This window comes from Macaca nemestrina, chromosome 12 (genome assembly GCF_043159975.1).
Source record: "Macaca nemestrina isolate mMacNem1 chromosome 12, mMacNem.hap1, whole genome shotgun sequence".
NCBI classification, from domain to species: Eukaryota; Metazoa; Chordata; class Mammalia; order Primates; family Cercopithecidae; genus Macaca; species Macaca nemestrina.
In genome coordinates this window covers 119,761,561-119,833,649 of record NC_092136.1, presented here as the reverse complement: position 1 = coordinate 119,833,649, position 72,089 = coordinate 119,761,561, and the positions used below count along the sequence as shown (strand labels likewise).

General features: G+C 47.0%; 1 long non-coding RNA gene across 1 annotated transcript; it reads right to left on the bottom strand.

The window, feature by feature from the left end:
* Window positions 1–36,668: 36,668 nt before the first annotated feature.
* LOC139357377 (uncharacterized) lies at window positions 36,669–49,718 on the bottom strand. The gene is made up of 3 exons (XR_011610364.1): window positions 49,621–49,718; window positions 46,477–48,080; window positions 36,669–36,956 (listed from the first exon to the last, which is right to left on the bottom strand). It is a non-coding gene; the product is annotated as an uncharacterized lncRNA (long non-coding RNA).
* Between the last annotated feature and the right edge of the window lie 22,371 nt (window positions 49,719–72,089).

Genomic DNA, 72,089 nt, shown 5'->3' with positions numbered 1-72,089 from the left:
TCATGGCTCACTGTAGCCTCGATCTCCTGTGACCAAAGGATCCTTCCATCTCAGCTGGATGTATAGACACATACTGCCATGCCCCACTAATTTGTTTTGTTTTCATTTTTTGTAGAGATGGGGTCTTGCTATGTTGCCCAGGCTGCTCTCAAACTCCTGGGCTCAAGTAATCCTCCTGCCTCGGCTTCCCAAAGTACTGGGATTCTAGGCATGAGCCACCATGACCGGCCCAGTATATACCTTTGTTTATGTATCTACCACGTGGCTGGAATTGAACTCTATGAGGACAGGTCCTGAGGTGTAACAAGAGTTCGCAGCAACAAGTGCTTGCAGATGAGGAAGGAAGGCCCAAATAGGCTAAGCGGTCCTGAAACCCAGGACTCTAAATTGTCAGTGGTGGCAGATCAGACATCTCCCGTGAGTTTGTAAAGGATGCTGTTTTTGAGTACAGTTGACCCTTGAACAACACAGATTTGAATTGTGCAGATCCACTTATATGTGAATTTTCTTTAGCCTCTGCCACCCCTGAGACAGCAGCCAACCCCTCCTCTTACTCACCAGCCTACTCAACACAAAGAAGACAAGGATGAAGAACTTTATGAGGATCACTTCCACGTAATGAATAGTAAATTTATTTTCTCCTCCTTATGATTTTCAAATAACATTCTCTTTTCCCTAGCTTGCTTTATTATAAGAATACAGTACGTAATACATATAACATACAAAATATGTGTTAATTGACTGTTTATGTTTTCAGTAAGGATTCAGGTCAGCCGTAGGCTATTAGTAGTTAAGTTTTGGGGAAGTCAAAATTATACGCAGATTTTTGATCATAGGGGGGAGTCAGCATAGCCCCTTAACCCCTGTATTGTTCAAGGGTCAACTGTACAAACACCTTCCTAAAGTCCCTCCAATCACCCCACAAAATCACCTGATTTTTCTTCTTCCCTTAGGTCAGTTCTGCTACTGACCCCCGCAATGTTGAGAGCTAAGAATGTAGAAGTCAAACTCGTAGCACAGGGAAGTCCAGGTTGTGCCTAAGTTTCATGACGCTCATTTTGTAGGTACCAAAACTGAGGTTCTGCAGAGGGCAATGCTACAAACGTAGACCTTTAGTCCTGCTAGAAGGCCAAGATCCCCCAGCAATAAGGCGGAAATGACAGCTCCACTCTCAAGGCTTAGACCTTCCCTGGGTCCTCTCCTACCGAGTGAGTGGTGTGGGCCTACGTACCACCAGACATGATTCGTCAGGCTCGTGCTCGAGGAATGCAGGAGCTGACTGGCTGAGATGTTTGGAGCCAGCACGCTCTGCACGTCCCTGGTGGCGGAGGAGATGGATTTAGATGGTCCAATTTTTGTGGCTACTTTCCATTTGTGACAGGGGATAGGCTTTCTATATATGGTAATGATGTAAAATTCCATTTTAAAAAGCATTTAAGTAAAGAAAATGAGTTAATTTAGAGGCAAGAATGAAATAATGTGATTTAACTTTAGAGAAACAGAGATTGAAGGGGATCTGAAAAGGTACTCCTGCCCCAGAATTATCTCCCCCAGCAGTTCATGGAACTGGGACAAGGTGCTGCCCATTCTGGGAAGCTGCTGTTCAAGCTGCAGGCTTCCAGAGCCAAAGGCTGCCCAGTCCGATCCTCACTGCAGGAATGAAGAGATGGAAGCCAGATCACAGGTCACTGAGGGGAGTCACCAATGACAGCTTCTGAAAGAGCCTGGCTTTAATTCAGTTTCCTACCCACAGCCAGGAGCTCAGGGCTTGGCTGATCACCTCTATCCCTGTCCCCTCAGTAAAGTAGAGAAGCTCTGGGCAAGGCTTTATGCACAGTGTGCTTTAAAACAACCTAAGGAGCTTTGAAACAATACATTTGCCTGGGCCCCATCCCCAGAGATTCTGATTAGGTGGTCTGATTTGGGGGCAAGATTCAGGGATGCTGTTCTTTAAAAATTTCTCCACCAGCCCACCCTAGGCTGGAGACCAAGGTCCTGACATGAGATGCCTGGGCTGTACAAGACTCGGTTTACCCCATCCCCCTTCAGCATTCTCAAGGCTCACCCAGTACCTAATCAGAAAGAGAGAAAAGAAACAGACAAGGGTGGGGGGTGAGGGGAGAGTGAGAGAGAGAGAGAGAGAGAGAGAGAGAGAGAGAGAGAGAGAGGAGGCAGACAGGAGAGAAGACAGAGAAGAGGGAGAGGGAAAGGAAGGCAGCAGTCATGGGCTTCACACTTGGGCAGGTCTGGCTTAGTGCTGGCTGCACCGCTGATATTTGCAGGAGGTGTTACCCAGAACATGTTTCTGAACTTCTTTGAGACTTGGTGACCTTGCTGGTTCAATGATGATAATATTAATCACTGTCTCATTAAGTGGTAGTGAGGTTTAAAAGAGATAACCCACGTAAAGAGCCCAGCACAGTGAACAGCACACACTGAGCCCTTGGTACAGGCTAATGCTCAGCAGCATCATCTCTAACACAGGGCCAGAAGCCAGGATGATCCTGTTGTTAAGTGAAGCCAGAGACTCAGTTGAAACATTCTTCAGGGCAGAGAAGGAGTTCATTAAATGGCTCAGAATTAAGATAGGCAGGAGCTAAAGAAGAGCGAGACTTAATTCCCTCGCACACCCAGGGGAAGGGGTCTCTTTTGGAAGAGATTTGCATTGGCTTTAGTTGATTGCAATTACGCTATCCATTGCCATGCTGAAAATAAAATGAAACCCTAACAAAGTTCCAGGTTTAATTGAAATTTCCTGGGATCTGTTATTACATCGCTGTGATTGTTCTGTGCCACTAATGAGGCTGTGCTAGCTGATTATCCAAGTGTCTCTCCAGTCACTATTCCATTATTGCATTATTAATGATCAGATATGATTGTCACAGCCGATGGCTTGAACATCAAACAGGCAAGAGACAAGTCAGACAGCCAGGCAGACAGACAGATGGCAAGGGCGGGTGGGGCAGGGCAAGTGGGTAGGCTGGGCTAGCCAACAACCTGGTACCCGGGGTATGCAGGGGAAGGGGCATGGACATGTTAGTGTGAAGAGGGGCTGAACTGAGGGGGGAGGCGGGGATGGAGGAGGCGGTGAATGGGGCATGACAATGGCAGGAACAAGTCCTTGCAAGCTGGTGAGTTCTCAGGGTCTATAGCCCTCAAGTCTCCACTGATCTGGAGAAATAGCCAATGACTCTTGGTCAACAGACAAAACAAGAACTAGCATTTCTAGATCAATGAGGTCTCACAGCCTGGGAAATGGGAAAAGGTCAATGTAAGAGGCAGGTCACTCTTCCTTGGCCAGCCTCAGGGAGCATTGTGAAGAGCTGCTGAGCCCCTGTCCCCTTCTCTGATGAGCCTGGATGTCCAGAGCGGGGACTTAAGGTGCAGTGAGAAGGGCTGGTGGGCCCTGGAAAAGACTTTGGAACAGGAACACGGGGGAGGCCTGTCCTTTCTAAGGCAGCCGTAAGTACCGGCCACTGTGGGGAAGACCTGCCCCCACCAGGGAGGTGGGCTCAACAGCGCCCTCTCAGCTTGCTTTTAACCAGTGACCTCCCGGCACCCCAGAATGACTGGAAGGGAGCCCACGTGTTGGTACTGAAAGAACTTTGAGAGTTTTCTGGAAACTACCAGCGTTGGCCTGTGCTAGTGGTCTTCCCTAGAGATGGTAGGGAGCTGGGCTTGGGGGCAGACTGAGGAGAGGAACCCCCACCCCTGCACATAAGCAGGAGGCCTCTTTTAACTCTGGAGCACCCACAGGCACCACAGCTGGGTTTCCCAGCCGCTTGTCCTGTGGACCTTGCCCCACCCCCTTTGGGGAGGCACCCTTTCCTGAAAACACCAGACAGGATGAGGTCATATTAGGCACTCGATGGCTGCCAAATTTCATTCTTCAAAGACCAGCGTTGCGCTAACATGAAATGCAAGCCAGGAACAGGAGGGAGGAGGGGGCTGGACTGATGAAATGGAGGGGGAGAAACCCACAGGCAGGAGAGAAGGAATTGACATTTGAACATGGTTTTGTAATCGGAAAATTGATCCCAAGGCTGCTCCCGCCCCCAGTGATGGGCCGCCGCGGATGCTGTGGTTTCCCTGAAGCCCGTGATGGGGGCTGCCTGTTCCACCAGGCTTGCTGCCTCCAACTCACTGTCTCCATGGCGAAGAGGCAAAGGGCTGGGGGCTCCTGCAGCCATGGTTTCCCTGACAACACTCACCAGCAGCCTACCCCAGGCTGCACGTATGGGTTTGTCCCCACCACCACTGCGAGCTATTTCGGAGCAATGGAAGCCTCTGCCTGCACAGCCACCCACGGTCCCATGAACACGTACACAGGAGCCCCCTCTGTGGGCTCCTGGCACCCATCCACCCACAGCTCCCACCCAGAGCCTGTCCAGCCTGCAGGGAGCTGTGCTGAGCATCCAATCACAGAGAGGCACTTGGGGAGTGTGGGATGCAGAGACCCCGGGTAGGCACAGCCTGGACACCTCCTCCTCCAGCCCTCAAGCCGGAGACTGAAGAAATCCAAGGCAAGAGCTTGAATGAGGAAAACGCACTCTCCGCCACCTTGCAGTCCCCCTGCGGTGACCCAAGGCCCGTCAGCAGTAAGGATTATGATGGACATGATCATCATATTGCCACCATGCCAATCTTCTGTCCTCCTGAAGTAAGCAGGACAGTTATTATTATCATCCCAAGTTACAGAAGATGAAACTGAGCCCCAGGGAGGTTAAGTGACCTACTCAAGGCCACACAGCGAGAAATGGCAGGCTCAAACCCAATATGCAGTGAAGGGTCCGGCCCTGGGGTATCTGGGAAGATGTTTACCCGCAGTGTGTTGGTCATGCTGTGTGCACAGCAGGGCGGGGAATATAGAGAAACGGCGGCCCTGACCTTGGGAAGCTCCCGGAGGATAGGGAACTTGCAAAGGTGTGTGTATAATTGTGCCCTCATACAGGACCACACACTGCTCTGTGGGCTCACAGGCAGCTGGCAGTGGGGAGGCTTCCCTTGCAAGGGCTTAGTGGTCTATGGGAGAGGCCTGAAGATGTGAAAGCAGCTATTCCCTGGCAATGGGTTTCACCTGCTTCCAAGAACCCTCAAGAAGGGCTGAGGCTACTTATAGGATCTACAGTTCCCACCACAGGGCACCAGCCCCGGAGCTCCTTCCACGAGAAGCTCTTTGGGGCCAGGAGGGAGTGAGGAGTTTGCTGGTTGAGATCTCGGAGTGCACTGAGCTGAGACTAGGGAGAAAGCTCAAGTCTAAGAAGCCAGAGGTGGCAGCCTGGGCTGTACTGAAAGCTACCGCCAAAGGGAGCCTGGTGGGGCACAGACAGTGGAATGGGTAAGGGAAAGAGTTTGAGGCTCCCGTGTCAATGGGCTTGTACCTGAGGACCAGGACAAGGAAGCTGACAGCCTTTCCACTTTCCCAGGTGGGTTTCATGGGGGCCTCCCAGGCATGTGGAGGAGAGGGGCCCGTGGCTTTCCCGGTGCATGCTGGAGGTTATGGGAGAGGTGATGAAAGAGGGTAAAAAGGCCCAAGATGCTGGTCCCATGACACACCCAGAGCCCAGCACTGGCTCCATGCAGTGTGCGCCTAGCACAGGGGGTTCTCTGTGGCTAAATCCAGCCTCTCTCCTTTCTTTCGAAGAAGGTGCCCCGAGTCCCCCACACCTTTCCTGGGACATCAGGGTCCATTTGTTCTTAACGTTCCCCCCAGGAGGGGGTTCCGCCATTCTCTACTGGACGCTGCTTTCCACGTCTCACAATCTTTGTCAGAAAATTTAAATCAGCGGGTTTTCCACTGTCTCCTCTGCACCAGGTAAAGGAATTCACACACACACCTTGTCCTGGGTGAGCCTCACCATGACCCTGCAGGACTGGGAGGGCAGAACCATGCTCCTTTCAGCTACCTGGAAACCCAGGCTTGGGCACTTTGGGTGAATCACTTCCTCAAAGGATGCCGTTTGCAAGGATTCGAGCTGAGATTTGAACACAGGTCCTTTGACTTCAAGTCTCACGTCCTGTCTTCCCAGCAACTGGCCACAGCGGTTCTGGCAATCACGCAGTCTCCTTCCACTGTGGACGAAACAGGCAACTCCAAAGCCCCTGGCAAACCCTGCAGCCACCTCTGGGGTGGGGACCAGCCAGAAATCTGACAGGGGAGCCTGCTGCCACTGGCCTGTGGCCGTCTGACCCACCCCTCGGCCAGTTGTTCCGTTCAGAATAGAAGATGGTCTGGAAGATTCCTCAATCCTTGTCACCGCCAATCCCTGCCCCTCTGCTCCAGCCTGGAAATGTTGAGTTGATTATAGTCTGTGCTCAATCACCAGAAATAATCAATTCTGTAATTAAGAGCATTCCCCGGCCTTCCTAGCCTTCCCCAGGCCGCCTGCTCCTCCAGCCTCACCCCACGTCTACCACCACCGCCCCCTCCCACCCGCCTGTCCGGCATGGAATCATTTTAATGAGATTTCTCTGTTACAAATGACCGGTTTGTAATAATTATATTTTGTGCAGCAATCGTGGTTTAAAAATGATTTAAAGCAGGAAAGGCTCCAATTTATTAGGCATCAAATTTTCTGTGGTGAACTTTTAACTGGAAGCCGCCACTCAGACATGGAGGGGGCCATCTCTGCCAGCCTGGGCTGAGCAATAGTCCTGAAATATTGATGGTTTGTGGACGGAAATGTAGCCGAGGAGATTTAACTTTTACTAAAATAAATGAATCTTGCAACAATAGCTTGGTGGTCCTGGGTGCACCACTCCCTGCAGGACAGGGAATGGGTGGTGGGGGAGGAGAAGGAGAGGGGCCCCCACCTGGAACAAGGCAAGGGAAGGAGAGTGAGGGCTTTCTGGGACTCAAGGCCTGAGGCATTTTCCATGCAGGGCTTTGCATTTGAAGGAGAATTATCATCGCATACCCCTTTTAAATTCTGTGAAGCGCTTTGGTGAGAGCTGGTGGGGTAGCCTTTGGGACTTGTGACTCTGGAATTACCCTGGGTTCATACCTGGACCTTGCTATTTTCTACCTGTGTAACCTTGGGCAATGAATCCGCCTTTCCAATCCCAGTGGAGATTTCCCTGAGATAACACTTGTAAAGCCCTTTGTCCAGGGTTGGGCGTGCAATAAGCACTCAATAACTGACAGGTATCACTCTCATTTCGATGACTTTGCATCTGTTAACCCATGAGGGCATCACTACCCTGTGTGGCACATACAGTGAGTGTCCTCGTCCTCATGGAGAGACAAAGGCCTGGGTGGGTGAAGTGCCGTCCCATGCTCACAATCGAAGTGCTGGAGCTGGGTCAGAGCCCCAGGCCTCTTCCAGCTCCCAGTTCCATTCCTACTAACCCAAGGGGAAATTTCTGGAGAAAGCAGGACTGCCATAGTAATTGAAAATAACAGCATGTTATTTTAAAATGCAGCTTGGGAGGTCCAGGTCTGAGATCAGGAAGATCATCTTGGTATAGAAGGTGTCAGAGGAGAAGAGGTGAGTGAGAGAGGCTGAGTGAGCCCCTCCCTTTTAGAACATAGAGGCTTCCATGCACCAGGGGAACAGTATCTTGAGTCCACTGGCACCCAGGCCACACCCTTGCCAGGGCCAGCCTGGAACGGGGCTGCTTGTTTGCCATGTCTCCCAGTGGTGTGTGAGCTCCTGAGGGCAGCAGTTCTAGCTCATTCATCCTGGAGCTTCCTCTACTGCCTGACTCCAAGAAGGGCACACAGTAGGTGTGCAACAACTTGAACTGCAGGCTTCCTGAGGGCAGGAACTGGGCCTGCTTTGCTTATTCCTACAGGCTAACCCAACGCTTAGCACACAGTAGGTGCTAAATAATAATATTGATAATGATAAGGAGTGAATTAGCAAGTGAATGAACAAGTGTTTGTTGCACCAGGTGGAATGGTCTCTCCTGTTCTGACCTCACCATCTGGAGTGGGCAGTGGTGCCCACCCTTTCTGACAGAGGGGCAGTGACCCATGGGATGTGGACAAGGCAAAAAGCTCATTGCTCTGGCCTGCTGTGGCTGCATCTCGGGACTCTGGGACCCTGGCTCTTAGACCAGAAATGGAAAGAGTTACAGAGCTCCTCAGCCCTGGAGCTCTGTTGTCTCAGGAGTCACTGGTGCAGGAGAGGGACCAGCGGTCTCAGAGACTGGGAGGAGGAGGGAGGAGAAGAAGGCGAGGGAGGGTGCCCCCGCTCTGTCTGCCAGCTCAGCCCTCCAGGCTCTGGTCGTGTGGCGTCTTATCTTCCTGCTCATTCTTCTCATTTTCTGACCAGCTGCTGAGGCAAGAGGGACCTGGGCCTTCCCTCTGCTTGTGGGCACTATCTGGGCCTGGCAAGGGTAGAGAGGGCACGTGCCAGTCCCTGGTTGTGTGAAAAGGACACTCCCACAGGCAGAAGCACGGAAACCCATCTTGCGAGATTCCCTCATTGTGGCAAACACAGAGGGGGCTGGTGGTGGCCGGGGTGTCCGTCACTCCCTGTGTCTCCTGGAAATGGGTTTCAAACTGTTCTGGGAATCATTATGGAGAAAATCAAGGACCTCTTGAAGGGCAGGGGGACTCCAGGGAGCTGTTGGGAGGCAGAAGTCCTCTACCGGAAGACTTGAAGATGAAACGAACATGGTGCATCAGATGCGTTTTGAATGTGAATTCACCCCAGCCGCTTCTCCCTGCCGGGAGCTGCGTGCATCGGCAGTGGAACCGGACCCTCCTTTGCCACCTTCTCCATCCTCACCTTGGCACCCTTTGCTGGTGCCTAGCCGACTCATGACCTCGAGGAGGGTTTTGCCAGCACAAAGATGCTTTCCAGGGTCTCTTCTCCCAGGACTTGGAATAATGTAGTGTAAACCTTGCCACCTTTAACAGCGAACACCGCCTTTCTTACTGCAGCTTTGTCCCTAACTGGCTGCGTGACTCTGGACTAGTCACAGGCTCAGAGACTCAGTCCTGTCTTCTGCAAGGTGGGGACGATAATGATGGCACTCCCTTCCTGTACATTCCTGCCCTGGGAGGCCTTGTGAGCAGGGGCCAAGACGTTTCCTCTTTGCTCCCTCAGCCCAGCACAGAGCCTGGCCCAGGGAAAGTGCTGAAGGATGAAGGGTAATCGGGACGGGCAGATCAGAGGCCCCATGGGAGAGTGTGTAAGCATTCCCACACAGGCAGCCTCAAGGGGCCCCTCCTGCCCCAGTCTGCGTCTCCCTCGATGGCCTTTCTTCTCTAGGCATTTCTGAGTCAGGCAAATCTGCCCTGTCCCCTTACCTGCTCCCCCACCCCCACATAGCCCTCTCCTCTTCCCCGTCCAACAGACTTGCTGCGGCCCCTCCCTTTCCTGTCCAGTTCTTCTTCCATCTCCACAACCAGGTGCCAGCCTGTCTGTCTGGTCCCCTCAGGCCCCCACTCCATTCCTCTGTGCTGGCTCCTCCCGCCTCACCAACCTATCTGCTGGGAGTGGGGTAGCCTGCTGGCCACACCTCTGGACCCAGCCTGTCCACTATCTCCTGGACTCTGCATTGGCCTCCAGTGCAGGCCACTCCCGGACATCCTCACCCTGTAAGCCAGAGTGAGCCTTCTGAACTGAAAGCCTGACTGTGCAAATCCCTCGCTTACAGTCCTTCAGAGACTTAGCCGTTATCTTTTTGTTTGGTGAGTTAGTCACCAGGTGCTCTGGATAAAGTCCTAACCCCTGGATGGATACAAAAGGTCCTCTGTGACCTGCCCTGGCCTGGAGCTGCTGCGCCTCCCCAGGCTCCAGGCACACCGGCTGCTTGCAGGTCCCGGATTGCACTGAGCGCACTCAACGGCTTCCTGCTACACTCTAGCATCTCCTTCTTGCTCCACCTGCCCCTTGTGGCTTCATTAACTTATCGTTTAAGACTCAGTTGTGATATCACCTCCCCCAAGAAACCTTCCCTGAGTCATAAGACTTCTTCATATTCAGCCATGGGCTTCTAGGGCATCTCTTGCATGCCCCAGCATACTTGCCATCCTGTAAGCTCTGAGCATGACCCACAGGCTCCTTCTCCCCTGTGAGCACCACGAGGGCAGGTCCACAGCTTATTACTCATCACACCACCAGCACCCTGTGCTGCGTCTGGGTGTTTGTGTACCCCTGACAGTCATACGTTGGCATCCTAGCCCCTAGGGTGATGGAATTAGGAGGTGGGGCCTTTGGGAGGGTGGGGACTTCATACACGAGAATAATGCTTTTATAAAAGAGATTCCACAGAGATCCTTTGCCTCTTCCACCAGGTGAGAACACAGAGAGAATGCCCTCACCAGACACCAAATTTGCTGGTACCTTGCTCTTGGACTTTCCAGCCTCTAGAACTGTGAGTAATAAGTGTCTATAGTTTATAAGCTACCTAGTTTGTGGCATTTATTTTATAGCAGCCCAAATGGACTAAGACACCCTGCATACAGTAGGTTCTCAGAACGGGGATTTTGAATGAACAATCACATCCATTGATCCTTGTTTATAAGCTTTTTCTTTATTCTTAAGTTTATTTTTAAGTTGTATGCCCTGCAGCAGGGGCAGGCCTACTGAATAATGACAGGTATGATTAATTAAGTACTTAGTATTTGTCGAGCATCTGCTAAACTCTTAATATTCGTTAATATTCTCATTAAATCCTCATTATCTGAGGTGGGTACTGTGCGTAATTATCTCCATTTTCCAGATAAGGAAACTGAGGCTGAGAGGGGTTAGACCACCCAGTGAATGACTACTGAAGCCTACACTTGAACCCAAATGTGTCCAACTCCAAGGCTTGGGCACTTAACCTCTGGGCACACTGTCACCACCCCCCCCTACCCCGGAGGAGCCTCCTGGCCTAGCCCCTGAGAAGCCAGTGTCAGGTGGGAGGCAGCCCAGGTGTCCTAGCCCCTTACCATGTCTTGGCATCTGCAGTGCTCCGTGGTTGCTGTCCCTTTGTGCCAGGCATCCCCTGTACACACATCAGAGGGAAGGCTTGTCACTCCAAGTCCCAGCTGGCTTCTTCCTGGGACCAGCCTGGTTGTGGCACTGGGCGGGGGGGAGGCAGGGGGATGGTCGGTGCTGTTTCTCTTGCGGGCGGTGGGCAGAGAGGGTGAGCCTGGACCCTGCTCCCCACCCCCACTGGCTATCTGTTGAATGACAGCCAGCCAGAGTGTTTGGGTGGGTGGTGAGCTCTGAGGGCCCACCGGAGACTGTTAATTTTGGCTCTGAGTCCGCAGTGGAGCTAAATGACTGGAAAACTCCCGTGAGGGGGACGTGTGCAGCCAAGGCAGCTGCAGCTCTGATAGCTCCCCCACCTGCCAGCGCCGAGATCAAGTCACTTACAGGGCGTCCTGGTGGGAGCGGCTTCTGTATCCAAGCAGGGAGGGGCTCCGAAGCCAATCACTGCCCCGTGGGGGGCCAGCAGTGTTAGATGCAGAGGGAAAATGCTTCAAAGCCTTCCGGGGCCCCAGGAACTCGCACAATCTTTCCAACTAGAGAACTCATCTGGGAAGCAAGTTCCTGGAGTAAAGAGGTGGATTTCTTCTGCCTCATTTCCAGGGAGGAACTGGGCCCAGGTGCGGGGTAGGGTCTTGTGGGACGGATGAGTGTCTTTCCAGACTCCCCGTGTGTCCGGCAGGGCAGCCCAGCAGGGCCTGCCGCTTCTGACTTTCCAAGAGTAGGATTGGATCCCAAGAAACAGGAACCAGAGTTTCTCAGAAACGCCTCCTGGAGGGAGAGTTTGCCCCCAGAGTGGTTATGCTATTAATGTACTATTGTCGCATCTTATACTTGGGCTTACATTTGAATACTTAGAAATCAACACTACGCAGAGCAGAGCAGACCGCTGGGGACTCTGCTTCCCAGGTCTGTGGTGGGGCCTGAGAACTTGCTTTTCTCACAGCTCCCAAGTGACACCGATGTTGCCCGTCCTGGATGATGTGGCTTCACCCTTTACTGGTTAGAGCACATTATCGAATCTCTCCAAGGCTCCTTCCCTCACCTGTAAAATGGTCATGACAATAGCCACCCGGAGGCTGCGGAGAGGATGAATGAACTACCATATGTAAAGTCTCAGTGAGTTGGAGAAGACCCTGTGGTAAAGCACCTGGACCGTAGCAGGTGTTCAATACAGGTGTGTTCTCTCCCCTCAGTCAAGAGAACTTTGCACTCTTCATTTCCTCTGAGCCGGTGAGGCGAGCAGAACAGGTATTGCTCACCCCTGTTCTACAGATGAGGAGCCACTAGTGCACTGACTTAGTGACTGAGGTAGACCCTAGGATTCTTGTTGAAAGTTCAGTGTTCTTCCCACTACAACAGTTTTCTTTCTGGCCAGATGAGAGATTTATGTGTCTACCAGATGAGGAGCAAGTCAAAACTAATGGTGAAAACCCTAACAATACTGCAGAAATCTGTGCAGGACTCTCACCGGGCACACAGCCACAGTCGGCCTTCTGGAGTCCTGGGAGACAGCTCGGAACTTGGAAGACAATGTTCCATTACATGGCTCCCCTCTGGGCCTGCCTGTATGTTGATCTCAACAAACATTTCAGGGAAGAACAAATGCTGGGGCCATTTTCCCCCCTGGGGAAGGAGGCAAGCAGATCAGAGATGAAAGGTAGAGCTGCTGCTGTCCCATTTGTGGCCCACAGGCCTGTCTTCCTGCCTGACCCCAGCCATCAGAGGCACCAAATAGACAGGGCTCAGAGGAGAGAGCAGGAGGGACCTCTGGCCAGACCCCACATCTGTCTGCCACAGCTCTGAGGGGCTTGAAACGATTCAGCACATTCTTCCCTTCTTCCCCAGCCTGCCCAGCCACATGTTGGCCATGGCCTCTCCAGCTGCCCTCACCCCTGCTCTGGACGAAACCCAGGAAAAACTGTCTGGGGCCCCTGGAGTTTCTGATGCACTATGTCGTTTACCTCCTCAGGCATTCTCACTCACAGATGTCAGTCCCATTAGAAGAAAAGCAAACAGAGCCCCAGAAGACAGCAGAGGGCACACTGGATCCCAGGCTGGGGATGCGATCTTGCAGCCTGTGTGATGTCTTGGGGTTGAACCTTGTTCGAGCCAATGCCTCCAGTTCCCATTTGGACGCTGTCATAAGGGAATTCCACATGGCATTCCTGGATTTCAAATTTCCATTTCAGCTATTTGTGAGTGTCCTCAAAGTCCTCCACCTGCAACCATTTGTCATTTTGCTGAGACAGGAAACTGAGCCCCATGTGCCGTGAGGCTGGTGAACAGCAGCAAGCTTCAGTCAACAGGGAGCCAGGCCCAGGCCCCCTCTGCCTCTCAGACCAGCTGGGGTTTTTTTTGTTTATTTTTTGTTTGTTTGTTTTGTTTTGTTTTGTTTTGTTTTGTTTTGTTTTGTTTGAGACAGAGTCTCATTCCTGTTGCCCAGGCTGGAGTCTGGAATGCAGTAGCACAATCACAGCTCACTGCAGCCTCAACATCCCAGGCTCAGGTGATTCTCTCACCTCAGGCTCCTGAGAAGCTGGGACTACAGGTATGCATCACCATGCCTGACTAATTTTTTATTTTTTTTAGTAGGGATGGGGTTTCACCATGTGGCCCAGGCTGTTGTTGAATTCCTGGGCTCAAGTGATCCACTCAAGCCTTGGCTTCCCAAAGTGCTGAGATTACAGGCATGAGCCACTGTGCCCAGTCCTGTCCTTGTTTTATAGAGGAGGCAATGAAACTACTGTATGGCATTGTGCAATTGAAAATATGGAGATTCATTTACAATAGCAAAGTCAGAGAACCAACCTCGGTTTCCATCCACTGATAACTGGATAAAGGAAGTGGTGTGGGGGTGTGTGTGTGTGTGTGTGTGTGTGTGTGTGTGTGTGTAAAATGGAATACTATGCAGCCATGAAAAAGAATTTAAAAGAATGAAATCATGTCTTCTGCTGTAACATGGATGGAACTAGAGACCATTATCCTAAGTCAAATAATTCAGAAACAGAGAGGTACATACTGCACGTTCTTACTTATAAGTGGGAGCTAAACAGTGGGTACACATGGACATAAAAATATACACTTGGGACTCCAAAAGGGGAATGGGGTGGAAGGAGGTGAGGGTTAAAAAATTACCTGGGTGCATGGGTGCACCAGAAGCCCAAACCTCACCATTATGCAATAGATCCATGTAACAAATCTACACATCTGTCCCCTGAATCTAAAGCTAAAAAAAAAGAAAGAAAATGTGAAGATAGAAGACAGCCTTAGGTTTGCTGTTTCTCAAAAAGGCTCAGGATCTCCTGTACCTTATTTCTGGAGAATCCCCAAGACTTGTGGAAAAGGAAGAAATGAAGCCTAGACTCTTACTGTAACGTTCACAACACTGGCGGCGTTTCTAGAAGAAACATCCAAACTGTCTCCTTTCCAGTTATGAGGTCCAGGAAAGAGACATCACAGCCCCAGGGAGCCCCTTCCAGCAGGTCAGGGCCTAGTTTGCCACTAGATTTCTCAAATATTCCACTAGAAGGGCATGGCTTTGGCTGGGCACCAGGCCCCCTAAGATCTTAGACTACCTGCACCCCAACTGTCAGATTGTCCCCTAGTTAGCTCCGGCACCACCCCAGGCAGGGGCGCGTGCTCCAGGTCCCACCATCAGCATAATGACCCAGTCTGACATGCACTTTACAGTCACGAAGCACTTTTACCTGTGTTGTCTCACTGGACCCACACAACAAAGTAGAGTAGGATGGGTGTCTGTCTTAGTCCTTTCAGGCTGCTATAATGAAGCATCACAAATTGGGTGGCTTCCCAGCAACAGACATTTATTTCTCACCACTCTGGAGGCCTGGACATTCAAGTTCAAGGTCCCAGCAAGTTTGGTGTCTGGTGAGGAACTGCTTTCTGGCTCATAAATGGTGGTTTCTCTCAGTGCTCTCACATGGCGGAAGGGCAGAAGAATAAACAGGCTCCCTTGAGCCCTTTTATAAGGGCACTAATCCCATTCATGAGGGCTGCACCCTCATGACCTCATCACCCCCAAAGGCCTTACCTTCTAACACCATCACCTTGTCGGGGCAGGATTTCAACACAGGAATTTTTGAGTGACACAAACATTAAGACCATAGCAGTGTTGTTATTGCCAATGTACAGATCAGAAAACCGAGGAGCAGACACTGGGCATCCTGCCTAGATCATAGGAAGAAAGTGGGGACTCCAACTGAGGTCTTCCAAACAACACCTTCTCTTAATAATCCACCAGTGGTCCCTATGATACCTGACAAAATGCAGAATGCCTTCACAGACATAATCTCATTTTAATCTCATAACAACGCTGTGAGGCAAGCAGCAGTAGGTGCTATTATCCCCATCTTACAGGCAGATAATCTCATGTGCTCAAACTGTGTACAGGTGGTTCTTTTCAGGGTAGGAGGGGGTGCAGGTTAGATGTCAGAACATTAAAGAGAGGGCAGAAGCTGTGTGTCCAGCCAGACCTAGGTACCCTACTTAGAAACATTCTTGCTATAACAATCTTACCACTTTCACAGAAGGCTGTTAATTAAATGAATTATCCTTGCTGAATAGGCCTTGGGGGTTCCCTAGAGCAGCACAAAGATCCACATATTTGTGCCACATCTAAACTTCTGGAAAATTGCAATGCCCCCATCTTCCCTCCCCAACAGTTCAGGCACCTACTCCCAGCTTGGGCATCTTCTCTTGGCTACCTGGAGACAGCACTCTGGCCAATGAATGTGTCTCGGCATTTTACAGAACCAGGCGGGGGCAGGGCCTCACATGAAGTGAGTGGGAGCGCGGGCTTGGGCCTGCCTGTGTGCCATGTGTGTGCCTATACGCACAACGATGAGCACAACGATCTCAGTCCCTGTGTGCACAGATGTTTCTGCGTGTGTGCAGCGCTGCATGCATCCACCTGTGAACCTGTGACCAATGGACATAGACCCCCATCCAGGGTGCCTAGTCTAGGAGCACCCAGCCATCTCCTTCAGCCCCGGCTTGTCTTATCCCCACAGCCTGCTGTGGTGGTGAGTTGTCAAATGCAAACATCAGCTGCACAGCATCTTCTTTATGAGGAGGCCAGGACAGGCAGGTAATTTCTCAAACATTACTTAAAATAGTCCCCCAGCCTCTCGCTCCCTCTCTCTTGTTGCTGTCTGATTCTTGATTGTTTCTTCTTTCTGGCTCCTGTTTTTCTGCCTGGAGATTGACAGCCCCCTGCTAATACAGCCTTGGAGATGCCACTGGTGGAACCGACACCTCACTGTGCCTCAGCCTCCATCCCAGAACTAACTGCTCCGCACTGACTCTGGCGGCACTGCAGTTGCTCCTGTCTGCATGCCCGCGGGGCTGGCTGATGGATGAGGCCACATCCCCCGCACTGCAGAAAGCTCAGGAATCAGGGGCACATGCACTGTGATCTGCTGAGTTATGGACTAGCTAATAAGACTCCTCCTGACATCAGCGAGCCCTTGACTGTCCTATTTTTGCCCTGTTCCCAATTCTCTGGCCTTTTAAGCAGGCCCATGTCTTGTGACTGGATGAGCCAGTCTGCTGTCCTCTGAAGAGATGTAAAGAGAATGAGATGAATTAGCATTCTCTGTCATTTCCACTTCCAAGACGAAGCAACTAAGGCCAGCCAAGAGAAACAGAGTTTATTACTGAGAAATGTTTAGGGACCTACTCTTTGCCAATTACTGTGCTAGGTGCTTGAAACTATTGTCTCATTTAATTCTATGCAATCGATGTGATCTCTGTTTTACAGAAGAAAAAGCAAGCCTCCAAAGAGGTCAGTGGCCTGCCTTAGGTCAGTGTGTCAGTCAGCATTCAAAAACGAACTCTAGGCTGGGTGCGGTGGCTCGTGCCTGTAATCCCAGCACTTTGGGAGGCCGAGGAGGGTGGATCACCTGAGGTCAGGAGTCTGAGACCTTCCTGGCCAACATGGTGAAAACCCGTCTCTACTAAAAATACAAAAATTAGCTGGGTGTGGTGGTGGTTGCCTGTAATCCCAGCTGCTTGGGAGGCTGAGGCAGGAGAATTGCTTGAACCCAGAAGGCAGAGGTTGCAATGAGCCAAGATCGTGCCACTGCACTCCAGCCTGGGCAACAAGAGCGAAACTCCATCTCAAAAAAACAAACAAACAAACAAACAAACAAAAACAATAAAACAATAAAAATGGGCTCTAGCTAACTTAAACAGAAAAGAAATTTGGGAGCAAGATATTGATAGCTGATGGAATATACAGGGAGCTTAGAAAACATGCATGAACCAAAATGGTTAGAGTAAGGGCCAAGACACACAAGGAAGAGCCCGTTAGGAGACCACTGCACCAGACACTGGATGGCCACCACCAAGGTGAATTTCAAACTCTCCTTGCACCTTTATGTTCCTATCTTAAAATCTAAATTCTCAAGTGGTGTCATCTGAGGGTGAGTACGCTGTGCGTTCACTCCTCAATGCCAGGGGCCAGGACACCCTTTGTGGACACTGGCTCCAATCAAGAATCACCTGATGGGCTCCCAAAGAAAGAAAGGGAGCTCCCAAGCTGAGCAGCCAACACTCAATGAACTAACAAACCCGACCTATGTTCCCAGCTGCACGTAGCTGGTGAGGGGCTGAGCTAGTACAAAGCTACTACTCCCTGACTCCAAAACATGTTCACCATAATCAAGGGTGAAGTTCAAGATATTAAACAATTGATAGAACACTGGCTCTGGCCAATCAGAATAGATGCCACCAGAAACAGCTGGTTCAGCCATGGCAGTGCCACCAACAGATGATCAGTTCTACACACAAACAAGGCAGAATTGGAGCTCAGGGCTCTTGACTGCCCAGGCCAGAGGCCCTTGCTACTAGGACCATGCTTTCCACACTTTTTCATAGAGGAAGGTAATACTTGATGACACACTGGGGTAAACTTGAGGGCATTAAGATGGATAGATAGATAGAAAGATAGATGGATGGGTGGATAGATAGATAGATAGATAGATAGATAGATAGATAGATAGATGATGGGTAGATGATAGGTAGATGATAGATGATAGATTGATGAAAGATAGATGATAGGTAGATGATAGATAGATAGATAGATAGATAGATAGATAGATAGATAGAGAGATAGAGAGATAGAGAGATAATAGATAGAAAAATATATATGGCTGGGGGTAAAGCCCCCTAGATTTTTACGTTATATTATAATGATAAAAATAAAATAAAATCCCCCTATACTGCAGGCTTTTATATACAACTGCCTAATTGACATTGCCTCTTAGATGCATCATAGGTATCTCAAAAACAGCATATTGGTATCTGAAAACCTGACCTGCTACCACCTTCACCAGCTCACTCCACCTACAGTCTCCCCCAGCTCAGTTAGGGTCTTGTTAATCCTTCCAGTTGCTTACGCCAAAACCTTTGAAGCCATCTTCAACTCTTTCTTTCATATTCTCTATCCTCTAGAGCCTGTATATATTTTATGTGATATGTATGCCCATATTCTACATCAGAAATCCTCTAGCCTCTACCACTGGAATGCATTCATAAACTGGCCACCTTCACTGCTGCTGTTTTGTTCCAATCATCATCACCTCTCCCTTGGATTTTCATGACAGCCACCTAAATAGTCTCCCTACTTCTGACCTCCATCCCTTCAGGCAAAACAGTGATGGCATCGGGGCCATCTGGTTTACCAGCTGTGAATGGTCCACTTTGGGCTTGAAGGTCCCATCCCAACCCCATGGATCCCAAGAGTTCCATATCTTGATTTTCTTCCGTGGGTCAGGTATCATTTTAGTGTCCATCTCCTAACAGAAGCTCAAAACAATGGCCAGAGGGCTCCTTACTAAGCATAAATAAGACACCATTCTCCTACTTTAAATCCCACAGGGCTCTCTAATTCACTCAGAGTCAAGAGCAACGTTCTTCAAATGTCAACAAGCCCCCTCGCAATCCGGTATCTGTTACCTTCCTGACTTCATCTTCTGCTACAGTCTTCTATGCTCTCTTCTTTCCAGCCAGAGAGGCCTCCTTCCTGTTCTCTGAACAGGCCAAGCTTGCTGTGCCTCAGGGCCTTTGCACTTGCTCTCTATCCCCTGTCTAAGTTCTCTTCCCCAGATGTCTGCATGGCTTACTTCCTCACCATCTCCAAATCCTCGCTCAGTGTTGCCATCTCAGCAAGGCCTGCCCTGACCACCTTATTTTATCAATATATGTATTAGTTCTTCTCATGCTACTATAAATAAATACCTGAGACTGGGTAATTTATAAAGAAAGGAAGTTTAATTGGCTCATGGTTCCATAGGCTGTACAGGTAGCATGGTTGGGGAGGCCTCAGGAAACTTTTAATCAAGGCAGAAGGTGAAGGGGAAGCTGTAATGTCTTCACAGGGACAGATCAGGAGGAAGAGAGAGAGGAGGGAGGTGCTATATGCTTTTAAACAACCACATCTTGGGAGTACTCACTCATTATCATGAGAACAGCAAGAGGAAAATCTGCCCCAGTGATCCAATCACCTCCCACCAGGTCCTTCTTCTAACACTGTGGATTACAATTGGACATAAGATTTGGGCGGGGACACAAATCCAAACCATATCAATCTATCTTACTCTTCTCAATTTTTTTCCATAGTACTCATCTCCTGACTTGCTACATTTATGATATTATTTATTCTTGGCTTTTCTCTACTAGAATGTCAGCTTTTTAGTAGTTTTTGTCTGTTTGTTCAGTGATATACCTCCTGGAGCTAGAATATTGCCTGACCTGCTCTCAACTCATATTTGTGGAGGGAAGGAATCAAAACACAAAGTATTAGAGATAATATTAAAATTTAAATTTGCATAGAATTTAGATATTAGACATTAGAAAATAGTTTTAAGTTTTCAATGCTAACAATATTGTTTCCATGAACATAGCTTGTTATATCTGGTTTTATGTTTGAAATGCTTCCATGTATTAAGTTGGTGCAAAGCTATCTCAGTTTTTACTGTTACTTTCCATGGAAAAAACCGCAATCACTTTAGCACCAACCTAATAATTCTTGTTCCAGGTTTTCAGTACTGATCTCTTTAAATTCTTAAAAATCTCATTGACAAGTAACTTTATGAGCAAAAGTCAGCAGCACATTAAAAAATTACAGCAGTTGAAATTATATTTAAAGATTCCCAGAGGTCTTCCTTTTTTTTCATTGACAAATGTAATTTTAAGATATCTTGTGATAATGCTAATGGATTTGAATGCTACCAAACTTTTTCATATTAAATATTTCAAAATAATGCGGAATCTCTAATTTGTAGCAGGTATGTGCATTGTTACAGCAGTCAACCTACAGCTAGCTTAGATGCTGCTAAAAGAGCACAGGAGCTGTAAATGTCTACAAGCATTTGATATTTGCAAAGATAGATAGTTGGACCCTATCTGGAGCTGCATCTACCAGAAACTCCACTGAGCCTCCCTATCCCACCCCTGTCTGGCAGTACCTTGGGGTCTGTGTCATACCACCTGGGCACTTAGAACCAAAAGTCCTCCAGCAGCACAATGGGCCCCTTGCCCTAAAGGACAGTGGCCTGTTCTGAGCTGAGAATTCAAGCAAACATCCAGTTGGTGGAGCATCTCCTAAGCCATGTTTGGTACCTCACAGTGCAGCGGAGTGTGATGGAGTTGTGCAGGGTCATTCCCAGTGAGGACCATAGGACACACCATCATATCCTACTCCATTCCATCTATCCTCCAAGGAACATTGGCAAGGGAATTCCCAAGAGTCCCAGTCCCCACCTGTGTGTCTGTAGAGCTTTGAGACCAATGGCAGCACATCAGTGTGGCATGGCACAACTTTTGGAAAGCTCTACTTTGGATCCCTTGGTCTGGAGTCCCACTTCTTCCATTAACCAGTTGTGTGTCTTGGGTGGGACACCTCACTTCCTTGAACTTAGGCTTTCTCATTTATAAGTGGAGAATTCGAATAAAAGCAATGCTTGTCAAGTACCTGTCAGGGATCCTTAAGATTACTGAGGAAGTGCTGCAGTGGATAGTTTGGGATGAAGTAGGAATAAAAAGCATCCAACTGGAAAAGACTTTTCCTCATCTTCCTCTTCAAACAGAGCTCCTCCACTTTTATCAGTTTTATATATTGATACTCCATAGAAGATAACATAAAATTTTAAAAACCAGTATATTTCGAGGACCTCTCACCCCTGGGCTCTCTACTGCCCACCCTTCCTTTGTTCAAGGAGCAAATCATTCTAAATGAACTTTTTATACCATTTTATTACTGTAAAGGAATGCCACCTTTCTTTAATAAAAATAAGACAAGAACCCCCACAGTAGCTATTTAAAAGGATTTTCTTGATATGAGGGAGTGGATAGCCCACGTGTCTGGTCTCTGTGTCTAACGGTCCTCTTTCCTTTGAGATTTTTCTATATGATTGTTTTTCCCCATGGCACAGAGAAGGCAAAGTTGGAACTTGGTTCAAATAATAGTTTACGAGAAACTGGGAGATGACAAAGAGGGAAAAATGCAGAATGTGATGCAGCTGGGCCATCTGGTTTACCCACTGTGAATGGCCCACCAGGGCTGGAAGGACCCATCCCAACCCCATTGGTCCCAAGAGTTCCATGTCTCTGGATTTTCTTCCATGGGTCAGATATCATTTTAGCATCCATCTAGCAGAAGCCAGATAAAGACACTTACAATCCTCAATGTCCACGGCCGTCTCATGCACCCAGGCCTTGCTCAGGATGGCAGGTTTCTTGCGGGAAGACCCTCCTTTTCTCTGCTAGTAGCACTACTCATCCCCTCCTGGTGAGATTCCACCCTCTTAAAGGCATCCCTCACAGGTTAACTCTATGACAAGAGCCCAGGTAGTCCCCCAAAAGATGGATCTGGTCATTACAAAGAGATACTTTTCTTTACAGAAGCAGAAGCACAGAGGGTTATAGCAATTTTTCTAATACTCCACAGCTTAACAGGAACAAAGAGAGGATTTGAATGTAGGGCCTTGAACAGGACACTAGAGCTTTTGGTGTATGTAGGTGCCCTTCCCAAGGCAGCTGTGGGGAGGGGAGAGAATCCATGGACCCAGAGCTCTCAGCTAATCCTGGAGACAATCGGAGTGCAGGAGGTGCAGGCAGGAGTGAGCAGGAGCACCTCACTAACACCCTAATACCAATGTCCAAAATTCAGACCCCACAAGAATAGCTCTGCTCTGGACAAGACAATCTAGTCTTTCTGGCATCTGCAGCCCACGTCTCCTCAATGGGCAATTGTCGCTTCCAAAAGCTTAGAAACAAAAATGCTGAGAATGTCAGAGCCTAAGGCTTCCCTTCCCTAAGACTCTGAGAGATTTGCATGAGCACTTTTGTTTGCTTATTTATCCTGTTGCCTCAAATTAGAAGTGAAAAACAGAACAAAGAAACAAAAGACATTCCTCAGGATGGAATTACCTTCCTAGCCTTGGGGTTTGGTCTTGCCAAGACAATTTGGAGTCTGTTACAGTGTTGCAACACATCAGATATCCTAAGGTTTCCCTTTCATCAGCCAGCTAGCGACCAGGGCTGTTTAAGGCCAATCCGGGAGGAAGGGGAAACTGCGGTTTCTAGCGTTGGGGCAAGTCTTCTCAGGCGCCCACAGGCAGTTTCACACTGGAAAATCTTCTCCGAGTCCTCATGCAGTAGGGAAGGTGGCGGAGAAACTGGATGAGGATCCTGGGGGAAAGGTGCTGCCCTGGGGCTGCGGTTCAGCTCTTGAGATCCTTTTATCCCAAGTTGAGGCCGCCTGTTTTTAAGTCCTGCCTGTCCAGAAAAAAGCCTGGGGCATCCGGTCAGAGACTGGCTTCTCCTTCTTAACTGCTCTTGAGCAGGGTATTTTAATGCTCCCAGCCTCTGTTTACTTGTCTGTGAAATGGGAATACTAATAATATCCCATTTATTCTTCTCTCACAGTGGTGGTAGGGATCAAATGAGATAATACCTGTAAAAAGCCCTGTGGGGTAACAAGTGCTTTCAAACAAGTTTCCAAGGTGAGTGACTGTGTTGTGTGCGTGTGTGTGCGCGTGTGTGTGGTGCAAGATATGTGTTACATAGGATTGATCCATTGGGGCAGAGAGACAACTGGCTCTCACATAAGGAGGTCCTCCATCTTCTTGCCTTGCTTTTCCAAAACTTCTCATTGTTCCGGAGCTTCCCAGGAGAGACAGGCACTCCCCACTTCACCCTGTCCTCACTACTGCCTTTCCCCCGACTCCCAGCTAGGTTGTTGAGAAAGAGAACGACAGAAGGGTCGGGCGCGGTGGTTCATGCCTGTAATCCCAGCACTTTGAGAAGCCGAGGCGGGTGGATCATGAGGTCAGGAGATCAAGATCATCCTGGCTAACACGGTGAAACCCCGTCTCTACTGAAAATACAAAAAATTAACCGCGTGTGGTGGTGGGCGCCTGTAGTCCCAGCTACTCGGGAGGCTGAGGCAGGAGAATGGTGTGAACCCAGGAGGCGGAGCTTGCAATGAGCCAAGATCGTGCCACTGTACTCCAGCCTGGGCAACAGAGTGAGACTCCACCTCAAAAAAAAAAAAAAAAAAAAAAAAAAAAAAAAAAAGGACAACAGAGGAATTTAATTTGGTTTAATTCCACGAGGCTGTATCTGGCCTCTGCTCCCGTGGTTCACATTTTTCACGGTGCTCTTCAGCTGACAAAACTCAGATCGACTATCTCCCTTTGATTCTCATGGCAACCCTGAAAGGCAGGTAGCAGATCAACTAGCATCTCTCATTTCCAGAAAAAGAAAATGAGACCCAGGGATTAAGTGATTTGCCTAAGGTCACCTGCCCTGTAAGAGCAGAGCTAGAACTCACAAACAGGGTTTCTGACCACTGCTTAAGGTTCTTCAGCAGCTCCTCATCAAGGCATCCCAAGCTCTTAATGATCTGTGCCCACCTCCCTCCACTCTGAAGGCCTCCCTGCCTTGCCCGCATGGTTGTCTGCTTCACCTGCTCTGTCCTTATTTGTGTATTCCCTGGGGACTCTGCTTATCTCTGCATCTCAACTCCTAGCACAGTGCCTGGTATTTGATCCACGTGTATTAAATAATGAATATATTCAAGAATAGGCATTTTAAGGAGGGAAATGATGGAAATGTCCTAAGTGGCCAAGAGTAGCAGAATGGTTAAGTAAACTATGACACATCCCCTAGATGGGATATTATGCTATTAAAAATTAGGTTGATGAAATTTAATACTGACCTGAAAAAGTCATAGAATATAATCTTATGTGAAAACCCAGAATGCAAAATCGCACATACATTATGGTCACAGCTATATAAAACAACACAGATGCAAACTCTCAAAAATAGTGCAAAGAAAAAGAAGTCGAGACGGTAGGCGATTTTCCTTCCTTTCATCTTTCCATAGTCTCCAGGTTTTCTGTAATAAGCATGCATTATTTTTACAATGACTACAACAGCAACAAAAAAAAAGGTAATCAATAGGTCAGGATATATTAAGAGATACTAATTTCTCTCCCAGCTTTCATCTCCAGGTCAAAATGACTTACTTCTCAGGTGCTGAAAAGTTACTGGTAGGACAACTCCTAGAGGCTAGGAAAACATGCAGGAGACAGACAATCTAAAGATGTTGTACCCAATTTTAGAAAATAAAGTAGTAGTCATTAGGAACTCTGCCTTAGGTTCTCCAAGAGTGAAGCGTTCCAAACTCACCTTATTTTCCTCTTTGATGGGGTTACTAGACTGGTAGATAAGGAGAATGTTACGGACATAATGTGTATTGATTCTGCAGTATAATTGACAAAGCCTGTCTCGTCCCTATGAACAAGGCGAAGAAATGTGGACTGGAAAACAGCACTTTGGTGGATTGAAAGATTGAGAAACAAATGCAAATAATGTAGTTGATTGGCTTTGGGGCTATTCTGAAGCAGAGATGGCAATTTGTGACATCCTCACCCCCATCCCTAGACAGACATTCATTGCTAATCCATCACATCTCTCTTTTCCTTTGAATTCAGATGGAGCTCAGAATCCTTCTCAGCACAGGGCTCCACGCAGCTATTAGGTAGCCACCAGCCATTAGGTTTCTGTAGTTGAAACATATTAGATGTCCTTGACTTTTAGGGAAGTCTCAGGCCTATGCCACAAGACTACTTTTTACCCAATCCTGTTCAGCCAGTCTATCAGTGATTTGGAATGAAAATCTAGAAAACGAGTATATTCAATTTATAGATGATCTAAAGTTGGGACAGAAATATGGTGGGGTCAACATCTGCAAAATATCTGACCAGATTAAAATATAGGACTGAAATGAGGAGTGGTTTCCTGGTAATGCTTATAATCCCATACTTGAGTTTAAAAATAAATTTTAAAAGAACAAGATAGTGACAATAATGATTTGATAGCAGTTCAAGAAGTGAGTGGGGACAAATCTGAGGTTTCAGCAGACCACAATCTCAACTTGAGCCATATGTGTAGCTGTTGGTAAGGTCGATACAATCTTGGGCTTTGTTATGAGAACTCCAGGGTCTAGAATACGAGAGGCAAAGATGGCTCAAATTCATCTAGAACCACAGTTGAACTACGGAACTTTAAGGAACATAAGCAATAATAATAATAATAATAATAATAATAATAATAATAATAATGGTGTACCCACCCCCAGCTCTTCTATGTAGCTCAAAACAAATTAATAGTAAACCATAAAATACAGGTAAGTAAAGTCTACATTTTCCCATGAAAATGGGTTTGTGTTTGTCGTGTAGAAGACAAGATTTTAAAAAAATTAGTGCCTTTGCTTTGCTGCAGCCCTAAGCATTTGGTTAGTTCATACATTGCATACACCAGCAACGTGTGCAGCATATTCAGCCCTGGAAGTCCCATTTGGAGAGGGGATTTGCTGTACCAGGATCTATATCTGATTATGTCCCTCCTAGCTTCCAAAACCTCCCAGGGCTTCCCTGTGCATGCAGAATAGAGTGCAATCTCTTTGGAAGCATTCAAAGCTTGCCAGGACCTGACAGAGGCTGCTTTTAAAAATCAAAATAAGCCAAATGATTTAAAAGCCAAATGTCCCAAAAGGCTTATTATGACATACAGGAGTCCTTGGCTCTACCTTTCCCAACAATTTCAGTCCTGCTTCTCAAGGGCGACCATTTTAATCTTTTGGATTTATTTATTCTGCCAATTACTCTCATATCTCTAAGCAATATGTTTTACTGATATGTCTTAATTTATGTACTTTATGCATTATCTATTGATTCCCTGTTATGAAGTTTGAGTGTTTAATTTTCTTATGCCACCCCCCAACTCCCTTTCCCTCATTCTTTCAATATTACCATTTATGGTAAAAATCAATAAATGATGTCTATTGCTTTGCTTATGAAAATATTGTTTACTGACTCATCAAATTACTTACACATCCTTTTTGTATAATTTTTTATTTTCCCCAGAGTTTCTCATTCCTTTCTCTATGCCTTGCATTATTTGCCTTTATAGATTTCCTCATTGTTTTTCTTTTATTTTTTGATTGCATCAGGTATTCTATAAGCTTCTTTTTTGTTTTTCTTGGAAAACTGTTCCCAGAGACCTGAGTCCACTTGTTCCAAGCTGGACACTTTGCTCTATAAATGAACCAGACAGCGAAAAGTCTAGGCATTGCCCCTTACTGCTTTCCTGGGTGGGATCCAATGTTTCCCTCAGCCCATTTCTTCTCTCTTAAGTTATTCCATTTTTCAGGAGCACTCCTCAAATAAATTCTTAAGAAATTGTACATGAAAGATAAATTATCTGAGTACTTGTGTACCTAAAAGTACATTTGTTCTGCTTGGTACACATTTAGGAACAGGATTCTAGGTTTCTGGGTTGAAAATTATTTTCACCATTTAAATCTTTGAAGGTTTGCTCCAATGTCTTCTTGCATCCAGCATCACAGATGACAAGTGTGATGCCAATCAGACACTACTTCTTTACAGATGACCTGTCAGTTTCTCCTGCTGCCTGTATACCATTTGCCACACTCTTTCTTCAGCCTTGATGTTCTGACTTTTCATTCTTTTTTTTTTTTTTTTTTTTTTTAGCACTCCATAGAACCATGCCACCCAAATATTCTATTCAATTTTGGGAAATTCTTTTTCTCATACTTTTTGAAAATTTCCTTCCCCCTGTTTTCTTTGTTTTATTTTTGGGATTCTCTGAATCAGATGACAGACACCTGAATTAACCCTCTATGTCTTTTATTTTTTCTTTCATATTTTCTCTTTCAGGAAGATTTCTTGGACCTTATCTTCTTAGCTTTCTATTAAGTTTTTAAAATTTATAAAAATCTTTAATATATATGTATATTTTCAAGAGATCTTTTTTGTTTTTGATTTTTTTTATAGCACCCTGTTCTTGTTATAGGTATACAAAATCCTCTTAATTTATCTGAGGACCTAATTAGAGTATTTTAAATGTTTACTTTTAAATTATCTTCTGTTACTGGTATAATGTTTCAGGATTACTTTTCCTGTGTGTTTTTTTTTTCTTGCAATCTTAAATATTTGGAATTATTGGATATCCTTTTAAATATAAGAATAAGGGAATAAAAAGCCACTTGGGAGCTTTGTGTTCATGTGAAGGACTGGTTGACTAATGGACTTCATCTTAGGGTGACTGGGCTGTGAGCCAGCCATTTTACTGGCGGACCCTTGAGTGTCAGAATAAAGCAGCATTCTTACTTTCGACTTATTCAATTTCTTTTTAGAAAAACTTTTAAAAATTGTTTTTGTCTAAATGGTAGAAATTTGGCTACTTGGAATTCTATTAATACATAGTGTGGGAATGGACAGCTACTGTTTGGTCCTGAAAATGGATTTTTCAATCAGTTCCTCAGATTCTAGCTCCAAATATCCCACTCTCTGACGTCCCTAACATCCGAGATCAAAATTTACTTCCCCGGGCAGGTTGGCTGCATTCTCTGTAGCATCCCCACTTTTCCTAGCTTCATCAGTGACTAAATAGTCACTGGTTAAATAACCATCTCAAGACAGTCCAAGATATCTCTCATTTGCTGACATATCCTTTCTCATTCTCTTAGTCGTAAGCCTTTTGTATTATTATGATTATTAAATTATTGTAAATATACAGGAAAGTATGGGAGATAGTGTCACAATATTGATGGATCTATCTCCCCAGTTCTGTTAAATCATTCATTCTTAATATTTTGCTACATTTACTTCCTAACTTTTTTTTCAGGTTTTTAATGCCTTAATTTTTATTATTGTTTTTTAACTTTTAGTTCAAGGGTACATGTGCAGATTTGTTACTCAGATAAAGTTGTGTCATGGGGGTTTGTGGTACAGATTATTTCATCACCCAGGTATTAAGCCTAGTACCCATTAGTAATTTTTCCTGATCTTCTCCCTCCTCCAACCCTCCACCCTTCAATAGGCCCCATTGTGTGTGGTTCCCTCTTTGTGTTCCTATCACACAAAGTGTGAGAAACATGCAATATTTGGTCCCATCTTTTTTTTTTTTTTAAAGCAATAAACTAATAGACTCAGTTGACTTACACCCCTATTCTATCTTATTTTTCACCCTCCCCAGTTATAGCCACTGTTCTGAATTTGTCATTTTTCACTTCCATGAATATTTTTATACTTTTGTTACGTATATACATGATAACAATATGTGATTGCCTTACATGTTTTGTGTTTTCATATAAAGGTATCAAAGTATAGCTATTGATTGTCAAGTTGCTTTTTAAAAGACATCTGTTGGGGATCTATCCATGTTATATATATATAACAGTTTTACTGCTGTATAGTATTTCAATCATTCTTCTGCTGATGGAAATTTAGATTATTTCCAATTTCTCACTGTAACATACAGAGCAGCCTGAACATCCTTACACTTTTCTCCCTGAGCACATGTGCAACAATTTCTTTAGGCAAGTACACTGTATCTATGTCATTGCGTGTCTACTCTTCAACTTCACTAGAGGTTGGGAAATTGATCTCTAGAATAGATGTACCAATTTATCATTCCACCTACCCTTAGAAGGTTTTCTTGTTTCACATGCTTGCCAGTAGTCCATCTTGTCAGCAAATGGATTTGCTAATTTGGTTAGGGGAAAACAGTACCTCACTCTTAGTTTGGATTTGTTAATAGCAAGCAAGTAGGGCTTCTTTCTATTGGCATTTAAGTTTCTTCTGCAGACTGAATATATATTACTTTTTCCCAGTTTTCTGTTGGGTTGTTTAGCTTTAGCTTATTGACTTACAGAAGTCTTTGTATCTGGCATAACCTGGGAGCTTGTTAGAAATACAGAATCTCAGCCGGGCGCGGTGGCTCAAGCCTGTAATCCCAGCACTTTGGGAGGCCGAGACGGGCGGATCACGAGGTCAGGAGATCGAGACCATCCTGGCTAACAGGGTGAAACCCCGTCTCTACTAAAAAATACAAAAAGCTAGCCGGGCGAGGTGGCGGGCGCCTGTAGTCTCAGCTACTCAGGAGGCTGAGGCGGGAGAATGGCATGAACCCAGGAGGCGGAGCTTGCAGTGAGCTGAGATCTGGCCACTGCACTCCAGCCTGGGCGACAGAGCGAGACTCCGTCTCAAAAAAAAAAAAAAAAAAAAAAAGAAATACAGAATCTCAAGCTCCACCCTAGATCCACTGAATCATCATTTGAATAAGATTTAGGTGATTTGATTGCATATATAAGTTTGAGAAACACTGGTTTAGAACATTTTGTATAAGACTGCGATTCTCTGAAGCTTGGATAGTTGGCACAACTTCCCTGTAAAACCACCTGGGACTGATGTTTTGTTAGTTATAGTTATTTTTGCTGATGTAGGCAAATTTTTAATTGCTTATTCACTTTGTTTAATAATTATAGGCCCATTCTGATTTTTAAATTTCTTCTAAGTTTTACTGGGCTTTTTTCCTCCTAGAAAACTGTGCATTTTATCGATGGTTCTTAGTGTATTTATAAAAAGATAGTCATATTAATCTCATGATTTTAAAAATTATCTCCTGTAGCTGGAATTATGTCTCCTTTTTGCATCTTAATACTGTTTATTTGTATTCTCTCTCTCACCAATCCTGCCAGAGGTTTATCTATTTTATTAGTCTGTCAAAAGGACCAGCTTCTGGTTTTACTGAACTTCTCTCTTAGAATATTTTCTATTTCACTAAATTAAAAAAAAATAAATTTCTGCCTTTATTTATTTATTTTGTAAATTGGAATCTTGCTCTGTCACCCAGGCTGGAGTGCAGTGGCATGATCATAGCTCACTGCAGACTCAGATTCCTGAAAGCAACTCTCCTAGCTCAGCCTCTTGAGTAGCTGAGACTACAGGCGCGTGCCATCACACCTGGCTAATTTTAAGATTTTTGTAGACACAGAGTCTCACTATGTTTCCCCGACTGGTCTCAAGCTCCTGGTCCAGAGAGCTTCGGCTTCTGGAAGTGCTGGTCTCCTCCTTTGGCTTCTCCAAGTGGTGGGATTGCAAGCATGAGCCACTGCACCCAAGTCTTTATTATCTTCTCCTTTCCACCTTCTTTGGGTTTATCCTATCTTACTTTTCCAACTTTTGAGTTGAACTCTTACCTCATTACCTGTTCAATCTTTCTTTTTTATGGTTTAAGCATTTGAAATGCTTTGTATTTGTATTTCACATGTTTTGATATGCCGTGTTTTTATTATCTTTTAGGTCTAAATGTTTTCTAATTTCCATTTTATTTCTTATTTGATCTGTGAATTATTTAGAAGTGTGTTTTTAAGTTTATGACTGTGTAGGATATTCTAAAAAAGATTTTAAAATGTTATTTCTAACTTAATTACACTGTGGATCAAGTACATGGCCTGTGTGATATTAGTTCCTTGTTAGGGCTTGTTTTAGGATCCTGCACATAGTCTATTTTGTAGATGTGCCATTTGTATTTGAAAAGAATGTGCATCCTTCAATTGTTAGGTGCAGCTCAAGCTTGCTGGTTGCATTTCTCAAACCGTTTGTCCTTACTCATTTTTATTTACTTAATCTATCAATTGCTGAGAGCTGTGTTACAGCTGCCATTATGATTTTAGATATGTAAATTTCTCATAGAAATTCTGTCAATTTGATTTAATATATCTTAAGGCTATATTATCAGCTTCATGCAAATTTAGGATGGCATTAAATAACACAGGTTTGAACCACGTGGGCTCACGTAGACTTGTATTTTCTTCCACTTTTGCCACCCTTGAGACAGCAAGACCCACCCCTCCTTGTCCTCCTCCTCTGTAGACTATTTAATGTGAAGATGATGAGAATGAAGACCTTTATGATGATCCACTTCCACTTAAGGAATAGTAAATATATTTTGTCTTCTTTGTGATTTTCTTAGTAATATTTTCTTTTCCCTAGCTTACCTTAATGTAAGAATATAGTATTAATACATGTAACATACAAAATATGTGTTAATCAACTATTTGTGTTATCAGCAAGGCTTCTGGTCAACAGTAGGCTATTAGTAGTTGAGTTTTGGGGGAATCAAAAGTTATACACAAATTTTTGGTTGTGTGGGGTTGTTGGTGTCCCTAACCCCCGCATTGTTCAAGGGTCAGTTGTATCATATATTCATGGCAAATGATAGTTTTTAATGTTATGGAGTGTTCATCTCTGTACTTAATAATAACAACTATATTGATATACAACAAAATACTTCAGCCCCAGTGTTCTTTGGATTAATATACCCAAAGATTATGTATCTTTTTCCATTGTTTTTTGTTCAACTTTTCTGTGTCCTTGCTTTTTTTTTTTTTTTTTTTTTTTTGAGACTGAGTCTTGCTCTGTGGCCTAGGCTGGAGTGCAGTGGCTCAATCTTGGCTCACTGCAATCTCTGCCTCCCGGGTTCAGGTGATTCTCCTGCCTCAACCTCCTGAGTAGTTTCAAGAGATGTCTCTTATAAGTCTTATAAGCTTCTTAAAACTCTCTGACAGTCTTTGTTTTAGCAAGTGAGTTTAGTCAGTTGACATTTTTGTGATCATTTATATATTGGATTTAATGCCACCATTTTATTTTGTGCTTTTTATTTACTCTGTATTCCAGTTTGTCTGCATAACAAACTTCCCCAAAACTTTGTGGTATAAAATAGCGCTTTATTATGCCCACAGATTCTGTGGGTCAGGAATGGGACAGGGCTCAGCTCCACGATGTCTAGCACCTCGTCCGGAAGCCGTGAAGGCTGGAATCACCTCAGGGCTTGCTCACTTTCATGTCTGGTGATAGGTGCCGGCTGGCTGCTGAGATCTTAGCTGGACCTGTTGGTCCAAACAACATGTAGGCTTTCCATATGGCTGTGGGCTCCTCACAGCATGGTGCCCAAGTTCCAAGGGCAAGAATCTTGAGAGAGAGAGAGAGCATGCACACACACTAAATGGAAGCCATATTGCCTTTTATGATCTAACCTCAGAAATCACACAACATGACTTCCACCATGTTCCATTTGCCAGGGTAGTAACACAGTCCTTCCAGGTTCAATGGGAGGCATCATAGACTCCACCAAGTCTTGATGGGGAGTGTCCGAGTTCTGGAAGTACAAGAGGAATTAGAAATATTGTTGTGGCCATTTTCAGAGAAGACAATCTACCACACTCTGCTTTGTGTTTCTTCTCTACTTTCTATTGAAATGATTGAGGCTTGTAAAAACCTATTTTCTCTTATTCTGCCTACTGTTTCGGAAGCTCAACATTCTATTTTGACTTTTTAAGTATGTTCTCTTAATTTTTTTGCGTCTATATTTAACATAAAGTCTGACGTTAATAGTCTCTGTTTTCCTCCTGAATGAAACAAGGCCTTGAGAATTGTTTTTAGCTCCTATCACCTCTTCTCCAACTTATATATTCTGTTGTTCATATTTTAATTCCATTTTGTCATTATTATTATTATTATTATATGTTTAGGGTTTTCTTAAAAACAAGGTAGGCTTGTTTCAATTAACTGACATGTACTAGCATTTTTGTTTGTTTGTTTGTTTTGAGATAGGGTCTTGCTCTATCTCTTGCCCAGGCTAGAGTGCAGTAGCACGATCTTGGCTCACTACAACCTCCACCTTCTGGGTTCAAGCAATTCTCCTGCCTCAACCTCCCGAGTAGCTGGCACTACAGGCACCCGCCACCATGCCAGCCAAATTTTTGTATTTTTGGTAGAGACAGGGTTTCACCATGTTGGCCATGCTGACCTTGAACTCCTGACCTCAGGTGATCTGCCCACCTCGGCCTCCCAAAGTGCTGGGATTACAGGCGTGAGCCACTGAGCCCAGCCCCATGTTTTTTTTAAACTGTGTTTTTACTATGCTTTCTTGTATTTACTCCATAGTAAGTTTACTTTCAGCAAACCTCTGTAGTTAAAAACTTTCAATCTCTTTACATCTGAAGATGTCTTTATTTCACCCTCACTCTTGAAAAATTGGTTTAGGGCCAGGCATGGTGGCTCACGCATGTAACCCCAGCACTTTGGGAGGCTGAGGCTGGTGGATCACTGGAGGTGACAGGAGGTCAAGACCAGCCTGGCCAACATATTGAAAACCCATCTCTACTAAAAATACAAAAAAAAAAAAAAAAAAAAAGTTAGCTGGGCATGGTGCTGCCCACCTATAACCCCAGTTACTCAGAAGGCTGAGGGATGAGAATCACTTGAACCTGGGAGTTGGAGGTTGCAGTGAACCAAGATCAAGCCACTGTACTCCAGCCTGGGTGACAGAGCAAGACCCCATCTCAAACAAGCAAAACTGGTTTAGCTATGCATAAAATTAAAGCTGACAGTTATTTTCTCTCAGAATTTTAGATATATTCTTCCACTATTTTCTGGGGTCTATAGTTGCTTTTGAGAAGTCTGAAGTCAGTAAAAATGTTCTTTTGTAGGTCTTCTGTATGTTTTATTTCTGCTTGTTTAGATCTTTGCTGTTGTGTCTCTGAAACTTCATAACAATATTGCTAGATGTGCATTTAGTTTTACGTATCCTACTTGGGATTCTTCATGGTCCCAAACAGGAGGATTTCCAATTCTGAAAAATTCCCAGTCATTATCTCTTGGAATATTGCTACTTCCCTAGTCTCTCTATTCTCTCCTTCTTTAACTACCATGAGATATATGTTGAACATTTTCATTCCAGTCTCTATGTCTCTTAATTTCTAATATTTTCCATCTCTTTATATTCTGTGTTGCACTATAAGTCATTTCTTAAGATTTATGTTTTAGTTCACTAATTCTTTGGCTATGTCTAATATAGAATTGTCCCTTGGTATCTGCAGGGGATTGGTTCCAGGACCCCCCTGCGAATACCAAAATCTGTGCATTCTCAAGTCTTGTAGTCAGTCCTGTGGAACTGACTTAAGTGAAAAGTTGGCCCTCTGTATAAACATGTTTTTGAAATCTATGAATACTGTATTTTCCATCTGCCTTTGGTTGGAAAAAAAATCTCACTATAAGTGACCCCATGAAGTTCAAACCATGTTGTTCAAGGGTCAATGGTACTGTTTAAGCTCTCCATAAATTTTTAACTTTGATATCTACATATTCCATTTCTAGAATTTGGGGTGCTCAAATCTACCCTCATGTTTTCTTAGTGACCTTTTATGCTTTCAATTTCTTCTCTATACCTTCAATCATGTCAAGAAATAGAATATTTCCAGCAGCCAGCATCCTCTTCATTTGCCAGGCACAACCCCTGCTCTTCTGAAGAAAATCATTCTCCTGACTTTTGAGGTGATCTTTCCCTTTCTTCCTCCTTTTACCACCTAAGTTGTTCTTTGTGGTTTTGAATTTTGGATTGCAAGCTTATCTTCAACAGAGTTTTATCTCTAGAATACTAAGCACGCTTAGATGAGAATGTGTTTTTCTAAGACATTTTGCATTTGCTTATGAGTCCCAAATGTATCGCTAATCCAGAACTATTTTAAAATAAAACATTATCAAGTTGTTTCTTGCTGTATCAAGAAGCTAGCATAAAGTCAAAGGCCAAATCTGCATGAAGAGTTGGTCCATTGTTATAAATTGCCAGATGAGAACTCTTTGTCTAAGTGGAGTCAGACTGACTTATTTGTCATCTTCCTGGACCAGGACTGTACATTTTCTGTTCCACTCTTTCATCGAAGTGTAATCATTTGAAAGTCAAGCTTCTATACAAAGATCTCAGTTCCAACATCCTTCTTCAGAAGGTCAAATGCCCAGCCACTGGGTCCCATATGAGCATTAACCCTATGGGCTTGGGTTCCCAATGCCGGCAAAATCATGTGGCTGCTGTAGTGTCAATTCAAGTGCTTCCTGCTCCAGATCCTTTGTGCCTGGCTCACAGTGAATTGGCTTAAAGCTCAGTTTTGCATTTAAAGGATGCTTGCCTTTCTAGGTCTTTGTCATGGGCATGCATGCTGGTTATCTGGACCACGACACTGCTGGAACCAAGCATCTGGCACCCTCTTCCTCAGCCTCGAATCCCACCATGACCCACTCCGTATGTCCTTCTCTCCAGCACGTAAAGCCTGATCTGCTTCTGGGGCTTTTCTGTCCATTCCTGCGCCTGAGTGACCTCTAGTTCCAGTGACTTTGGGTATTGCGGGTGAGTCTACAAACTTTCTGACAGTCCTCTTTCTGCAGCCCCTAAGTCCTTGGCATCCCTGGCCAGTTACCACTCCCCCATCTGCCTTCTGTCTTATAGAAATGGTTGATATCTTTTATATGTGGCAGTCTCCTTTCCTCTTCTTGGGGTTTTTATGAGTTTATGCCTTTCTTATATTCTTTGTTTTCATTTTAGTGAAGATTTGGAAGGGAGAGGAAATAAACACATGTGTTCAACCTTTCATGTTTAGCTGGAAGTCCAAACAGTGTATTATATTATCTTTGTGTTTCTTTCATTGTAAGTGAGGTTGTCCTTTTCAACATATGTTTATTTTCAAATCTTTTTGTTGCATAAATCCTTTGCCTGTTTGTTGTTTGTTCTCCTCACCTCACCCCATCTTGACTCTTAGAATGTTCCTATCAGTTTATATATTAATTATTTATATGAAAACATTAACACTCTGAAATGTTAGAGGCAGATATTTTTCTTAAGAATAAGAACAGTTTCTTAGTTTGTTATACCCATGCACCGTTAATTTTATGTAGTTGAACTGCCAGGTTCTATCTTTTGTGATTTCTTCTATGGCTTCTGCATTGATTGGGAGAGTGGAGATGCTCCCCAAAGCCTTTCTTGCTGCTACTCTACTTTGGTTCTATGGAGAGGGAGTTCCTGTAGGGAAGCAGAAAGAGGGCAAAAGGAGAATTTTCATTTGACCCTGGTCATCTGTTAGTATATGGATAATTGAGAATCGACTACAAGTGAAACTGACAAAACAGACCTTCTTAATTATGTGCTAATAAACCCTATCATTCACCGTGGGCGGGAAAGAAATTTCCAGGCTTGTCCTTAAAGATGTGCTTACCCACCCTCTTCCTTGAGATTTTGCACTTTGTGACCTGCTCTTCCAGTGAGTTCTTTTTAAGACCCATTCACCTCCTGATGCCAAAACAGTGCTGAGAGATAACAGCGTTGCGACTTTATTGCTGCCTGAGTTCCCGAGCCCCCAGCTAGTGCGTAAAGAGGAAGCAGCATATATCTCAAGCGCCTCTGATCGTAGCTGGCACGATGCTTGATAACAGAATTTCTCAGACAACAGGCCCAGGCTGGGGAATTTTAATATTGTCTCTCCCTACAAGTAATTTCCAATGTTTATGCTCTGTGGAGCCCCTTTCGAGTGTCAGAGCAGAACAAATGCCAGTTTTAATGGACTTGCTAAATCATAAAAACTGCTTGCAAAATTGCATCTGATTAAAACAGGAAAATGTTCCATTATTCAGAAAAATCTCCCTGCAGAGACTCACGGGGGCGGCAGGAGGTGGAGAAATGTAGGGAGTGCCCAGATCCGATGGAGTTTTCTCTCCATGGAAAAGATGTGGCCATGTTCACAGTCCTCCAGTTTCCTCCTCTCTCCTCCCCAGGTCTTCAGTCCTTCTGCCATCTCTGATGAAAGTGAAATTGACATTAGTCATTTTGTAATTAATTTGTACAACAACACACTATTAGCCAGGGCATGGTATGTGTGACAGGTACAGCCAGATAGGGTTCGGTGGGGTGGGAGTGGGAGAATATTCTGAATACTCTGAAATCTCTGCATTGCCTCTCATGGGCTCCCACAGAGCAAAGACCAATATGGTAAACATCAAAAGGCCTGCCCTCCCCAGTGGGACCACACTCTCCTGGCTAGCAGCAACATGTAAAATGAAATTGAGTTATCCCACTGAAAAAAGTCACACCCACTCACGAGCCACATTCTGTGTATTATCAGTGGAGTCTGATTTGGGCATTTAACCCAATATCAAGCTAGACAGGCAGGCAGATTGACTGGCCAGCATCATGACCAAGCATCATGACCAAGTACTGTGTTTAGGGAACAGTTCCTAAGTCTGGAGAGAAAGCAAAGCAAAGAATTGTCCTGTCCTCATGGAATTCACAGTCTAAGGTGAGCAGGAGGACACAGTGGAAGAAGAAGAAGTCCTGGCTGGTTTAGGTCAGTTATCAAAGCCAGGATGACATGCTGGGCAGGTCCTTCCAGTGTCAGGACCCCAGGAGGAGTGTCTGCACTAATCAGGTGTCTTGGTTATCCAGAACAGTGACTTATTTTTTTCCATGATTCTGTGGGGTGGCTGGGCTCCACTGGGCAGCTCCTCTGTGCCACATGGTGTCAGGTTGGGCCATTTATAAGGCTGCATTTAGCCGGGACATCCACAATGGCTTCCCTGGCATGCATGGCACCTGGGGTGACAAGAGGGCTGGTCAGGTTTCTCCCTCACTGCACCAATCCATGTGATCTTCAGCAGATGTCAGTCTAGACTGTGCTTCTCCACATGGTGGCTGGATCCCAAGAAGGTAAAAGTAGGATCTGCCAGGTCTGTTAAGACTGAGGCCTGGATCTTGCATGGTGTCACTTACATATTCTATTGGCATATTGAATATGGTTTGAAATAAATGAGCCATCGACTAGGACATAGAAATTGCTTTTGTCATACAGAAAGTTTCACTGCAATAGTACTTGTGTTAGCAGGATTTGACTTGTAATACTGAGCACTTATAGGACCTTTGTGATTCCCAAGCACTTACCATACACTTGTGAAATCATAGTGTAAAAAAAAGTCAGTGTCAAGTCACAAGACTGGCCTAGATTCAATGGAAGGGGAAATTTATTTCCCCTCCTGAAGGAAAAGAGCGGATGTGTACAGGGCTGGAGGATTACTGGTAATGATCTCTGCAGACAATCCATCACACTGAGGCTACCTAAGAAAAAGGGTTGGATTTGAAGTCAGCTGACCTGACTTCGAGTCCCATTTCCCCACCTCCCTTGCTAAGAGGTCTTGGGCAAGTAGTGAGGCCTGTAAGTTGTGGCTCCCTGCTCTATGGAAGTCTCTCCACTGAATTTTTATCAGTGCCAATTTTGAGGGATCATGCATGGCAAAGCACTTTGCCAATCGTGGCCTAACTACCTAGATGGGGAAGGGATTGCAGTGGCTTCTACTCTCTCTCCATACCACCGCTCGTTGCCTTAGCTGATCAGAAGTCTTCTCTCCTTCTGGATCTTAAAATAGACTTTGTTTTTTTCATTTAAAATGTCTTCATTTCTCTGGGATTCCCATGATTTCCAGTTTTGCTTTCTGGCTCTGTTTTCCAGAGCTTCACAAGGATGCACCCCAGTCTCTCCCCGTGGACTGCCATGAACAGTTGTACAATATTTTTCTGCATCAAGGCACCTGGACTTGGGGGCACTTGGGGGCTGAACCTGGGCTGTGTGCTGCCCTCCAAGCCATGCACCCTGGGGCAGAGCTGCATCTACCTAAAGGGGTCACTTGTCTTTATGCCTACAAAAGCTCTCTGTGGACTAGAAGTGACCATATCTGGTGCCATCCCTAATGGGGCTTGAGAGGCCACCAGTGGGGCCCATCAGCCGTCAGCCCACAGACCCTCCCTGCTGCATGCTTCTTGGCTGTCCAGAGCTGCATGGCCTTCTCTGTTTGACTCTGGGGTTGAGGGGTCCCCTCTGTTTACCCAGTGGCCTGCTTGACTTCCCTTCCCAGCCCTCTCAACCCCTCACCCGGCTGCTGCCTGTCACCCTCCATCCTCTATGCTGCAGAAATTATTTTTATAAACTCCTCCTTGACTGAAGTGCCACTTTAAAGAACTTAAAACGCCACTGCTCTCTCCTAATGAGAAGGAGAAGAGACGCAGAGGCACTAAATTCTCTAGAGCTTTCCTGTAGCATTCTGATGTCGCCATCTCTGGAAATATTTCTCTTGCCACAACACACAACATATTGGCTGGGGAGCATCACTACCTATTTTAAAACCATCCCCTTGAGCACTTTGTAACCTTCCAGGATTTCTAAACTACACACTGTCGACACCTCAGACTTCAAAAATTGAGGGTGGGTATGCACATTGGAACAGGATGCTGGGCTCTGATTTTAACCAGTGTTTGCCAGGTGCCCCCACGCACCCACCTCTGGGCTGGGCCCCGGGGAGGGAAGTAAAACCACACAGGACAAGGACATTGCTTCTCTCTCAGCCCATCCTAGATGGGGTCCCTGATGTCCTGGTCCTCGGAAGGATGTCAGTTGCTCAGTGCACAAAGAGGAGAGTTTGGCATTGACTTCTGGAACCAGCTGGACCCAGGCACCCTTAGCACCCTGCAGTTGCAACTCTACCATTTCCTATGCCAACCTGCCCTCAGTGATCTAAGTTATTCTTTTGTTTTCTGGACGTAATCCCCTGGCTCCCTACTATTTGGAAACCAGCCTCCCTGGCTGCACCCGACATCCCTCATCCTCATCCTCCTCTGGGGCTGCTTCCGCAGAGCCACGAGGCCATTGCCTGCTTAGCTGCAAGTATCACCACCTCAAACATCCACCACATGGCAGCCTGGCCACCTACAGAGCTCCTCCTCCCTCTCCAGACACCTTGGGCATGGCAGTGGGGCCTCCAGATGCCCTGTCCCACCTTTGGAGCCAGCCTCTGTAACTGGTTCCTTCCCTGCACCATCCTGCCTGTCCCAGCTTCCTTCTCCTCCGCACCAGCCTGTGTGGCTGATGCCCCATCAAGTTCACCTCCTAAAATGCTCTCATCTTTCACTTCCTCTGCATCCACACCAAGCCTGGCTTCACCCCGCCAACATCTATTACTCAGATGAGAAAATAGCCCCTAATGCATCTCCCTGCTTCCAGCCCTGCCCTCTTGGATCCATTCTTCATAATGAAACCAGAGGAGCTTTTCTAAAGCCTCAGGCTGGCATGCCCTTCACCCCCTGGAACATTTCATGGATGCCTTTCCATAGCCTTCATTCCACTCAGGACCAGCCCTGCCCACCTGATGCCTTATGACCCCTCCCTGCACCACACCAGGAGACTGAGCAGGTGCCGTTCCCCCGTCTGGTGACCTCTTTCACCTCTGGAATCTGAGTACTGGGTTCAAATCCAAATGCAGCTCATTGCTAACAGTGTGAGCTTGTCATTAGGGGAGGTTACTCAGTACCTATTTCACCAGAAGAGATTAATTTAGATGTGAAGTCTAAAGATAATATTAGTGACAAGTATGATAATGACAGCTAATATTTAGATTGTGTTAATTAAAGAGGCAAAATATTTATCCTCTCGAAGCCTCAGTTTTTCATCTGTAGAATAGGGATAGTGGGGTTGATGTGAGGCTTAAATGAAATAATGCATATAAAACCTTTACTATGTGCCTGGCATTGGCAAGTGTTCTATAAAAGTGAGCTATTGTTCTCATTGTGCTGATCCAAATACCTGGAATTCTAGTCTGGTTCTCACCACTGTCCCACTGCCTTGACCCTTGACCCTTCCCTTCCCTCACCTGCCTGGATGACTCTCATTCACCTTTCAAGACTTATTTTAGATGTCACTTCCACCAGGAAGTCCTCCTGGACTCTTTCTCTCTATATTCAGCACCACTTCCCTGGATCCCTGCTCTAAGTGCTGTTGTAGAATGCACCTCTCACGCTGAATCTTGATGGCAGTTTGCTGGTCTACTTCGCCTGCAGCCTGTGAGCCCTTGAGAGCAGGGTCTGCATCTTCCTGGCATGGTCGTCTCATACCTGGGGTAACACCTGGTACTCAGCAGGTGAGCAGGAAACATTCAGTGCAGGAACCAGTGAAGGTCGGGTGGCCTCCACACACTTGCTCCTTAGGGCAGGATCTTCTCTGTCCTTGAGGACTTCAAAGGCAAGAATAATAAGCACCAAACAATGGTGAATGGCACAAGATGGTGCATGCATGCTTTACAGAGTGAGCAGGACAGACAATCAGCCTGCCTGCTCAGAGAAGGGAACTATCATTGTTGGCATATTGAATATTGTTTGAAATAAGTGGGCCATCGACTAGGATGTGGAAATTGCTTTTGTCATACAGAAAGTTTCATTGCAATGGTACTTGTGTTAGCAGGATTCGACTTGTAATACTGAGCACTTACAGGACCTTTGTGATTCCCAAGCACTTACCAAACGATCGTGAAATGTGTAGTATAAAAAAAATTCCAATTGTTAGGAGATTGGCAGCTCCAATTTCCTGCAGCAGGTCTTCAATTGTTCCTTGGTCATAATCCTTCACTGTGGCCTGGGGTTTCTCCTTCATGGCTCCTCTGAAGAGGGCATGGGTCTCTGGCCAGGAAGAACAGTGCCTCCTGGGACACAGGCCTGCCCACCTGCCCTGGAGCAATGACTTTGTTGTCTCTCAGGACTGGAAAGGCTGGTGCATCTCAACATAGACTCTGGGGAAAGGTACCATTTCTGTCTGACAGCTCCTCCTCTGCTTCCTAGGGGATAGCACTATGTTTCAAAGCCAGGCCACTTCTGTCTCTTTCTCCTGTAGAAGGGAACATGACAGACACATTTTAGCACTCTTGCTGGGGACTTTCGGGACACCCAAAGGAAACCAAATCATACTCCAGATGATCTGTCCCTGTGCCTCCAACCCCAAAATGTACCATCTCTGTTTGGTGTGATCTGCCACATGCTGCAGCCCAGTAGCCAGGGCTTCTCATGGCTGTAGCCACCTGCCTAGCTCAGTTCCCATCCCTTGCCACAGAGAGCAGCCCCTCCTTCCCCAGAGTCTGTATTCCACCCATCGTAGGACAGTGCCTAGTGCATAGCAAGCACCATCTAAGCATTAGCTGTCATCTTCGTCATCATCATCATCTTCTTCAAAATAGAGATCTAGACTGGGTGTGGTGGCTCACACCTGTAATCCCAGCACTTTCGGGGGCTGAGGCAGGCAGATCATGAGGTCAGGAGTTCGAGACCAGCCTGACCAACATGGTGAAACCCTGTCTCTACTAAAAATACAAAAATTAGCCAGATGTGGTGGTGCACTCCTGTAATCCCAGCTATTCAGGAGGCTGAGGCAGGAGAATTGCTTGAACCCGGGAGGCAGAGGTTGTAGTGAGCTGAGATCGCAGCACTGCACTCCAGCCTGGGCGACAGAGTGAGACTCCATCTCAAAAAACAAACAAACAAACCCCCTAAAATCCAGATCTAAGTTTACCTCTTAGGTTTCCAGTTAATGGTACCTAATGATAATGGATTTTTCTCATTGGAATTTTCAGTTTACAAAGCACTTTCACATCCGTTCTCTTATTGCAGGCTTGCAGCACATCTGGGAAGTTGATCAGCTGGGGCAGGGTGTGCCACCTCTATTTTTCTGATGGTGAAGAATTTCGGAAAGGTCTAGAGCTTTGGCTCATGGTGTGTGGGTCAGAGTCAGGAACTGTGCTGATCCCAGACTCAAAGCCTGGACTCCTCTGATGCACACATACTTCTTAGATCATGTAAGAAAGAAATTTTATCTCAGGACCCAGTACACACACACACACACCCCCAAAAAAACTGAAACAAAGTTTATAACAGAATACTTTCCTTACTGCATGCAATGTGCACTGCCTTCTCCCTTCTCCCATCCCCTCCCCTCCCCTCCCTTCCCCTCCCTTCCCCTCCCCTCCCCTTCTTCTATTCTCTCCCCACTAACGGGGCATGACTTTTCACTGCATATCTAGGACTCTTCCTACCCCTTCTCCCAATCCCCAGGTCTGCTTCTCACCTGATATTTCTTCTCCTCACCCACTTCCTCAGCCTGGATTCACTACTTTGCACTTGCCTGTATGTTGCTTGGCAAGCATCTTAAAGCCCAGCGTGTGTCACTCCCAATATAGGTCACGAACCGGGCAAGGGTTGGGACTGTTTTTGTGCTGCTTCTGTAGCCCCTCATGATGCCTGGGACGGGTGGGAGCCCCCTGCCTGGACTCCGTGGACCAGTCTGGCAGCCCAGCACATCCTGGTCTGGTGGCCCCAGCACATCCCAGCCTCTCCTTACTCCTCAGTGTGCTCCACCCAGAGATCAGCCCTGCCTCTCCCGCCCTCCTCCGGGGCTCTCTGAAGGACCTTAGCTGGACTCTTGACAGGCATGTATCTCTGTGATTAATATAGACCCCTTTCAAACCTGGGAACCTGATACCTGCCAACTGTTTATCGGGCTGGAAGTATTGGAAATGCAGCATCTAGAGATGGCAGGACTCGGGCCTGTACAGAGAAGGAGAGGAAGGGCATGGTAAGGAGGTGGGGGAATGGGAGGCTGGGGTTGGCAGCTCAGCTTCAGGGGAAGTATCCCAGTGCAACAGATGTGAGCTCTGCAAGGGACATTCACCACAGTGATGCTCACCCTGGCAGAGCAAACACTGGCAAGTCTCAGTGTTTCCCCCAGGGAAACCCTCACACCCACCACCTTCTCCAGTGAATCTGCGCAGAGGCCACAGGGCCAGTGCCTCTCATCTGGGCAGGGTTCCTGGGGCTCTTTCAGAATCTCATTTTACCGTCGTCATGGCCTGGAGAGGGAGGTATTAGTACCCTCCTTGCCCAGACAGAGAAACGGAGGTTATTCAGTGATATCAAGAAGATAGTAAAGATGAGAGGTCCATGCCTTTCCCCCTGACCACCACATCTGCTTAGAGCACTGGTTCTTGAGCTGGGAAGATGCCAGTAATTCTGATGTTTGGGTCCCACCCCAGATGCTCTGCTTTAATGGATTTGGGTGTGGCCTGGGCCCAGCCCTGTCATGGGTAAGCACCACTAATGCACAGCCAAGGTTGAGAGTGACTGATTTAGATGCTATTAGGAGTGTGTGTGTGTGTGTGTGTGTGTGTGTGTGTGTGTGTGTGTGTGTATAAAAGCACCTTCCAGATTGACATGGGCGGAGGGGTAGGAAGGAGATCCCAGGGTAGAAGATGGTACAGGAGTCATGCCACCATGGGGGTAGGGGTTTTGCTGAGAAGCTAGACAACACACTCCCACACTGTCTTTAGAATGCCATTGGCATTTCTGTGACCTCCCTCATGTCCCAGTGAGTCATAGGTCACAATCTGTGCAGGAGAATATTGCCTCAGATGGTTACCATCCATATTAGCATCTTAGCACCCTTCTCCCTGGAAACTCATAAAGACAGTAAGCTCCGTGAGGTCAGAGAATCTGTCTGTCTTGGTCATTGTTAGCCTTGGGAGTCTGAAGTGTGGAGGCAACTCTAGAAGTGCCAGTGGAATGTTGAGTGGATGAAATCCAACAGCTGAAGAACTTGCTTAGCCCTGTGTTACAGACAGGGACATGGATCTGGAGAGGGAAGAGTAATAAAGTAATGATAGTAACAATCGTTACCATTTATGGAGTAATTCACATGGGCCAGGTACAATATGAGGCGCTAAACCTCTGTTAACTCCTTTATCTTCCAATAGCCCTGTGCACAGGCATCACGAGCTCCCATTTTACAGATGAGAAAACTGAGGCTCAGGGAAGTCAAAATTTTGCCAGGTTACATAGCAAGTCAGTGATCAGTCTACACTGTCCCATGCTGCCCTAGAGCTATAGCAAGCTGGAAACCCAGAGGGTTCTGGCTCTCCTCCCACTTCCCACTCAGGCACGCTGGCTACCGGATGAGTTTACATTCTCTTTTTTCCCCTCTTCACTGGCTTTTGGATGATTAATAAATTTCAAAGCAAATCATGCAGGGATCAGTGTGGACTTCTCATTTCTATAAACAGTGTCTTCTCTGAGAAAGAGTGGAGAGTGGCCTTTGGGGAGGCAGCCGCCTGGACTGGAGGAATAAGGGGAAAGTCTATTACCGAGAAGAACCTACATGTGGCCCCTGGGGATGGGCTGCCTGTGATCTCAGCGTCCTTTTTCATGTCTAATTTCTGTGATTCTGGGATTCAACATAAACCTCATTCCTCATGCAGTGCCCTGAGTGGCAGTGGAGTTGAACTTTCATTAAAGAATGTCAAGGTGTTCCATCACGCCTGCGGTGATTAGGGAGAAGGATGGAACAGCTGATCTCCGAGTTGCTGCTCTCCCAGGTGCAGGGGCTAAAGACAGATATGTAGCAGGGTCTTGCTCACTACCCCAGCCACTCGCAGCCAGAGGCCAGGTCTGGCCCTCTGTTGGCCCCACAGAGCATCGGCTGACCTGGCCCAGGTGTCAGGGGAGGCGCTGACCATCAAGCAGATGGCCCCTGCTCTTGGAAACTCTGTTTTTTGCTCCCTCCTTTTCTCTGGGTGTCTGCTTTTTCTTAGGCTCTGACTCATTCCTCATAGGTCAAAGGATAATGGATCCAGATTCAGAGTGGGATTCCAATGTATTTCGGCAGATAGGGGGAAGTGGATGGAGCTGGATTTAGGTTGGATTCAGGGCTGTGTGGCTGGAGTGTGGCATTTCTGTAATCTGGAACCCCAACGGGGCTGACTAGTCAGGCTTCTAAGCTGGGCCAGGAGGCGGTGCTGGGCCTGCTGACCCAGCAGGAGGGCTCCTGACTTGAGTTCAAGGCTGGTCATGACTTTGGTAACCCTGGGGAAATGACTCAGCATCTCTGATCCTCAGTTTAATTACTTATAAAGTGGATGCCATAATAATAACCACCTCGTCTAATTAACATGGGAACCACCCAGCACTAGGTGTATGATAGCACTTTGCCAAGTGAAAAATACTATACAAATATTAGTTAGGCCTTGTGCTTTTAAAATGCCTCCCTGATTAAGAAAAAAAAAAAATCCTTCTCCTAGAGCCTGGGGCAAACACATTCCCCCACACAGGGTTCCTTCTCCTACTTTTGTCATGATCTTTGTCCACTGTGTGTTCATGCAGTGTGGGGCACCAGAGAGGCTGTGGCTGAGGTTCTGAGATCGTCAGCACATCCTGTGACCTGGAGTCACGCCCTTTCTCCTGGTAGAGGACACAGGAGCCATCTGAGAAGCTCTGAAAGAAAGGAGGATCCAGAGAAGGGAGATATGGGGTCCCAACACCTGCTTAACCCATGACCCAGTCCAGCAGAGGTCCTGGCTCGAAGGTTAGCACCCTCCAGCTGCAGGTCCAGGACAGCAGGCTGTCTCCAGCAAGGCAATGCCTGGACCTTGTGCATCTCCTCGAGTACATCTCACTCATGAGGTTGTACCTGGGCTGTTGCCTTTTGAGGAGCTCCAACAGGTCTGAATGGATCCTGATGGGCAAGTGGCCAAGGGCATCTGAGTGGAGGGGCGGGGATTCAGCTGGCTTGAGAAACTTGCTCTCTTTGCTGTATTCCTAGGTGCCAGCTACATACCAGGTACCAGGCTGGGTTCTTGGGTGAAAGTATGCCCCAGACCTTAGGTCCAATCCCGGGCACTCCTGGCTGGGTTTCCACCCACAAGTGGCCTCCTTCATGGCAGCTCCTGAGAAACACTGGAAGAGGTGCAAGTGTGGTGTGAAACGCTGAGCTATGAATGACTCCAGAGGCTGCAATTAGCTGGTTCTCGGCTGCTGTATTTTTAGATACAAATATTGTCACCAGACGCTTTGCAGCCACTGAGAAGCCTACTTCTCTCAGGAGGCCCCTCTTCCTTGGCAGGCAGGAAATTCCCCTTCTCAGGTAGAGCTGAGATTCCAGAACTACCTGGGCCTTGGAGCAGGTGCTCCCTCTTCAGCACTGAAAAACTCAAGGGAGGCTGAGGAGGAGCATGGGGCTGGGAATCTGGGTACTGTCTGGCATGTCTGGCCCTCCCACAGGCTCACTTGGTGATTGGAGATTCCTGAAGCCCAGAAATGGTGCAGATGAGCTCCTTTCTCCTTGTGCCTTTATGCCCATCATGTGAGTGAACCAAGAAAGGCAGGCCTAGCGGGAGAATTCTAGGCAGTGCATTCAGCTCTCAGGCACAGAGTGACATTTCATGAGGCAGAGAAGTGGAAGAGTCTTTGATAATCCACTGACTCTGTTGCCTAACTTTGTAGATGGGAAAAATCAGGCTGAGAGAGACCACTGGCTTGTCTACGGTTGTCAGCTAGTCATGGAGGAACCAGGAAACAAACTCAGGGCCTTATGTGAAGGGCCTGTTCTCCTGGCATTCTGGATCATTCCAGCTGGGGAACAGAGTGGCCCTGTAGTCATGCCAGGCTCAGGGCATTCCAGAGCTTCTTCGGGTCTAGACAGATGTCCAGCTTCATAGAGATTTATGCAAGTGTTCTGGTTTTCTACTGCTGCATAATCTGTCTGCCCCTGATCCCCTCCAAACACACAAACACTTAGTGGCTTCAAGGAACAATTTACTATTATCTTCCACAGCTCTGTGTGTTGACTAGGCTCAGCCTCATGGTTTTCACTGGGGTCCTCATACACTGAAGCTGGATGGGACAGGACATCCATGATGGTTTCTTTGCTCACGGGTCTGGTGCCTCAGTTAGGGTGGTGGAAATAACTGGGGACTAGCTGGGCTTCTCCCTCAGTCTATGCAGCTTCTCCACATAGCCGGCTGGGCATCCTCACAGCATGGCGGTCTCAGGGCAGTTATGCTCCTTCCATGCTGGTTGGCTTCCCCCAGAGTGAGCCCTCCACAAGATCTAGAAAGACTCTCCAAGGCTGCTTGTAACTTAGCTTCAAAAGTGACACAGCATCGCTTCCACCACCATTCACTGGCCAAAAGCAAATCACGAGGCTAGCTCAGATTCGTCGAGAGGGCAGCACACAGGGGCATGGATACTGGATGGTATTTTTGGAGACGGCTACTGCAATTAAAAACACACAACCTAAAATAAATAAAAAGAGGTGAGTGAGCCATTTGTATCACCATGTCAATAGTTTTCTACATAACTTGACTCTCCAAATTAATGCTTTGCCCAGTGCCTGCCTCCTCCTACTCCTAACCCCTCACTGTCCACCCCCAAAGCCATATATCTCCTTCTGCTATTCCCCTCTGCCACCTCATCTGGCTTTTTGGAAAGAGAATGGACTTTGAGGTGAGATAGCCATGCATTTGAATCTTGTTGCTATCATTAACTGTATGAACTTGAACAGTTCAAGCCTCACTTTATCCATCTTAAAAATGGAAAGAATTATAGTGGTAACCATCTTATCTCCTTACAAAGCCATTGAGGTGATGAGAGGTGCTCACACATGGGTACCTTCCTGGCACAGAGAAGTCTCTCTGAGCATACCCAGCCTTTATTGGTGCCTCTTGGAGAATCCAGCACTTGGAGGCAGCAAATTCACAGAGAGGTCACTCCCAGATATGCCCCCAGATCTTTCCTGATTCACATCAGACTGAACCTGTGCCTCCACCTGCTATTCTCTGTTCCTGCCACAAACAGCAGCCTGAAGAAAGGGGCAAAAATTCAGGCTCTCATCTGGTTGTTTGCTTCACTTGATGTTGACCACCTGGCTTGACTGAGTTCTCCCCCTCTAAGGTCAGGATATCTGAGAACTGCATTAGGCTCAGCTTGAGTAAATGTCATTCATTTTGGAACTATTGCCTGATTTCCTTTAACTCAAAGGGATCTGGACTTGGTGTCAGAAAGCCCAGTTTGTGTCCTAGTTCTGCGTGCTATATGACCCTGGCCAAGTCTTTGAGCTCAGCTTCCTCATCTGAGAGATGGGGATGCTAATACTTCTTTATTTCTGATAAAATGAGATCAGGCTTTTAAAAATTGAAATATACCTTTTTAATGGACAAATAATTGTTTCTATTTATGAAATAATGTATTTGAGAGCACCTTGTGGACTCCAGAGTGCTATATGAACACAAGGGGTGTTTTATGATTGAAACGACTGGGCCCATTATGGAGAGGGAGGGAGTGAGGAGAGGGGTGGGGGAGGGACAAGAGAGAGAGAGGGGTTGGGGAGAGATGAGAGAGAGACAGAGAGAGGCAGGGGAGACACGAGAGACAGAGGGATTAGGGAGAGATGACGGAGAGAGAGACAGAGAGAGGCAGGGGAGACACGAGAGAGAGAGGGATTAGGGAGAGATGACAGAGAGAGAGAGAGAGAGAGGGGCTGGGCAGAGACAAGAGAAAGAAAGGGGTGGGGGAGAGACGAGAGAGAAATCTTCACAATAACCCTATAAAATAGGTTACTAAGATTATTCCCATTTTAATTAAGAAAACTGAGCTTCAAAGGCATGAAATCACTTCCCCAAGTTCACACAGCTAGTGGTAGAGCTAGGATTTGAACCCAGTCAGATGAACCAGAATCCAGTCTGCAGTCACCGAGTGTCCACCTGTCTTGCCAGGCACTGTTGGCCCCTGCAACAAAAGATGAGGAAGACTCAGTCTTTGTTCCTAGGCAACTTACCACCCAGGAAGAGGATTACAGCTGGAATACATATCTTGGACTTGTTATTAGAGACAATTTGGCCTCCAGGTGAGTTTTCTTGTCAGTGACCCACTGAAATGAGAAGTCATCAATAAAGAAAAATAGACATTACTGACTTGACCAAAGCATACCATTTTTAAACGTATCCATCCACAAAATTACATTTTTTGGAAGATAGTCGGTGTTTGCTAAACATCTGAGAACTGAAAAAAAAAAAACAAAAAACAAAACCACAAAACTACCCATGGCACAGAAGAAAAATAATACAAATGTGTTTGCAGTGCTTTATGACTTAAAAAATGACTTTGTCAATTCTCACCAAGTTTCATATTAAACAGGCGAGGGAAGCAGAACCGTCTCTGTGTGATCTGCATGCCGGCTGGTGGATGCTTCCTCTCTGCCATTTCTAGACCTTCTTGGGTCCCCTCTCTGCACCCGGAGCCCACCACTTTCTTCTTTTTCCACCCTGGCTGCCCATCACACCTGCTGTCTTTAGCCAACAGAGCACAAATCACATTTTGAACACTTCAACCTTGTTGCTTAGACCGTCCACGGAAACAGTGGGGACAAAGGACAGCTCTCATGGGAACTGTGGTGGCTGTGTGATTAGCCCCTGCCATTTACCAAGCATTGTGCTTTGTGCTAGATAACTGTGATTTCATTTGATCCACAATCAGTGCTATTATTATTCCCATTTTCAGAAGTGGAAATAGAGGTTGCAAAGCTCAAATAAGTTGCCAAACCTACATGGCCAATAAATGGTGACACCAGAATTCAAACCCAGGCCTGATTCCTTAGCCCGTGCCCGTAACAATTTTGTTACACTGTCTCTGCTCAGAAGAAGGCACAATGAAACTATTCTAGAAGGTATCAGTACCTTCGTCTTGGGGACCTGTGATGTGGAGTAACTTCATTAATTCAGTCACTCATTTTTTCATGTATTGGTGCACGAAGGCATGTATTGATGCATACAACACACATTAACTCTACATCTGGGGGTATATTTCTGCATGGTGGTTGAAAGTGTGGGCTCTTGAGTCAGATCCCAAGCTTTCAAATCCCAGCTCTCCCACTTACTAACTGTAGGACTTTAAGCAAGTTCCTCAATCATTTTGTGCCTTAGTTTATTTGTTTGTAAAATGTAGTAATAGTAGTTACCTTGCAGGGTTGCTGAATGGATTAAATAATACAAATCAAACACTTGAAACAGTTTGGGGCAGGTGGTCATTATGCCAAAAATGTTAGCTACCATTATTATCACTTGTAGTAGGCACTGTGTTAGGTGCTGTGGTAAAAACTGTGGCATGAGAGTGAGAAGTGGCTCTATTCTATGGGTAATAGGGGGGTCACTGAAAGTGTTGATGGGATTTTGTTTTAGGAATTTTACTTTTAATCTGGCAGCAGAATAAGTTGGATCAAAGATGGGAGACTGGCCAAGAGCCTGCAGTAACAGCGTCATCATTCCAGGCTCAACTTTAATGGTAGCAGAGACAGCTGCGAAAAGCATTCTGAAACAGGATGTGGCAACCACCTGGACTGGGGTTGCCACACAGGGGACAGCAATGACCTAGAAAAGTGAGGTTTCTAGCCTGGAGGAATTGGAGAACTTAGAGCCACCAAGAGAAACAGGGAACAGAAAAGGAGAAGCCACCAGGAAGGAAGATGTTGACCAAGTCTCCACTTCCGTTGCACTGGGAAGGGGAAGCTGCCCTTGTCTGCCTGAGCCTTTGTATTGTTATCTGGAGCCTTGGCCTCTTGGGAACTGGCCAAAGACAACTGTGCTCACAGGGTCTGGACCATGAGGCCTGAGGCCCCCAAGAGTTCCGAGGACAGGACCAGTCTGGAACTTGGTTTTCCCATGGCTAACCGTGGGCTTCATCTACATACCCCATCATCATTCTTAGCTCCATACTGCCCTGTCTGCCTGTCATGTTTATGGGACCAGAAGCCAAAAAAAGGACAACCATTATTGAGACACCTACCTGCCCACTGGGGTGAAAGACCCATTTCATCCCCGAGGAAGTACAGGGGCCAGGGCCAGGAAGCTCCCATGGGTGTGGCCCACATCTCCACCTACATTGTGCCCCAAACAGGGAGGGCTCTTGCCCTTCTAGGAGAGCCACTGACAGTGAGTGGTGCTGAAGATGGAGCCCTTAAAGGGCCAAGGATGGAAACTTCAGGTCCAGCATGGGGGACGGTAAAGCGAGGACAATGGGAAGAACATAGCTCTGGCTTATTGGACCCCAGCGTGGTGAGCGGCACCCTGACTAGTCTCAGAATGGCCCCTCTGCTTTCCTTATAGACCCAATCCACAGCACAGCACCTGGCACTTAGTATGTGCTCAATAAGCCTACTGAATGGATGAGTGAGCAAATGCCAGGTTACCAAGCTCTTTCCACTTGGGGTAGGACAAGGGGAGGTGAGGGTGGGTGGGAGGCCTGACTGCACACCCTGCCCTGGTTGGGGAGCGGGTATGAGAAGTAGCTGAGCTGCCATTGACTGGCTGCCTATTCATGAGCAGAAAGCAGAGCTGCCATCCTAGGGGGCCTGAGAGGGTTGGGGATGCAGCCGCAGCATCTACCGTGGCAAGGGCAGCTGGGGTGGGAGGATTTCCAGGCTGCCTGCCAAGGAAAACCGGCCTGTTGGCCAGCCTGGCTCCCGGGCAGAGGTTGCAGACCCCGGGATAGATGGCAGTGTAGGAGATGCAAATACATGCAAATGATGGCACAACCATTTTCTGGGTTCCCAGAGACAGGATATTAACATCCATCACTAGACAGCTGGCCTCTGGCAGCAAGGATCCCAGTCATTACCCCACCATCCTGTGGCAAATGCCCCCAAACCTCCCTAAAATCATGCTGGCTTTGGGTCTCCCTTTGGGCCGGCTGGAGACAGAAAGATAGAGCAGCCACTGAATTACAAATGCTCTGTGTTGTTTTATTCATGCCACTATGGTCTGGGATGAGACTGTGACCCTAGATTGGGGTCTGGAGTGTGAACTCAGGGCCCCTCCCTGAGGACAGATGGAAGCTGGGGAGGAGGCGGTGCAGCTGGGGAGCTCCAGTCAGCCCCTCCTGCAGGAGAAGGCGGCAACTGGGGGTCCTCAGCCTCAGGGAGACCCATTTCATCCTGAAGCCAAAGAGGAGGTGATTTTGAGGTCAGAACAAGGACCCTGCACTGCCACGGAGCAGAAAAGGTGATGAGAGATGGCCTTAGCTGAGGAGTCTGAGCAGAGGGCGCAGATCTCTGATGGTGGAGGAGGAGACACAGGCTGGAGACAGTGAAGAGAATCTTCAGCGAGACCAGCTATGTAGAGAGCAGTTGGGCTGGGATGCCCTCACATGCAGTCCCTCCCTCATTCATTCTTTCTGCAAAGGGCCCCTCTGTGGCAGGCTCTGTATTTGCCCCTGGGCAAGTAGCAGCAGACAGGGCACAGCCCCTCATCTCATGGACATGAAGTCTAGTGGGGAGAATGGATGTTAGGCAAATCATTATGAGTTCACTGGGTAACTGAAGCGTAAGGGCAGGAGAACAAGGCATGTCTGATATAGTCTAGGGCAGTGAGGAAGGCCCCCTGGAGAACCTAATGCCTAAGTCAAGACCTGACAGATAAATAAGAGTTTTGGCGTTACTAAATGGGAGGCTGGGGTGGCGGTAGAGTGGAGAGGCCATTCCGGGTAGAAGGACTAATACGTGCAAAGGTCCTGTGGTAGGAAGAAGCAGAAGGCTCCCTAGAGGCGGAAAGAAGGCCTGCGTGGCAGGAGCAATTGAGTGGGGAGCATGTAGGATGAGGGTCAAGAGTGGTCAGAGGCCAGGGCACACTACAAGGCATGTTCAGGGCTTTGAACTTGGTCTTGAAGGCAATGGGATATCACTCAAGGTTTTTAATCAAGGGGGTGGCATGATCCAACTTATGATTTTGTGATGTCCTATAGATGCTGGAGAATGGATAGGGGAGGGGAGAGCTATAAAATTCATGCCCTTGAATGACCTGTGTGATACTGCCATTGTCATTATAGGATGAGATATTGCTGGATATGAGAAATGGGGAAAGAACTTGGATGTTGGGAGTGAAGTCTAGAGAAAAATAACTTCTTCCTAGTCTTCTGGTGGTGGCATAAAAAATTAGCTACAGTCCCTAACCAGGGGATAAACCACACTGAAATTTCTGTCCTTTTCTTGTTTTCTTTGCTTCTGCTCAGAAGGAGAGGGATGGGGGACATCTCTGCCTGTCTGGCCACTTGCCCTGGTTCTCAGCATTCAAAAGGCCTTGCTCCCTCCCTTGGTTCTTGACAGCTCTCATCCTGGCAGGGCCGAATCCTGGAATTGTGCCTTTGACAGAAACCGCCATCACCTCCAAGGGCTCATCCTGATGCCACACACACCCCCTGCCAAGAAAGACTCCAGGGGTGACAGAATGGGCTATGGTCCTTGTTTTGTGATTCTGACATTTGTCCTTCCCAGGGTCATCCCTGCTGTTCCAGGCCCTCCATGTTCCTGCCTTGGGGGCCAGTTTTATATTCCAACAAATGCAGATTGCAGAGGAACAAGACTGCTTTTCAGAGAAGTGGTCCCTGGCCAGCGATATCTTATTCTGTAGTTATAGACAACACAGACAGGGATGTATATGGGCCATAAAAGAAAAAGACAACATGTGACATTTAATTCAAGATTAAAAGAAATCATCAATTGGAGCTGATTGTGCTCATCCAGATGTCACCAGAAACAGCTGTATGCCATCTGCCAGACAGGGTGCCACCAGCTGGAGCAGCTCTCCTTAAGACCCTGGCTTTGCTTTGCTCCACAGCAGGAAGGCAGAACTGAGGTTGGAGGCCAGCCGGAGTGACAGAGGTATGATGAAGGCAGCAGCAGTGGCAGAAGCTGGGAGGAGGAGCAGGAAGGATCGTCCCCCACCCCAACTTCTCTGTCTTGTTTATGTTAACAAAGACGAGTAATGAATTACTGATAAGTGGCCTCTTTTAAAGGGAAATTATTCAAGAGAACAGGTGAGATTCTGCAGGCATTCATCTTTCCAGCTCCAGGAAGCTGGCTGGGAGATGGAAAAAGGTGAGCGAGATGATTCACGGCCGAGGCCCTTCATCCGTCACGGGGGTGTCCTAGGCAATGCGGGAGCAGGATTGATGGGTCCCCAGTCTCAGGTTGGCAGTGTGGTGGGAATCCACCAGCTCCACCTCATCAGCCAGGCCAACAAGGCTGAGAATCAGTGGGATCTGAGTACCCAGCCCCCATGGGAGGTCAAGAGCCCGTCAGGGTGAGGGGTGGGGCAGGGGATGGGTTGACTGTGCCCTCACCTGGGTGCAGTTACATCATGGAGAGGGGAAATTCCTGACTCATGGCAGGCTAGAGATCTTGCTAAGGCCATGAATGCTAAGGCCAGCCTTCTAAAAATGGGGGAAAGAACACTGGTCTTGGAGTTAGGACATCCAGTGCTAGGCTCGACCCTGCCCCCTTCCCCTCCTGACCCAGTTCCTTAAGATGAGTAGGTCAGAAATTGCAAACCTATGGGCCCCTGTGGGCAATATTCAGAAATATTTTATTTGACCTGCAGTGTTGGCCCACATTACATTTTAAATCTGAATTGCTTATCAACTTTAAAGGAAAACTCAGTAAACTAGCTTTCTTGAAAACAAATCAGAAGATCGAGCAATTGGCTGGGGCTGAGTGCAGCTGCTCTCCTTGGATGGAGCCATCCAAGCACATCCTCTGTGCCATCGAGCCCACGATCCCTTGATCACTCTATCAAACCCTTATTTTGGACCCCTTAGATCCTCTTAGCCTCATCTGTCTCTAGCTTCAAGGGCATCTGCTGCTACCAGCTCTTGATGGGCTCCAACTAACTTCATGCACGTCAACCAGATAGTGCCTTGCTCCATGCCTGCACCTTCTGCCACGGGCCCCTTGCCTCACATCCCTGGGTTTCCCTTTTGAGGTGCAGACGGGATTGAAGAATCCTGCTTAGCACCCACATGTGCACAACCTGAAAGTGCTAGGGGTTAATGACCAGTTTGACAAAACTTTGATCAATGGAAAATAGGAGTTAATGGAAAATTCTTCCCTCTTTCTCCCTCCTGGCAGATGCTTCCGAGGTAGACAGTTTCTTGAAATGATCTTGCAAGATTGAACAATCAGTAGCACTTGGCCACAGACAGCTCAGTAATGTGCCCTCCTTGTGGTGGTTCTGCCCCTCCCTGTCTTGCTCTCCTTCCTGGGATTGTGTTCCCTAATAAAGGAGTAGCACAGAGGACTTTGCCTCAGCCTTTGTGGAAAACCCAAGAGAGGACAGTTGGTATTAGGAGTGGCCCCAGCAAGCAGCCCTCAAGATGGGATTCTGGAGCTGGATTACTCACGGGAGTTTTGGCAAGAAGAACCCCATCCCTGGCGATAAGTTGGGTGATGATAGTCCTGGCATGCAATGGCATCAGGATTCTCTGAGCTATCACCTGTAGAATACTGGGAAGAGCTGCAGGTAGAAAGTGAGGCCTTGGGGTAAGCCATGGCCTTGGTGCTTGAACATTGCCCGGGGTTGGATAGAGGAGGGAGGTGGGGGAGAGAAGGCTGCCAGGGGAAGAATTTGTGACACTAACTCTTGATGTAAGCCCTTGACTGGGATTGAGTGTTAGGACCTAGAACTGGTCCAAACAGTGTGATAGGATGGCATCTTAGAGTTTGGCCATGACAATGGTTTAGAGCAAATGAGTAGAAATGCCAGAACCTCCTCAGCATAGGATTGAAGAAGGGGTCAGAAGGCATAGGGAGGTAGGAATTTTAAAATGAATTATCTATATAGGACCCGGGAACTTACCAGTTGGCTATTGTTATGGATTGAATTGCATTCCCCCAAAAGATACATTGAAGTCCTAACTCCTGGTGCCTGTGAATGTGACCTCAGTCAAGTCTTTGTAGATGTAATCAAGTTAAGATGAGGTCATTAAGGGTGAGCCCTAATCCAATATGACAGCAGTCCTTCTAAGATGAGGAGAGGACATCCAGAGAGACACAAAGAGAGGACAACCATGTGAAGATGGAGGCAGAGATTGGAGTTGTGCTGCCACAAGCCAGAAGCTGGAAGAGCAAAGAGGCATCCTCCCCTAGAGTCTTTGGAAGGAGCATGGCTCTGCCAACACCTTGATTTTGGACTTCCGGCCTTCAGAAATGAGAGAAAATACATTTGTTTTGTTTTAAGACACCCAGTTTGTAGTACTTTGTTAGAGTAGCCATGGGAAATGAATACAACTTTCTCTGGGAGTACCCAGAGAATCCCCCTCCCCAAGGTAAGAAGGGATGCCCTGGTTCGGGGTGGGGAGCACAAGCATCTCTGAGAAATTCTGCAGTGGCCACCCTCAGTAGGCTGAGGCCAATGATAGAATTGTGCTCCCTGTGATCAATGGGCAGGACAAGATTCTGGAAGAGCAGAGGCCAGGTGCTGCCCCTTTAACACCAGAGGCAACGTGAGTAGCAAGCTAGAGAAGCAACCAAGGAACACGGACCTGCAGAGATAGTTGATGATGGCTAATCAGCCATGGTGTGAGACAGATGGACAGCTGCAAGGGAGTTGCTTAATTTGCGTAATTGTGAAAAAAATATCAAGAAATGGCAAGCAGAAGGACGACATCAGACCCTCACCTGGTCTCCAGATCTAAGTCAGTTCACAGACCCATCATCCATTGAGAGAAGAAGAAGAAGGTCCCCTTGAGGAAGGACCACAGGATGCCACCACAAGCATATGAGATTTGTATTCCTCCAATCCTTTCCCAAAGGGATCTACAGCTAGAGTGACTGCATGGAAGCAAGGGAAATGCCCACATTTCTAAGGACTGGTAAATACCAGGAATGACTTAACACTTACACTGACAATAAGGGGACAGGTGATAAAGGGACTTGGGGTCCAAGTCTGTCCTGCAGTGGGTCCTGTGGATCCATAGACCACCCCTGTGGTCATTCCTCCAGTCCCTGCAAGTGTATTTGAATAGATGCCGGCAGAACGCTCCCATTTGAATCCACAACCCATGAATAAAGGGCCATTCTGGTAGGATAGTTCAAGTGGGATACCCTGAAACTACCACCAAGCTCAGACAAGATAGTAAAATGGAAGAATTATTGCCACATTCTGGGAGAATTTCAGAGATTAGTGCCCTCATTAAAAACTTAGAGGATGTAGGGTGGGTGTTTCCCATCACATCCTCATTCGGCTCATCATTCTGGTCCTGCTAAAACCAAATTGTTCGTAGGGAATGACTGAGGACTTGAATAAACTAAACCAGGCAGCAACCCTGATTGCAGCTTCTGTGCCAGATGTGGTAATTTTACTAGAGCAGGTCAAATAGCCTCTGGCATTTGTAAGAGGCTATTGATCAAGCAAATGCCTTCTTCCCCATCAGTAGGGAGGATCAAAGGCAGTTCATCTTCATATGGTGGGGACACATTTGTTGTCTTATCCCAGGGCTGTGCTAACACTCTTGTTCTTTGTCATAGTGTAGTCCAAAGGGACTGTAGTCATCTTGAATTCCGCAGAATATCACACTGGCTCACTGTATGGATGACAACAAGCAAATTGTACCTGGTGAGCACGAAGTGGAAAACTTGAAGATTTTATTAAGCACTTGAGAACCAGAGGTAGAAGATAACTGCACGAAAATCTAGGACTATGCCACATTGGTGATGTTTTTAGGGGTCTAGTGGTTTGGAACGTTCTAAGACCAACCCATTAAGGTAAAAGACAAACTGTTGGATTGAATATTTCCTTCCACTAAGAAGCAGGTACTGTGCTTAGTGGGCCTCTGGATTTTTGAGGCAGTGTGTAGCACATTTGGCAACACTGATCTGACCCAATTTTGGGGTGACTGGAAAAGCTTCCAGTTTTGAGTGGAGCCCAAAGCAAAATAAAGGTCTGCAGGGGTTTTAGCTACTGGTGCAATCCAACATTAAGGTTGTATGTCCCAGCAGATCAGACACTCTAGAGGTATGTGTGGTGGATGAAGATGCATGGGGAGTCTTTGGCAGACCCTCAATAGGAGAGATGTAGCGAAAACCCCCTATAGTCTGGAACAAGACCATGCCTTCTGAAGCACTGTTTGGTGTGGGCCCTGGAAGAGAGAGGGACCATGCAGCACCAAGGGACTACAAAACCCGAGCTACTCATCAGGGGCTTCTTCTCGAATCTGCTGAGTCATGGAGTCAAGGGAATAGAGTCCCCTGTGTGGTGGAAATGGTATCTTCAGGAAGAGGCCCAAGCAGGACCAAAAAGCACAAATGAACTAAATGAACAGACCCCATGTCATTGACCTCTATTGCACCAGCCCCTCTCCCCCAATTCATACCTATGGACTCACGTGGGGTTCTGACCAACAGAGGGGGAAAATAACTTGTATCTGGATAACAAATAGGCCAGCACATTATGTTGGTGAGAACACGAAGTGGCCCTAAGATCAGTAGTGTTGAAAAATCCTATCAGTGGGCAGTGCCATGAGCAATACACTTGGTTGTCCACATCTCAGAGAGGGAAATACTGCCTGAAACATGGATTTACATGGACCCCTGTATGGTCGCCAGTCGCCTGGCTTCTAAGTCAGGAGCTTAGAAAAAATTAGATTGAAAGATCAGGGAGAGGTATGTAGATGGGCCTATGGTAGTGGGCATAAAGCAACAAAACATGCGGATCATGTATCTCCCACTAATGCCAGATGCATTGATGGCAGAGGAAATTTTCACCGATCAGATGGAAAGATGATTCATCCTGGGGATGTCAGCCAGCTTCTCTTATCAGCCACCCCATGCAGGTGCAGAGTGACTATGACAGAAAGGATGGAGGCTACACATGGGCCAACATCATGGGCTCCTTCTCACCAAGACTGATCATGCAACTGCCACTGCTGAATATGCAAACAGGCAGCAACAGAGATTCATACTGAGATCTTAATGTGACACCATTCCTTAAGGAAACTAGCCATCCACTTTGTGGTAGGTTGACTGAATTAGATTCCTTCCATGCTGGGAGGGGCAGCAATTTATTCTTTCCAGAACTGGTACTACTCTGGGTACAGGTCTGCCTTCCTGGCCACAGAGCCCCCACCAGTACCACCATCTGAGAGTATACAAAATACCTGGTTTCTTGCCATGATATCCCATATGACATTGTCTCAAACCAAGAAACCCAAGTCACCTAAGTAGGTGTACCAATAGGCACATGGTCATGGGATCCACTGGTCTTATATCTGAATCCCATCATGCTGAAGCAGCCAGCCTAAGACAGTGGTGAAATGTCCTATTAAGCTAAGGCACCAACTCAGGGACAATACATGACCCACAAGTCACTAATAGGTAGAGCACACACAAGTGGGAATCAAGGGGTAGAAGCGGGATTTACCCTCCCACCATTATTCCTAGAGACCTGCTTGAGAAGTCTGTGCCTCCTCTCCCAGTAAACTTAGGCTCTGCCAGGTTAGAGGTCCTGATTCCCAGGTGATGAATGCCAGAGGACAAAGGGTAGGGGGTGCTACTGAACTTGAAGTTGCAACAGTTACCTAGATACTCTGGGTTCTTCATGCTGGTGGACCATCAGGTAAATAAAATAGTTACTACGTTGGCAGGATTGATTACCCTGACTGCCACGAGAAATTAGGGGTGTTGCTGCTACACAATGGGGGCAGCGATGAGTGTGTCCGAAAGCCAGAAGATTCACTGGGGCATCTTTTGCTGCTTCCATGATAATGATAACTATGACTCAACAAGGGCAAAGCCTCTAGGAGCCTGGACTCTGCAGGGATAAAAAACCAGGTCCCTTTGGAAGGCCGAGGTGGGCAGATCATGAGGTCAGGAGATTGAGACTAACATCCTGGCTAACATGGTGAAACCCCATGTCTACTAAAAATACAAAAAATTAGCCAGGTGTGGTGGCACAGGTCTGTAGTCCCAGTTACTTAGGAGGCTGAGGCAGGAGAATTGTTTGAAGCTGGGAGGCAGAGGTTGCAGTGGGCCAAGATCAAGCCACTGCACTCCAGCCTGGGCAACAGAGCAAGACTCCATCTCAAATAAACTAAACAAAATGAACAATAACAACAAACCCAGGTCCCACAAGGCCAGTAACCCACACCAGCCAAAGTGCTGGCCAAGGGCGAGGAAAATCCAGGATGGACGGTGGAGAAAGATGGTAATGTTAAATTGCAGCCTCAAGTCCACTTGCAGAAGTGAGACTGTGGCTTGTTTCACCAATCCTCTTACCTGAACTCTTTACAATTATTTCTGTATCCACGATCCTAGCACTTTAGCAGGCCAAGATGGGAGGATCACTTGAGCCCAGGAGTTCAAGGGTACAGTGAGCTATGATTGTGCCACTGCATCCCAGCCTGGGTGACAGAGTGAGACCTTGTCTCTAAAAAAAAAAAAAAAAAAAAAGTCTGGCTAACTACCATCTTGGAGGAGACTCTGACTGGCTGTATCTGTACCTTCCCCTTCAGAAAAGAGGTGAAGCTCTCTGTTCACAAAAATGGAGGCCTCACCTTGTATTCTGAGTGCCAGATGTGATGGAAAGTCAAGGTGAATGGAGTAGTGCTGGGGTGGATCATATGAGCCATCTCTTAGGCACCATTTCAGGTCCCCTTGGCCTGACCCACCTCTCGTTCTGCTACAGCAGTAAGCAGTCCTGCATGGGCTCCAACAGGCGTCATGCAGTGAGTCACTCCCTAGGGGACCATGCCTGGTGTCTGGGCTGCCCACTGCATACCTCTCACCTCCGGCACTGTTGACACCAGGACATGGGATGCCAATGAACATATTTCGGCTGTCATGGATTAAAATCCGGAAGTGAAGAAAAGTTAGTGCTTAGTGGGGCCAACCTTTGGCAAATGGGATATTGGAACTGGTAGACAAATCTTCTTTCTTTCTCTCCTGCCTCCACCTCCTGGACAGTTTTTGCAGTTTCTTGGGTGTATTTCTACAAGATTGAGCATGAAGTTGCCCTTGGTGGTGGCCAGTTTGATAATGCATCCTCATATTGTCTCTACCTTTCTCTGCCTCACTCCCCTGACTTCATACTGTTGCACCCCTGAGAAAATTGTGGCACACCAATGAGGCTCTATCTTAGGCTCTGCTTTCTGGGGAACCCAGGTAACAATCTCCAACATTTAAGATGGATGTCAGTTGTCACGCATCATGCAAACCCCAAATAACTAATTTACACTGCCTTCCTGGCCCTTGTGGCATTTGAGTTGAGATAATCTCTTAGCTCCTCTGCTCAATCAGAGGAGTTTCCAAGAATCAAGGGTACAGATTCTGCCACAAACTCATTAGTCAAATGCTTCTGCTCCCTGGGGACTGGCTCCTGGCTTTCAGCTCTAAAGGGTGAGGTCCTGGGATTTGTTTGTCTTGGACTGCATTTTTAGGGAAATCCCTCTAGGGATTCCTAGAATTAATCTGTCCCCAAATGGGATGCTCCTTCTCACCTAGAAATCATCTGAGAAAAGGAGGGGCCAAAAGGAACCAGATTTCAGAGGAGAGATTTGGAGAGTAGTTGAGAGAAGTGGGATGGGTTAAAAGAGCCTGTACCACCAAGAACTTGGATGAGCTCTAGGAAATCTGTTTTAGGAAATAAAAGCCAGGCCTCTAGAGTGTTTCTGAAATCTCTGCATGGGGTCAGGAATCAAGGCTCCGAAAAGCAGCTGACATGTTTGGAAGGCCTTCAGAGAGAAAGGGAGGCAGGCCACCAACCTCCTTCAAAGGGAGGTTAGACCACCAATGCCAGCAGCAAGTATCTGCTTTAGCCAAGTCAAGCATTTGATCAGCACATGCGTTCCCTCCACTATCTGTAAGGTACTGATACTATCTTGGGAATGAGGAGGAGAGAGCAGAAACACAGATTTGGATGTGATTTCTGCCAAAACTTGAGCTTTCAATGTATTTATAGGCAACAAACCTAAGACAAGGAAATCGGTGCCGTCACCAAAAGCATGGTGCAGAAAGTAGGGTGATGTGGTCAGAAAGGATTTGCCAGAGGAGGTGGGTGGGGCTACTGGACAGCCATAGCTCTCATCCAAAAAGTATTTATTGATAATCTGTGATGCATGAGGCAGTGTTCTAGGCTCTGGGAGGGTTAGGTAGGGGGGTATGTGGTGGAGAGGGCAAATAAATGTATCAACCTACTCTCTAAGGCCTCCTAAGCAGGAGGTCAGAATCAACTATGAACAGCTATAACACCAATCATGGTGGTTTAAATAGCAGAGGGATGATGCACATTAATAAATCCAGGTTCACATAGGATAGAAGGGATCAGAGCCCACTTCAAAAGGAGGTTTTCACTCTGAGATTTGAGAGAGAAATTTCCTTTCACTAGACATAAATGGGGTGGAAGAGGGGGCAGAGGCAGAGTTCAGGCAAACGCTGGAAAGCACAATGTGGGTTGAAACTGGTAAGCAGTCCATGCAATCATTCATCACACAGCCGTGTCCTCTAGTGGCTCTGCCAGGGTTGGGGTGTTTCCTGCAGAAGTGTGTTCAGCGGTGGGTCACAGAAAAACAACTAGAGAGGGCTAACCAAACGGGAGGGCCGTTGCTGCTTGTTTTCACGTCCCCCAAATCCACAGTCTAGAGCCTGCAGCTCCATGGTGTCACGATGTTCCTGCTCTCTCTGTCCTGCCACTGTCTTTAGCATGTGGCTTATTATTCATGGTCACAAATGGCCACTTCCTGTGTGGCCTCAGACAATGGGAAGGAAAACAGAAGTGGCAGTGGTTACCTTAGGAGGACACATCTTTCCCAGGAACCCGCCCCCCACTGGCTGGGACTAGTCATATGGCCACCGCTGCCCGGAAAGAAGCTAGGAGGCAGTTGGGCATGTTGCCACCTCTAGCAAAATTGGGCCTATAGTATAGGAACAAATAGGACTAAACAGTAGACAGGAAATGGGCAGACTCTTCCAGGAGATCCCACAGCAATGGGATGGTGCCTGCCTTCAAGGAGCCCCCTGTCCAGTGTATGGCCACATGCAAGCTGGTTATTTCTATGACAGGGTTGAGCACCGGAGGCCACCTGAACCTTAGGAAGGACATCAGAGGTCCCTGAAACCTGAAGAAGTAATTAGCCAAGCCTGGGAGGAGAGGGAGGGTTGCTGGGAGTCCTTGGGAGGGGACAACACTGTCAAAGGCCTGAGGAGAGTGGCCTGTTTACAGAATCAGAGGATCACAGAGGCCAAGGCATTGCCAGACTGAGTTAAGAATGGAAAATAATAGGAGTGGGGCAGAGCCTCAAGGAGCTCTTATGTCCCATTCAGGATTTCTGACTTTATCCTTCAGCCAGAGGACAGTCACTGAAAGGCTTAGGCATGGAAGTGACATGTCAAATATGTACTTGAGAGTTCAGATGAGATATAAATTTGGAGTTGCCACCATATAGCTGCATTTAAACCATTTCAGGCCATGTATCTGGCTGAGATTACGGAGGCGCTATGTGTAGAGAGAAAAATAGGAAAGGCTCAGAGGCTGAGCCCTGGACGCCTCCAAAGTCAAGGAGCTGGTGAGATGAAGGGAAACCAGCACCAGAGACAGGAGAAGACAGTGAAGATGGAGGAAAACCAGGACTGCGTGGGTCTTGGATGCTGGTGAAGAAAGTATTTCGCTAAGAAAGGAGTGCAGTGCTGCCAAATGCTGCCAATAGGTCAGGAGGGTACCTGAGAAGCCACCACTGAATTTAGCACCTGGAAAGGCAACAATGGCCTTGACAAGAACAGCTGGGTAGAGCGGCAGGGATGAGACCCTGAATGGTCTAGAAAAGAGTGGGAGGAGAGGAGTTTGGGAGAGTGAGGGTGGACAGATCTTTCAAGAAGGTTGCTGAAGTTGGTGGAGGAGGAAGTGGGCACATTTTTTTTTAGGACAGGAGAAATAACAGCAGGTTTGCGTGCTGATGGGGGTGGACTGGGAGAGAGTGAACAATGGATGATGCAGGCTCAAGCAGGGCGAGTGCCCAGGGGATGTCCTTGAGCAGGCGAGAGGGGTCAGATCTGGCAAAGGCCAGGAGCACGGACAGTCCATGCACAGAATCGGAGTGAGGTAGAGGAGTTGAAACACACGTGGGCAGGAGGGCAGTTGCAGGGGTGGGAGTTTGTGAACATTCTCTTTGATTGTTCCATTCTTTCAGCGACTAGAAAGCAAGGTTATTTGTGGAGATGAGGATGGAGGGGGAGGCGGTGGAGGCTTAAGGAGAAGGGAAGGTATGACCACTCATCTGGGAGAGCGTTGAGAATGAACGGACCAGAGAAATGATGTATGATGCCAGCTGGCAACCAACGCCCACTTGAGTTTAAGGCTCATCAACTGAAAGTGGGCCCGTCAGCACACTTGAGGTGTTGTTCTCCAGCCACACTCTGCTTGTAAAGGTGTAAGCACCATGGAGGGGGAAAGTTGGATTTAACCCGGTCAGAGGTTTTGCTGAGCAACTGGGAAATAAGAGAGGGGCAAGGGATGAGAGCGTTTGCAATGGGATTATTACGATTGATCAGGAAACTGCAGCAAGTTAGCAGGTATGCTGGGATATGAGAAGGGAAGGTGGACAGGTGATAGGACCAACAAGTTATAGGTGGGGCTGGAAGGTGATCCCTGAAGGAGTGAACTGAAGTCACTGGATGTAGGGGCTGGAGAGTGGAAGTCTTGAGCTGGAAACTATGAAACCATAGAAAGGGGTGATAATGACAAAGCCAACGTGGAAGCTGGAGGGAAGTTGAAGACAAGCTCATCAGAGGAGAAGAAATCAAAATAGGAAAAGACCAAGCTGGGGGAAGAATCTCCATGAATTATGCTGGGGAGGACTGGGGAGAATCACAGTGATCAAGAAACCAAAATATTCAAGGAAGGAGGTGAGGCCATGGGGGTCTGGAGATGGATGCAACCAGGAGGGGAAGAGGGTGGTGTGGTGGAGTCTTCTGACTTGAGATTCAAATCTGGGTGTTTTTTGGGGGATGAGAGGATGGATATTGGCCGGAAGCTGAGCAGTGCAGAGCCAGGGGACTCCTACTCCACCTCCAGGCCCTCTGGCCTCCTGGCTTCCGCCAACCCCTGTGCGAATCTCCTCCAAGCAACTCCCCTTTGTGAATCTCCTCCAAGTGACTCCCCTGTGCCAATCTCCTCCAAGCAACTCTGCAGCCAAGTGCTGCCCACAGCCTGGGGTGTAAGGAGCCTCACAGATAATCATCTCTGAGGCACTGAGGCATTCAAACTGCAGGAGGATCAGAGTTTGCTAATGTCACAGTAACACAGCCCTGGGGATGACCGTTCATTCTGGGAACCACTGAGGCAGCTTATCTTGCAATACATTGCGCCTCTACAAGAGACGTTTGGATGCCAAGTGCCTACAGGATGGAAATTAAAAAGGAAAAGGGCTGGGAGTGGGGGGCAGAGATATTAAAAGAAAAAAAAAATCCGTATCAGGGCCTATTTTTAGGTCTACTGAAGTAGAAAACATGTGCTTGTACTGTGAAAACCCAATCACTATGCAAGCCCCCACCTTCAGGGAAAGGCCGGGGGTCCCTGGTTGCAGAAAGCCTGCCATTCGTTACTTTTGATTTACTGAAGCACAGACAAGGGGTGCTCACATGATACATAGCTTGTATATTCTTCTATCGATTTCCAAGACTTCATTTTCTAAACTTCCCATCCATCAGCCGCATCTGTGCCTGCTCTCCCCCAGAGATAAAATAGGGGATGGGCCACCCCACCTTGAAAGGGTGGCAAGTTTTATGAGCCTGGAAGATTGGAAATGGGGGCTTGATTCATGTTTGCTTCTGCCAACAGGTGAGGCCGGATGCCCCGCTGTAAAGCTGAAAGGTGGGGCACAGGGGAGAATGTGGCTGCACAGCAGGTGAATGAGCACACCTGCAGCCCAAGCAGGGCCGAGGAGGAGCAAGGCAGGGTTGTCAGGGAGAAGGCATGTGCTCCGTGGTTACTGTCCCCCGCGGAGGCCGTCCTGGATGCTGCTACTATGAACACGTTGGGAGCTGAATAAGCAGCATGAACACTGCCCACATTCACCATCAGCTTCTGTCCCACGGCAGAAGGGCCGGACGGCGCCGCTGCTGCTGGCCCAGGAGCCCCCAAGAAAAGAGAACCCACTCCCCACTGGCTGCCGTAAGAGGTTATGGTGCCCCCACCGGAAGACACGTTGTTCTGCGCATATAAGGAAACTCGGGTACCCACGTACCACCCTAATTCCTCTTCTCCTGCCAATATTCTCAGAATGGAAAAGGCAAGCATCTGTGATGTTACATCCACCCCCAGCCCCCACCCCCCCATTTACAAAACGATCCTTTCGGTTTTTGCACAGCAGATCTCATCCCTAGGGGCTGGGATGGAGGAGAATTGAAAAGCTATTCATTGCATCCCCTTTGAGGCTGAAGCACAAAGGCAGGCAGGCTGTGCTGAGGGCTGCTGGGGCCTTTGGGGGAATAAAAGGCCCACACTCCCTCGTTAAGGGTTTAAGGGTGCCTTGCCTCTGTGGGTTGCTGGAGAAGCTTTGGTTGAGACTCTCACATGAGCTCAGAACAGCCCATGGCAAGAGGGCAGCCGGTACCCCAGGAGCTGATCAAGAAACAAAGCGTCAGGAGCCCGGGTCCGGCTCGGCTCTGTAGTCCCTGGCTGACCTCCCCATCTCCCTGGGCCTCAGTTTCCCTCAGAGGAGAATTTTCCCACCTCTCTTGGGTATTGGGAGGCATCCAGAGAGTCTCCAAAGTAACAATATTACAAACAAAGGAATTATCAATGTGATTGATGGTTTAAATTGAGCCTTGGGATCTCTGCTATTTAGAGGCTGGATCAATAGTAATAACAACAATAAGTAGAGAATAACTCAGGAGAGAGTTTATAAAGGACCCCATGGCAGCAGGACCAGATCATTCAGAAGCAAAAAGAGTCTTCTTGTCTTGCCCACACTGGCTCGGCCACCAGGCTTGCTCTGGGGAGTGGCCGCCCTGCTGCTTGGCCAGCCTGTCCCCGGACAGGGAATGGGAGTGGCTGTTGCTGCTCCGGATGGCATTCCAAAGGGAACCTGGCCATGCAGGGGACAGGTTGGGAAATAAGGAAATATGGTAAGCGAAAGAAGTTCCCCAGAGGCCACGCATAGTGCCACAGGCACAAGATGTAGCCAAATGAAATGCTGTACAGAAGCCCACAGATCTTTCCCCAGATGTGAGATGGTCCTGGAGGATTAGGGAAAACTTGGCCCAGCATGGGATGGACCAGCCACAGCCTGAGGCTGGCCCCAGTAGCTTCCAAGAGAGAGCAGAGGCACTGGAAAGGGCACAAGAGCAGGAACTCGAGGACCTGGTTTGCAGTCTCAGCTCTGGCATGCCCTTGCTGGTGACTCATCACATAGCCTTCCTGAGCCTTGGTCTTCTTGTCTGCAAAATGGAGACAACAATCGCAATCTAAACCGTTGCTACAAGATCTCAGCTGAGAGAAGATTGGGGAAACTTTCCACAAAATAGAGTTTTTATTAGATAGTTACTCACAAGGGATGATGGGCAGTATCCCAGGAATACCTCCCTTCCCTAGATATTTTTGCCACACTCTAGTTGCCATAGGACCAGCATTTCTACGTTCATCCTTACCAAGGTAGGAACCAGTCTAGAGATGCAGCTCTGGTACCACTTACTTCATATCCTCTATCCCCACCTCTGCATGGTGACTGTAGCAGGTTTTTATACTTTGGGGGTTGTTTGTCTCTAAATTTCCTGCAGAGTTACAAGCTCTCGTTGACATGTAATGGGCCCAGTTCCTGGCACATGACCAGTGCTCCTGGGTACCAACCACTCAGTACTTACTTGTTTGTCAGACGCTTTTCCTCCAAGAGAAGGCAGCTGATATAACAGATTGGCACAGAGTGCCTCAGGTGTGATGAGAAAAAGTATTTTAAAGGGTGCAAAAAGCCTACAAAAGGAATCCAACGGGGATGAAGACAAATGCCAGAGGCTTAGAGGATTCTTTTTGGAAGGGGCAGCCCTGGGCAGGGTCTCAACCTCAAGTTATCAAATCCCAGCCCACAATCCTGCCCCTCGGCTGTTGAAGAGAATCGACAGTCTGAGGACCTTATTGATAAGCTTTCTGTCCAAGTACAAACATCAGCAGAGGGAAATGTCTCTTGTGCGTACACTTGGCAGAGGAGCTGAGCAGAACACGGACCTGGGTCACGTCGAATCTATCCCTTCATGATGCCACTAAATGGAACGTTTTCACACATGATAACTGGCTGTCTTACAGAGTGGGGCACGGTTCTAGGCAAACACATGGTCACACACACACACTCCCACGTGTACACGTACAGAACACATGGATGACCATGGGCATAGGCACGGCATGCTTGAACAGGAATTCAGACAGTGAAACTTCTGGGCCCTTGAGCCAGCAGGGAATTTCAATCCCAGTAATAGATTACTGTCCCTGACCCAACTAGAAGTCCGGGCTCTTATAATGGTTTTCAATCATAGAATTATAGTTTTTAGGGGCTGTAGAAATCAGCTATTTCAACCTCCAACCCAGAGCATAAAAATCCTCTCCGACATTCCTGACGTGTTGACACATAGCCTCTGCTTAACACTCCAATGATGGGGAACCTATTACCTTACTTCAAACCCTACTTGATTGTTGTTATTAATAATACTACTATAGATTATTGAGCACTGATGCTGTGCCTGGCCCTGTACTAAACCCTCTAGGCAGACTACTGCAATTAATCCAGTGAGGTAGCTTAAACTGAGTCTCAGAGAAATCGAGCTGTCCGTGGTGATGCATTTGGCATGTGGCAGAGCTGGGATTTGAACCTGGGACTGTCTGACCCATAGCATTGCACTGCACTTGTCATATTAATGTGTCTTAAGTTACGTTGTATAGGAAATCATTCTTCAGAATAAGCTGAACCCTCTACTTCTCTGTAACTTTCACTGACTAATCCCAGGTCCCAGCTCTAGAGCTTTGCAGAGGTTTCCCTCTGTTCCTTTGCCCCCTCTCTTGTGATGGCCATTTTCAAATATGGGCCCTCAAAAGGATTCCCAGTGGGATACCACCTGCCTGGTTTGGACATTACACTTTGAGTGTGAACCTAAGATGCCATTGACCTTTTGGGCAGCAACATGACATCATGGACCATTTTAAAGAAACTGCGGGGTTTTATTTGATCTGTCTCCCAGGCAGGAGTGCAGTGGTGCAGTCATAGCTCACTGTAGCCTCAGACTCTTGGGCTCAAGAGATCCTCCCGCCCCAGCCTCCTGAATTGCTGGGACTACAGGTGCATGCTACCACACCCAACTAATTAATTTTTTTTTTAAGAGATGGGGCCTTGCTATGTTGCCCAGGCTCAGCCCATTTTTAACATAAACTGCTGTAAGCTACTTTAATAGTTAAGTAAAAAATACACTCTCAGCCTATTATTCCACTACTTTTAGGATCTTTTTGAAGTTGTAGTTTGTCAGCCTGTACTTTAGTCAGCCTGGCAGCTTTGGGACATTTGCAAATTGGGTAAGATGCCTTTCTATACCTAGGAGGTGATTAGAGCCAGGCTGAGATTCAAGGGCTAAATTTCTCATACCACCCACTAGAGACCACCTAACTGGTGACACTGATCTCTTGTGTGTACACTTGGCAGAGAACCTGAAAGAAACAGGGATCTGGGTCACGTCAGAATCTACTTCTTGATTATGCCATTAAATAGAATGTTTTCACATAAGATAACTGCATATCTTATGGAGTGGAGCACGGTTACATGACAGAAGCATTACATTGGTTCCAGCATCAAATGCCAGCCACAGCTGCATATTTGGACTCAAACTAAAGATATGTCAGGTGTTGCTTCTGAAGAATTAGAGGGCAGGGGTCAATTCCAATCCAGGAGAAAAGGGTAAAGTCAAGGGAGAAATGCCAAAGTTGGGAGACCTCACACCTGTCCAGGGGGCAAGAGTGCAGCTGAAGACAAATCCAGGTCTTGACATCAGGTCTGCAAAAGACAGTAGCTCAGGGGCGTAGATACCAATACTGGAGCCTGAGACATGTACCACACATGGGAATGCCCAGGCACAAATGAGGCATTTCAGGCAATGTCCGCACAAATTCCAGAAGATGGAATGCTGCCAACTTTTCTGAGCATGCACCTGGCTGTTCTAAAGGTACCCCTCGGCTTGTTCCACCCAGTATCCGGTCAACTTTGGATTTACTGGTGTGAATCTACCTAATTGTATTATTTAGCTCTCATTTCTTCATTTTGCACACAGGGATATCTTAAACTGGAGTAAAATATTTTTCTGAAGCTGAAATGCATTATATCTAGGGTATTCCCCTTGTATTAGTTACAATATGTTTTTCTGCAGGTTACAGAAGCCCTAAATCAAAGTGAAACTGATGGTCTCACATAACAAGAAGCCTAGAGATAGATGCAGCATCAAGGTTGGTTGATTCGGTCGCTTAACGATGTCAGCAAAAACTCAGATCTCTTGTCTACCATTTATAGCATAATGTGGTTCTCCTTAGGCTCTTAAGGTTGCTGCCGGAGTAATTGGGGCAACACACTTCTTTGTTCCCATCCAAGCACAGGACAGACTGGATTCTTTTTCTCTCCAAAGCCTCAAGCAAGTCTGTCTTCGTGACTCATTGGTTCAATCAGCTTCGCAGCCCAAAATGAACCAATCACAGGGGGTGGAAATGATGTTGGGAAATGTTCGCTACATTGCAGATTCTCTGGTCCAACCATGCTCTCAATAAAATAAATGAGCTCATTTGACTTGGCTCATGCTTAGTGAACCTATGCTGGTTCCTGATACTCACCATTTCTCTAAGTGATCACAAACCATCTAATGACTGTGCTATGACTTTACCAAAGATGATAGACTCTGGGGTCTTATATTTGGAGACAGCATTTCTCTCTCTCTCTCTCTCTCTCTCTCTCTCCCCCCCAATCTCAGGATTTTTTTTTTTTTTTTTTTTGAGACAGAGTCTTGCTGTGTCATCCAGACTGGAGTGCAGTGATGCGATCATGGCTCACTGCAACCTTTACCGCCTGGGTTCAAACAACTCAATTCTCATGCCTCTGCCTCCTGAGTAGCCAGGATTACAGGTGTCAGAATTTTTTTTTAAGATACAGGCTATCACTCTATCATCCAGGCTGGACTGCAATGGTGCAATTATATCTCACTGCAGCCTCACTTCCAACTCCTAGGCTCAAGTGATCCTTTTACTTCAGCCTCAGCCTCTCGAGTAGCTGGGACTACAGGTGTGTGCCACCATTCCTAGTTTTTTAGTTTTCTGAGATAGCATTTAATATGGTTTGGTTGTGTCACCACCTAAATCTCATCTGGAATTGTAGCTCCCATAATTCCCACATGCTGTGGGAGGGACCTGGTGGGAGATAATTTAATCATGGGGGCAGGTCTTTCCTGTGCTGTTCTCATGATAGTGAATAAGTCTCACA